Here is a 72,089-nt window from a genome sequence, read left to right as displayed (position 1 = left end):
TAAGCTCCAGGTTGTTGAGATTGCACCAGACAGCCAGCTCTTTAACCTCCTGTCTGTAAGCGGACTCATCACCGTCCTGAATGAGGCCAATGAATGTTGTGTCGTCTGCAAACTTTAGGAGCTTGACAGAGGGGTCCTTAGTTGGCAATCGTTTGTGTACAGGGAGAAGAGCAGTGGGGAGAGAACACAGCCCTGGGGAGCTCCGGTGCTGATTGCATGGGTGCTGGATGTGTATTTTCCCAGCCGCACTAGCTGCTGCTTGTCTGTCAGGAAACTGTTGATCCACTGACAGACAGAGGTGGGCATGGAGAGCTGAGTTCGTTTGGGCAGGAGGAGGTTTGGAATAATAGTATTAAAGGCCGAGCTGAAGTCCACAAACAGGATCCTCACATAAGTCCCCGTGTCTGTCTAGGTGTTGCAGAACATAATGCAGTCCAGTGTTTACTGCATCGTCTACAGACCTGTTTGCTCTGTAGACAAACTGAAGAGGATCCAGCAAGGGTCCAGGGATGTCCTTCAGGTGGGCCAGCACCAGCTTTTCAAATTACTTCATGACCCCAGACGTTAAAGCCACAGGCCTGTAGTCATTTAGTCATGTAATTTTGGATTTCTTTGGATTATCTCCAGTGATCTGTTGAAGATCTATGTGAAGATGGGGGCAAGTTGGTCAGCACAGGAATTCAGACAGGCTGGTGTAACACAATCTGGGCCTGGTGATTTTTTTTTTTTTTTTTGCTTCCGGAAAACCTGGCGCATCGCATCCTCACTTTTCTGTATTGCAGGTGTGGGGGAGAGGGGGGATGCAGGAGATGTGTTAGGGTAGTGGGTTGCAGGAGTTATGAATGGTGTGAATGGTTGTTTGGAGAGTTGTTCAAGGCGGGTTGCAGGAGTTGTTAATGGTGTGAATGGTTGTGTGGAGAGGCATTCAGGGCAGGTGATGGGTGTTCTTCTTTCAAACCTGCAGTAAAACTCATTCAGATTGTCTGTCAGTCATTGATTTTCCACAGTGCTGGTGGATGATGGTGTCTTGTAGTTGGTGATCTCTTTCAGACTTTTCCACACTGATGCGTCGTTGGAAGTGAACTGAGTCCTTATTTTTCCAGAATAATTCCTCTTTGTCACTCTGATCTCCTTTTCCAGTATCTATTTAGCCTGTTTATACAAGACATTGTCCCCCTTCCTGTAAGCATCTTCTTTGGCCTGACAGAGCTGTCTGAGTTTTGCAGTGAACCACGGTTTGTCATTGAAAATCACATAAAATCATGTCCAGTAACAAGTAGACTGCTAGCCACCCTTTGCAATGAGATGGGCTCTCAGCAAGAAGCGCTGCTGTTTCATACCGAAGTCCGGTAGTTATCTCGCGGGAAGGCACTCGGCCGGCTTTACAAACTGCGTGAGGAAGGGCACTCATTGTTGAAAGAATCTAAATCTGAATTTGCGCACCACCTGACAGATCCAGATTGGTTACCAAAACTTGCTTATTTGGTCTGTATATTTCGAAAGGCTTAAAATGCTTAATCTTTCATTACAAGGTCCAAAGACAATCATCTTGACAATGGGAAAATGTATACATTTGTGAAACAGCTGGAAAGATGAGTTGGATAAACATCTGGAGGAGAATGGACTAAGTCTTGGCAACCTGAAAACACAATTCCATAAGTATTTTCCAAAAGAGACGCAACCAGAACAGTAGGACTGGATATGGTAACCATTCACTGAAACTAGGACTAATATCCCCACAAAACTGGAAGATGCTTTGCTGGAGCTGTCCAGTGATCAGACATTAAAAACTTTATATTCCAGTTCCACACTGCCTGAATTTTGGATCGCAGAAGCAGTAGAATACAGACAGTTATCCGGTGTTGCAATGGATGTACTGCTTCCGTTTGGCTCTACTTATTTGTGAGAGCAGACTTTTTCCGCTGTTAGATGAAAAATAAATACAGATCACGTCTTGATGTTGAAGATGATCTGCGAGTAACTGTATCCAACATCAGGCCACAGAATACGCTTTTGTGTACCGAAAGACAAGTGCACCCATCCCACTGAAAGGTAAGCATAAATAAAGTACATTTTATGGAACTTTGTTTCTTAGTTTGAGAACCACTGGTTTAAAACACTGGCGCTGACAGTGGAAATTCAGCTACTGTGTAGAGGACTCATCTGACTACTGGGGTTTTGTCCCGGTTGCCATCTAGGAGACAAGTTCTTCACTGGGGATCTGTCTCTGGGGTGCATCTATTTGTCCTGGTCTCTGTTGACATTCAGGGCTGTAGACGTTCTCTCTAGGTGCTGATCCACCATCTGATCTGAATGCAGACTAGTTCTGGTGGCTATGTTGACCTGGGAATAAGAAAGAAACAGACTAATATTAGCATAGATGCCATTCTTCTTACGATGTAGCAAGTACATATGCTACAGTGCAGTGTTGGCAGAACAGACACAATATGGTCATGCTTCCTGATTCTAGTAAGAACTCTAGCTGCTGCATTTTGAACCAACTGGAATTTGTTTATTAAGCGTGCAGAACAACCACCCAATAAAGCATTAAAATAATCTAACCTTGAAGTCATGAAGGCATGAATTAACATTTCTGAATTTGACATTGAGAGCATTGGTCATAATTTTGATAAATGTAAAACATTTTAGACGGAAACATGCAGTTTTACAAATGCTAGAAATGTGGCTTTCAAAGGAAATATTGCTATCAAATAGCACACCTAGGTTCCTAACTGATGACAAAGAATTGACAGAGAAGCCATAAAGTCTTAGACAGTGTTCTAGGTTATTACATGCAGAGGTTTTAGGTCAGATAATTAAAACCTTTTTTTCCGAATTTAGCAGTAAGAAATTACTCCATCCAGTCATCCAGTTTTTTATATAGACTATGCATTCTGTAAGTTTTTCAAATTGGTGTGTTTCGCCAGGCCACAAATAAATATAGAGTTGTATGTCAACAGCAAAACAGTGATAGCTAACACCATGTTTCCTAATGATTAGGGCTGGGACAACGCGTCGAGGTCATCGATGACGTTGACGCAAAAAATACGTTGACGCAAAATATGCGCATCGATTCGTTGACCTGTTTTTATTTCTCTAAAAAACGTTTGCAAAACGTATACCTTATGTGCGCTGAATATACGCGATGGCCGGATCAACATTCTGTCCAACGTTATATAACCAATCCAGGGGTTTTTCTGCATTTTCTTTTTTTTTTTGGCGGCTGTCAAAGCCTTATTTGATCGGTGAGTGTTGTAGAATAAAATGACTGCTGCGCCTGACAGGGCGTGTACGAGAGAGAGCCCCAGCTGTGTGTGCGCCCTCACAGTCTTCAAACTATACGAGCGCTGTCTTGCTCACTCGCGCTCTCTCTCTTTCTCTCTCCCTCATGCATATTAACCAAAATCATTAGACACAATAGAAAAAGGGCGGAACGCCAACGTTTCACGTGGGGCATTCGGATATTTTGTTTAATTTTTGTTATTTTTTTATTTTTTTATTTTTTTGGAAAAGCACTCTCTGTATTAGCTTAAAGCCCTCAAGTTTACATTGGTTACTGTATTCTTTCAATTGCTCTAAACAAGTATTTTGGGTGACCTTTTTTATTGAATGCTAGACATCATGTTGTTACTTTCATCTGAAAGAAGAACTTTTTTTCAGTAAGCTAGTTCCTGTGTTCAGTAAGCTTGTTTCAGTAAGCTATGTGTTTTCAAGGTTTTATTGAATGCTATCTCTACTATAAACATATATTACAATGTTAAGGAATTCATGTTTTTTTCATTCAGGTATATAAATCAACAAATCAACACACACACACACCCACACACGCATACATATGACTAACACCGATTCACAGAAAAGGCATCCTAATCAAGGACCTGTAAGTTATCCATACAACAATTTAAAGCACTGGGAATAAAGGAGAGATTAGTTTTGCTCCTAGGTACAACGAATGTCTTTTGCCACCGAAGAGAATAAGTAGGTGTTGGAGCCATAGGCAGGAAACAATGCAACAGTAATGAAATATCCTTGAGTATTTTAGTAAGAGTACGTATGGTGGATTCCTCACACCTCTCACTCAGTGTTGGGAGAGTTGAAGTAGGAAAGCCTACTAGGAACACCCCATACTGGACTAGCATATTCGAGAATTGGCCATATAAAAGTCAAATATACTTGCACTGAAACAACACAAGGAAGACCCGCTTTTTTTTTTAGTACAAAAATAATATATTCTGGGGCGCACCTTCAAAATCATGTACTTAATGTGGGCATCCCATGATAAGTCAGAAGATATTTGGGCCCCGTCCACACGGAGATGGAGCTTACCCCAATCCGATCTTTTTTTTCCTCGTCTCAAGAAATATCCGCGTCCACACGAAACCGCAAAATGATGTAGTATACATGCCAGACCAGTATGTGGCGCTGTAATTCTGACACAGAGATACACTAAAAACAGAGAAGAAGACTTGACTATGCTCATAAACCTTGTGCGTGGTAGACAAACGAACATGGAACAATACATTTATTAATCTCTGTTAATGTTAGTTAATAAAAAGACAATCGTTCAGTGTTTGTTCATGTTTTTGTTGCTGTTACGTGACGTAGAGTTGTCTGACTAGGGGGGAGACGTGGGCTGATGACGTCATAGTTTCTGAAAATATACGGATTAGCCGTCCAGACGAAAACGCAAAGACGGCGTTTTCAAATGTATCCACTCTGGGACCCGGTTTAAAAAAATAGCGGTTTCACCTTGCGAAAACACTGGATCAGTGTGGACGAAACGCCTATCCGATAAAAAATTTGTGCGTATTCACAGAAACGCGTCTCCGTGTGGACGGGGCCTTGAACTCCAAGGTATTTAAAGGTGGAAACTCTACCAATTACATGTCCTGAGATAACCAGAGAGGGAGGGGAGGGAATGTTGTCCTTTCTCCTGGCTCTAATTACCATGTCCATAGTCTTAGGTCCATTCATTACCAATGTAAATTCCTATCCCCATTCGACTACAGTCCAAGGCCTTTTGAGTGAGTCCAGGTAAAGATCCCATAAAAACTCTGTGATTGTTAGATCATCAGAATATTTCACAGGTATTACCGAAGTAGGAAAATATGAATTCAGACAAAAATCTGAGGGGATAGAAGTTCCCATTGAGGAAAACCAGCTGGAACTGGAGAGGAGTTAGACACACAGGAGCCCTACTTCACCCTCTGTTACTCAGATAGCTCCTTACAATAAGCCAAAGGGGTCATCTAACATGGAAGTCAGCTAAGGAATGTAGAAGTCAACAATGTTCAATTGTGTCAAAAGCTCAAGTGAAGTCAACAAAAACAGTGTGTATATCCATTTTAAGGGAGCTGTTAAGTGCTTCATGCCAGTGCTGCAGAATTTGAATCAAGGTAGTTTCAGTAGATCTATTCCTCATAAAGACTTGTTGTGATGGTTCGATCTTAGTAACCATATCCTCCAGAATAGCATCTCTGTGGTTTCCTGTTGGAAACACTCTTCCAACACAGCTGAATAGTGAGATCTGGAGATAATCTAGTGGAAATCTAGGCTTTGCTTTTTCTTTGGAAAAAATGTTATGCTCGATGTATGTATTGAAGATTTCACATTAACACCGGTGCCAAATCTTCATGAAAAGTCTTTAGCACCCAAGGAGGAAAGCAGTTGGGAACAGCAGCCTTGGCTGCATTCACTTTATGGAGTCTTGTCTTAACTTGTCCAATACTCAGAGGACGAACACTACAATTTGATAACTTGCAGGTAACTTCTTCCTCAGACAAAGAAATATGGGTCACATAATTCCACATAATTCCACATGGAAGAAAAGTGCCTAGCCAGAGTGTCACACTCACGTTGCATGATGTTTTGATCCTAAGACACCAATTCACTTTAATCTCCTTCCAACCCCATTAAATTCTTCATGATTAAATCATTGTTTTGGCTTGGAGCATCACAGTTCCTCCGCCTCATGCTGGTAATAATTGTTTATTTTCAAAATCAGTCTGTAATTAACTAGTTTACTAAATAACTAGCTGCTTAATAACAGCCAGTTTGAAGGTTTGGGGGACATATCCTAATGACAGTGACAAATTAATAATAGTCAGAAGAGGATCTATGACTTCTGGAAGCACCTCTTTCAGGAGCTTAGATGGAACAGGGTTTAACATATATAACACATGTTGTTGATTTAGGTGATTTAACAAGTTAAATTCTTCCTCTCCTATAGTAGAGAATTTTTGGAATTGTTCCTCAGGGGACCTATATCGCATCGACAGCTAGATGGTTAAAATTTTATCTCTAATAATATCGATCTTGGAAGCAAAGTAGTTCATAAAGTCATTACTGCTGTGCTGTTGGGAAATGACAACACCTGTTGATGCTTTATTTTTTAATTAATTTAGCAGCTGTATTGAATAAATACCTGGCTGGGGTTATGATTTTTTCTTCTATAAGAGACCAAACGTAATAAAATCTAGCAGTTTTTAATGTTTTTCTGTAGGATAGGGTACTTTCTCACCAAGCAATATGAAATACTGCAGCTGGGCTCCATTTTCCAGGCTGTTCTATTTAGGGTTCGAGTGTACTCATTATTCCACAGTGTCAGACTGTTTTCCTTAATCTTCTTTAAGCGTAAAGAAGCAACCATATCTAGAATGCTAGAAAAGAGAGTGTTCATAGTTTCTGTTACATCACCAAGTTGTTCTGAGCTATTGGATATGTGGAGGAATTGAGATAAATCAGGAAGATTACTTGCAAATCAGTCTTTTGTGTTAGAAGTTAAGGTTGTACCATACTTGTAATAAGGATTATAATTTACAGTTTTAACTATATAAAGTTTGCACAAAACTAGATAATGTTCTGAGTTCTGAGACAATTACAACACCATAAACATCAATTCCATGTTACAGTATTAAATCTAGAGTATGATATCGACAATTTGTCGATAGAGTTTAAAATATCAATGAATGCTAATCCCAATGCATCTTTTTCAATGTATTTTTTTAATTGTATTTTTAACGGAAATATTTGCATATATTTATTTACTTAATATGTAAAAACATTCAGATATCAGACTATGCAAATATATTAATTTTGCAATGTATGTCCATATATAAATGTAGAATATTTGATAAAATATTGCATTTCCCTTCATGTTAATATATTAGATTTATATACATTCAAATATATTTTATTACATTAAAATATTCAATTAAATAAACTTAAAATATTTAATAGAATATATTCCCGTTTGCTCAAACTTTATGTAAATAAATTAAATCACCACACATGTAATACTTTTGGGTTCCCTCGCAAAATTTTTTGCGTTCTGTTGCAAACCTTTTGCATTCTCTCGCAAATACATTTGCGTTCTGAGTTTGGACAAACACTTCCTGTTTACTTAACAGCTTGTAGTGGTTCATACAGCTCCATAAATTCACAATGGAGCGGTTCATAGAGTTTTATTTTGAACTTGGACAAAATAGCATGCTTATAAAGGTATAATTTTGGGGCATACTAAAACACTTAATGTAATACATTGGATGACTAAATTCAGTACAGCTATATTAATGGACGAAGACAGTGGTATAAAAAGGCAGAATTTAGTATACACTTTATTAATAAATTATAAGCTACATGAAGGCAGATAAGCCCAGAATAACAGCAGTGTTTTCCTCCCATAAAGAAAACGCGGCTTAATGAAGATGGTGATTTTAAAAAAGGCCAAATATGCTATAGAATTTATTAAAACATATATTCTGTCTGCATGCAAGCAGAATTGCAGAAGCAAGGCATAATACAAGAAACAAATTATATTATATTAATAATAGGCTACTACACAAAATCAACACTGTAATTAAGCCAGCTTCATTTAAAATGTAAAAAGTAATATTAATATTGCCATTTTTGTTGAACTGTTAGGCTTATATAAAATCAGTGTCACATATGCAATATTTTGGATATTCAGGGAAAATTGCATTCGCTTTATAACATTTCTAATAATTTGAATCTTCAAACTGAATAGCCTACTGTAGCCTAAGTGACAAATATTTTGTTTATTATAGACGGTTTCAATTTGAAGTTATAGGCACAGTCACAGTAATCGGTTCTGTCTTACCATTATTAATTTTTATTTTAAAGCACTTATTTATTATCATCTGTGTCTCATTTTGAATTATGTTTCACCTTTCTGGTTGTAGTATCCTCAATGTAGTGTTAAACAGGATGGCCTTGTAAGACATTTTATATTTATTTGATATATTTTGTTAATATCTGATAAACTTTTGAATGTTTGAGGTTTTACTCACTAGTCAGATGGTTCATAGTGCCTGGAGAAGTTCTTTAACAAGAGGTCTGCTCCAACTCTGCTGCACGGTCATCAGCATGGAAGAATATAGGAACATACACAATTTGTCACAGAGCCAACAATATGTCAGATTCAATAGATGTGGAGAAAAGAGAAAGTAACATGTACAGAACATACACAAAATCTTAAGAAAAGATTATGCATGATGATATAGGTGAAATATATTGTGAATAAATGCATTTTAAGTTATTTATTAAGGTTTGTCGGATCACCTGTGTTTCTGGTTGCACTTTATTTTACAGTATGTGTACTAACATGTACTTACAGTGTATTTATCTAAGAAAGTTCTGTAATACAAGGTAACTACATGGGGTAGGGTTAGGTTTAGGGGTAGGTTCAGGGTTAGCACCTAGTTATTAAATAGTTATTGTAATTACTATACATAGTATGTACATGAGGAACAGGACTGTAAAATGAAGTGCTGCCGTGTTTCTTATCTCTATCAGCAGCTCCCATTAGAGGGCTTTTTTCTGACACTCCTAAAACCACAGTACAATTTTGTTTAATCAATATTTGTCTACAATGAAAAATGTAAACTTGTTTGGAATAATTTCAGTCAATTTTAGTTAGATTAACAGTACAGTGGATACTTTTAGGTTAAATTAATTAGCTTATTTCAATTCATCCATTAGCAAATTGCCAGCAAAACGTTTACAAAGCCACACAAAAACACTCATCTACACATAATATGTGATTAAAATCCCAAACTTTGGACCCACTTTATATTAAGTGGCCTTAACTACTATGTACTTACATTTTAATTAATAATTTATTACAATGTACTTATTGTGTACATGTTTTTACATTGTACTAATATTTGAAAAAAAACCTACATGTAATTACATCTGTATTTAATTTCTGTAATTACATTTATAATTACACTGTTGACCCATACTTTACACCTTAACCCACCCTTAAACTTACCCATACCTCCAACCCTCTCCCTAACCTTACCCCATCCCACCTCAATAGCAGCAAAAGTGTTTTACAATACAATATGAACACAGTAAGTACATTGTACTTATTTTTTTATGTAAGTACATAGTAGTTAAGGCCACCTAATATAAAGTGGGACCCAAACTTTCATAAATAAGAGCTCAAATCTATAGCTAGCTTACCTCTTATAGTTAGCCTCTATTGTTAGCTCATGGTTGTGATACTTAACGGGCTAATTCCGACGACACTGAAACATTTCAAAGTAAATATTCAATAAAAGCGTGTCAATTATATGTAAGAAAGTGTCAGGAAAAGTTGGATGTATTATTTGTGTAATTTTAGGGACTAAAATTACGCTATTGCAGACTTGTGCACTTTGTCCTGTATTGTTTTCTCACAGGTAAATGGGATATGAGGTAATCTGACAGCGTTGTGTTTTGGAGGTGTGGCTTTTGAGAATGATTTGCAGGAAGGGTGGGATCTTATGCTTTCAAAGCTAGCTTGCTATTGCTAGCCTTTGCGAAATTGACTAACCTTCCTTTAAATGGAGAACTGCAGAGCAGCTGAGTAACTGCATTGTACACAAATGCTAGAAGATAGCTTACGCAAAATGCACTCATAGGATTTTTAGCTACCAACAACTTGCTTTTGGGCACATTTTAAACTGTAATACTACTGGACTACTTAAGAGAGCAAGTGGGAATATATGTAAGATGCTAAAATAATGCCAGGTAATGGCCTGACCTTTTTATCTTAAGCAGCTCTCAGGCACGAGCCTGTTATTTTCCCTTTGATGGCTTGCTAATTATGTTCATTTGGGTAATGAAGAGTCTTCAAATGGATTGGTGTAAATGCAGTAATGTCTACAAATTCATGCACTCTTCCCTGCACTGTTTGTTTAGCCTAAAAGCTTTAATTAGCCTATTTTTACAAGACCTCACACACTTTCAGTGAACAGAAGGGAAACATAAAGCCCTCATGCTTCCATTTTAGGTGGCAGAAATAGCAAGTGTTGCTTCATCCTTTTCTGCTCTAATAAGAAATAACCTACCAACAGATTAACAATATTATATATTTTGATAAATGTGATCAATAAATACATATTTTGATAGCTTGTCTAATATGTCCATCAAAGGATCTTACTATTATATCCTTCCCCGTTTGATTCCCTGTAGAAACGCATTAATGTCACAATTTAATGCTGCTTAATGTAAAACACTTTGCATTTAGATTCAGGGTAATCTGTCTGTCTGTAGACAGAATTTATCAATAAGGTGATTAATAAATTTGGTCTTCCAAGGTCACTGTCTCGGTACATTTAAGCCATGTTAAGCCTTTCCTTTATAACAGTTTTCTATAGATAAAGCTTAACGTAAACCTCAGCAATTTGTGTGGGCTCATCAGTTTGTCTGTACACAGCAAGCTATTCATTATAAATAATTTACAAAAGCCTCAGTTTAAGCTTCTTTATGTGGATTTTATGGGGGAGAAAACGTGAAATGTTGGAAATGAAATTAATGGATCAAAATATTAATGGGTCAAAGACATGACAAATCTACACATTTCTTCTTTTTTCTTTAAAGAAATGCTATTCTATGAATTACGTTACAATAGTTTACTATACATTTTTGTCAATGCTTTCAACAGTACACATATATTTTATATTTTAAAGAAGTAATTATGAAATTACATGTAAAGCTGTCCTAATTAAGTAAACGAAATTAGCTTTTTGACCCAATGTAAATTTAGGATACATTTCCATTTAATGGAAATTAAGACCTTTTCCTATGTGTCGTCATTTTAGTCAGTATTGTTACACATTTCACATTCTTTGGGAACTGTTTTCTGAGTGACCGCTTTGCACTTTCTCTTTCACTTAATCAATTTTCTTGATTAAGGTCAGAAAAATCCTCTTTTCATTTAATTATTTATTTATTGCTTGACAACGCAATCTGAGGCAAATTCCAAATGAGCTGGGAAAGAGTGGGAAGTTTGCTTATCAAACATAAATAAAGAATAATAAAAAAGTTGATCAAATGAGGAGGGCCTGAACATATCAGTCTAGCCAATGAAAAAAATCTAGAGTCAATTCTGGGCACATGCACCATCACTCATTCGCATAACAGCCAATTTAGGTGATGAATAAACATCTCCGTTGAGTGCTTTGATGCCCATGTTGGATTTCCATAATTTTAATTTTGGTGGACATGTTCAATGATCACCTTTAGCCCCTGACAGCCCTCTGTCCCTTTGCTCTTTATTAATGGCACTAACGTAAGGTCTCCGAGGGCCAAGTGGGATTTGAGGGTGTTTTGTGCCGGCGCACACATAGCATTTAGGTTAATTACTTGGCACTTAGAGAAAGCTACAAATCACAGGGCGAGACATCGGGTATGATTTTCTTGAGAGCTTGTGTCCTCATCGCAAGTAAGTCAGTGTGTAAATAGCGCAATGTTAATTTTTTGCTTTATCTATTAATTTATTCAGACATACATTAAATAATGCAGATCAAACATACAATGACTAGAATACACATATTCTATGCACCTCTTTCTCTAAACCATCCAAAATCATTTTTGTTAATTGATTAAAAGCTTTATTTTGTTTTAGAACTTTATTCTATTTAAAGCAAAACAAAAACTAATAAAATGACAAAAGCACATGACAGAATTTCTAAAACTTAAATGTAAAAAAAAAAAAAAAAACATTACTTCAAAACATAAACACTACAACAACCCAATAATAAATAATTAATTTCTAAATTTATTTATTTTGGAATTTGATATTGTCATTACAACTGTCCTCATGCTGTAATTAAGCAACAAAAAGCCTAAATTAAATTAAATGTCTTCACTGTTAATTGCTTTAAGAAATTAGAGCAACAAGCAGTGCCATGTGATTTGGCCAGCAAAATATCATGTGGGACAACATGCTTGAAGCAGTTATAAACAGAAAAAAAAAAAAATATTATATAGAGGACCCCATGCAGTGACCATATGGGAAGGTACTCTAAATACATGTCTTAAAATTTAAGAAACTTATTTACAGTTCAAGAGATCAAAAATAATTTGAGCTTTTTATGATAAGGCACGGTGAAATGTGATGTGGTCACATTTTAAAATGATTTCTTATAAATTCATAACATTTGTAAAACCATTAAAATATTTAACATGTTTTAAGGTGAAAAAGTTACTTACACCACATCACAATTAATTTTTTTTTAAACACATTTTTCTAAAATAATCTTATATCATTGACCCTTATTATACCTGGAGAGACTGTATTTATGTGTTTAAATGGCAAAAGCCATAGTCATATTTATGTTGCTCACAAAAGGACTGACAAGGCCATGCTATCCAGTTAAACTTTGGCCTTACAAAAAGATTCAAAGATTTACATTTAATTCAATACCTTGCCTTGGGCAGCAAAGAAAACAAAACGCATTAAACGCAGAATGGCGCAATGATCCATTTCCTTACATACTGTAAGAAAATATGCTTAAGGAAGAGATAAAGAAACACGAAACTCTGCATGCCAGTCAACAAAATGCCCCATGAAACCAGTACAAGTGTGATTCATAGTGAATATCGGCTTATTTGCATATAATGAAAGTCAAATGCTAAGAATTCATTAATGCAATAAGCACACATTCTTTTTGGATGTCAAACATGCAGAAAAACAGCGAGGAAATACTGCCTATGCAAACATATTCCCCTTGAAATACCCTCCTGTGTGCTGGCCGGGAAAGTATATTTACTTCACAGGAAGATTTTTGTTGTTGTTGTCTTCTTTATTACGTTGAATGACAAATGCATGCTGTCTCATTTCTTTTGTTTTATTTTTGAATTGTATAAATATTAAAATGAGCTCAGCTCAGTGTATTTTCTAATTTCCATTGTAGCCATTTGAAAGGCAAAAATAGGTTGTAATATTAAGTAACCTTTTGGGCAGTTTGCACCATAACTCATACTGTTGAAGGTGTGCAACAGCCATTCAGCTTTATTTCTATGAAATCTCCTCTTTGAGCTGAACTAGCATTTGTTCTGGTCAGTCAATAAAGTACATCCACTCAAGATTATTCAGGAATATTCATCACTTATTTCAACTACAATACATCCTGCTCTTCTGTAATTGTAAGCCCCTTTTTAGTCCTCTCCTATAAATCATTCAATTCAAAGTTTAGCATAGCATGCAGTGGTCATTTGCTTTATCTTTGGTTTTGGCAAGAAACTTAGCATGAAAAGGATCATATACTCACACGAAAGATAATTCACTTAATTCATGTCATGTATAGAACGCTAAATTCGTACATTGGGATGTTTTCAAAGCGTCCTCGTTGTCATCTGATTAAGTATTTGATTTCATTCATCAAATTGTCTTAATTACTGCTGACTTGAACGTCCTTGAAAAGCTACCCAGTGTAGATTACATGCATTTTCATCTAGATGATTAATGACAAGATTTATTCATTGCGAAAAGTGCCTGGCTGTCTTCAAAGACGTTCAATGTGGAGCAGTAATTTGATTCAATTACTGGCAAGTGCTTCACAAAGGCAAAATCAATTCGGTGGGGTGCTCACAAATATAGCTGTACATATTCCTATTAACAAAAGTTGCTTAAAAGCCGTTTGTTTCGATTGGGTGGCGCAAAGACCATTACAACAAACAAAGTAGAAGAAAGTGTTCCTATATGTTTGTATAGCCTCCTCCGCTCTAAATGCAACAATGCATAAGCCTGAACAAAGTAACCGTTCGATTAGATCCAAGAAAGCCCAGTTTGATAGGTATTAACTGCAAATCAATTTTCTTTGTCTGATAATTAAAGTCTTAACTCAACTATAGTCACAAAGATGCACATTTTTCAAAAAAGGGTTTCTATAATGACTAAATTCCTAAAAAATTCCCAAACTTTTGCACACTGTAAAGACTGTTCACTCCAACGATAGTGTAACTATAACAATGATGTTGTAATAATTATACAAATTGTTTGAGAAAAGGGAAGTCTATACCACAAATATAATAATAACGATACAGACTAACAATATGAACACTTTCAGAACTTAGAAATTACTTTTTATATTATGTTTATACAGTCATGGCCAAAGATATCAGCACCCTTGGTAAATATGATCAAATAAGGCTTTGAAAATGTATCTGCATTGTTAATCTTTTTATATATATATATTTTTTTAAATCACAAATATGTATCCATTTATTGGATAATAATAATTTACAATAGGGGGAATTATAATAATGAAAGAAATGTTTTTCTCTAATTAACAGTGTCCACAATTAACGACACCTTTTTATTAAATACTTTTTGAAACCTGTGGAGTGGCATCTCCATTCCCTCCTTCAGGGAACGAGGGTTACCATACGTAACCGAGATGTTTCTAATTACAATTAAGAGTAATCTGGGTCCCACTTTATATTAGGTGGCCTTAACTACTATGTACTTACATAAAAAAATAAGTACAATGTACTTATTGTGTTCATATTGTATTGTAAAACACTTTTGCTGCTATTGAGGGGGGATAGGGGTAAGGTTAGGGAGAGGGTTGGAGGTATGGGTAAGTTTAAGGGTGGGTTAAGGTGTAAAGTATGGGTCAACAGTGTAATTATAAATGTAATTACAGAAATTAAATACAGATGTAATTACATGTAGTTTTTTTAAATCTAAGTACAATGTAAAAACATGTATGTACACAATAAGTACATTGTACTAAATTATTAATTAAAATGTAAGTACATAGTAGTTAAGGCCACTTAATATAAAGTGGGTCCGTAATCTGTTATCAGAGATGAAAAGTAATGATCATATGGCAGAAATATACAGTTCTATAAGATACTACAAATTATGCAGTCATGTATTCATTTAAGCAGAAGTAATGAATGTTAAACCAATGATTACATGTTGTGGTCATAACTGGCATCCCATGGGGAATAAATGTGCTGAAATGTACTTCAGTTTAACTAAGGAAACTATCCAGATATTTTACAGTTTATAATCCTCTAAAATTAGGTTAAAAACATTACCAGAAAAAAACATTTTGCCAGTTGTTTAGACAGACATTGATACATCAACATCTCCTTTGTGAGACCGAGCTGTCACAACAACAAAAAAGTTCGAAACTCATCAACACTATAAATTGTGTTAACAGATGGCCTAACTGACTGTACCTGTTTGATTTTGTATGTTTATTTTAAAAAGGACTTTGCTATAGGAAATCGTTACACATTCAAGCTTTGTAATTACACAAGTTGAAAGTCACACATTAAACTGCCCCACTGTTTGTCCTTAAAGTGTCCATTGACTAAAAATAAACACCTGTTGAGATTCTAAAAATTTACCATTGATTCGTCCCATCCACATCAGCATTAGGTGTCTGAGGTGGTGGGAGATGTGATAATGGGTTTATCTCACCTGCTGCTATATTCATCAAACTTGTTTTCCTGACAAGTAGTGATCTCTTTACATCTACACACACGTGCAACACTGTTCTCCTGCTTCTTGCTCCTTTCTCCTGCTCCTCTTTGGCTTCACTTTGCGCATCCCAGGCTCACTGAAAATATGTTAGTACTGTATGGCTACACTTCTACAAAACATTAAATAGGTAGCTGCACTTTTTTAGGTGTCATGTCCACAAGTAGTGCTATGAGCTATATAATTTTTCTTTATTAAATGAGGTTAGTAAACATGAGAAAAGTGCCTGTGGGTAAAAATGGTTGAAAAATTATATTGCATTGCTTGTAGCATGTTTCACACCTGTTTCAAAGTGAAATATCCAGTGTCTGTTGCTAAATAACATGTTTTTTTTATTGTTTTGACATGTTTGATAGTTTGACATTTTTTATTGACATTTTTAAAAGTGATTCTATGAAATCTATATTGATGTCTTTGCCCCCTGTTATTTCCATGTAATTGGTTATATTTTTTATGAATATTTTTCATCCAGTCAAAATGTATTATGACTTTCATAATAACTGACATGAGGTCAGTTCAAATTCTTTCCATTTTTTTTTTTTTTACAGAAAATGCTAATTTTTGTTGTTGTTTTCAGTTTACATTTCTGTATCAAAACAGTGTTATGGATTCATTCAAAAATGAAACCTCATGAAATAGGTCTATGACTGTTTATAAGATTTAACTGCTTTTTATTTTATTTTTTATTTATTTGTTTATTTATTTGTTTGTTTATTTGTTTTTTGCCGTAGTGCTGGTTTCTCTGTTTTTTTAAAGAAATGTTTTGGTTAAATTCAACATGAACACACTTCACAACTTATTTCACTTGCACAAAATATAAAGGATATTTAGGATGGAGTTTGAATTTGAGATCTCATCCGCACCATCATAATGAAATCAGCTGGAATGAAAAGCCGTTTCAGGGTGGAGCAAGTTATATTTTGATTGCATTTTATAACCTGATCATGACTCGCTTTATTATTTTCAGAATTACATACATTTATAATTCTTAAGACTTCTTAATAAGAACATTGAGTGTCAAAAAATACTAATTTAAATTCTTCAACAGCATTTTAGGGCATTTAGTGCCCCGGGTAGGCTGAAATAACCAAAGTGGCCATTTAGTAAATGCTTATTTCAAGATTTTAAAGCCAGATTTTTTATGTACTCTCAGTCAAACACTTATACAATAAAGGTTTTAACAGTATGCCAAAAAGTGTCATGCTCATCGATCAATGCTTATCAGCACGAGGTATGATAGCATCTTTCTATATTGTCACCGCAACCCCATCATAAACAAATTGTTATCATTTTATACTCCATATCTCCCTCATTTTCCCACCGCGTGTCACTGCAACTGGTTGCTGCGTTTGGTATTCTTACTATATATTTCTTTTCCTTTTTTTATTATTGGCCTTAAGGGAAAGACTGTCGTATCCAGAATCACGATAGGCTCTGGAGTTTGACTGGGAATCAAATTGTCATTTCTCAAGTGATAGGGTGCTGATTTGCCCAGGTGGCAAAGAGCGATTGGACGTATCTGTTGACAAATGGACACAAGGACAGAGCTGGCAGGGTGCTGCAGGAGACAAAATGCCCCCAGCCACAGGTCTGTATTTTTATCCAACGTCACAGCAGGAAATGTGTCACATTCCATTCACATTCTCACACATTGCAGAACAGCAGGGGTATGAATCAGAATATGCAGTGGACAGACGCTTTTGAAAGCATTTTTGTGCAGGCTTAATTGGTATAATGTACATAAAAATAAACCACCGGCTCTTTGACTGTGTTGTTGTGGTCAGGTAGCTCTTAGAAATACATGAGATGTCATGTCAGAGTCTTTTATGGATTATCTGCCGTAACTGACATTTCTGTTGTTATCTGGAAAACACACAGCACTTCTAATTATAATGTTATTACATAAAAACATTGTCAGCCACTAGACAAAATCTTGCACAGTTGTTGCAAAATATTGCAACATATTTTTTCCATAAATACCTGTAGTTATGTGAATCAGGATAGCTGACAAATAACACGACATGAACTTTCGGTCTTTAAATTTAATGTCAAATTTAAACATTTAAGACTCTGTAACTGGTCACGAAGTCTTTTTTTCTTAACTTGACAGGACAAATAAAAATGTACGAGTACAATGAGAAACTTTCTCAAATGCTTCTCCACAGATTATGGACAGAATACAATATCACTGCTATGTTCACACAAATATACATGTGTACAAAAAGACAATAAGTGACAGGAAAAGAAGACAATAAAGTGACAAGTTGCAATTATGAAATGTTCAGTATCATTATTATTATCCAATGTCATATGGCACTGGGGTAGAAACTATTCCTGAATATTGTAGCTCATATGGCCCTGAGCAGTTTACAAGTGGGCAGAAAAAAGAAAAGAGTCTGTGTTAGGTGACTGTCTGTAGTCCTTCCTGATACGCTTTGTCTTTTTGAGGCAGCATAATGTAGATGGCCGTACATTCAGGTAGCTGTGTGCCATTGATTTTCTGAGCACTTTCTTCATACGGAACCACTATAATGATAATCCGCCCAATGTTTTTTCTTTCTTTCTTTTTTTTTAATCCCCACAAATCATAATCACTTTCTCAGATCATACTGTTCACTGATTTTTGGCAGAGTGACATCACATAGACCGAGGTATCTCCCACAATTGTTAATTGACTATGGCGTTTTACCTTCCCTGCCCTGAGTGAGCTGTCATCAGTCCGCCATTGTTTCGACGCCGGAGCGGGTGTTGACAAGAATGTATCCTAAGCGACTGAGGTGTTTTGTTGTTGGATGTAATAATGAACATAGCAGTCGTCATTTACTCCCAACATCTGAGCGGCTGAAGAAGCAGTGGATTACCTTTGTTTTTGAAGGTAATGCAACCCCTTTTTAAGCATTTAAAGGGACATGCACCAAAACAGGTCACTGTAAATGGAAAGGTATTTACAAGGTAAAAGTGTAGCCAAACTATGTTATAGACTTCTTATGAAGACCCTATAGAATCATACCAACTTGTGGAAAATGGGCATCTGATGTCCCCTTTAATCTCTCATTTAATATTTGGTCGCAATAAGTTTCAACTGCTGGTACTAAAACAACATATGTATTTTGAATTAGTTTTTATATATCTTTTTATATTTACTATTCAACAACAACACCAACAACAAAAGAATGCAGTTTTGGTTAAAGAACTATATTAATTAAAGTTAAACCTTATTTTGATAATTCATTTGAAACATTATGGAAGCATTAATTGGAACACACAAGTGCAGATGGGTGTTTGCTTGACATGACAAGTTTCTTTACTTAAAAAAAAAATTATATATATATATATATATATATATATATATATATATATATATATATATATATATATATATATATATATATATATTATATTGAAATAAAAAAAAATAATTAAGTAAAGAAACTTGTCATGTCAAACAAACATCCATCTGCTCTTGTGTGCAGATATGTTTGTAGGTTGATGTGAGAACTGTATGTTGCAAGGGTGTTTTTATGCCAAAGGCTTCAGCGTGTGTGTGTGCGCAAGAGTATTTGCGCATCAGTGGAAGTGTCTCTTCAGGCTGTGGTGGTTGTGAAGGGGAAGGGGTGACGGCTGGGACTGGATGACATTACAGAATGAAGCTGTGGGGCGATTAGAGAAATGCAGCAGATAACCATCACTCTCCTCTCCTGCCGCTCAATTAATTAGTGCCACCAACCACACACACACATAGTGAGGACAGAGACACAACATCAGTGGTCCCTGTGGGTGGGTGGATGTCGGTATGTGTGAGCAGGGTTTATGTGAGAGGAAAGGTGATTTGACTTACTTCATTGTTGCTCAATAAAAACAGGGAGGCAAATTCAAGAGAAGAGTAGGAAACATGGTTGTTTGTTATTGTTAATCTCACAAGTTTATATGTCATATTTGAGAATTGTATTTCTCGTTATCACAAATTTATGGTAATATTTTGTTTGTATGTTTTGAAACAAGTCTTATCAAAACTAGATTTATTTAATCAAAAATACAGTAAAACATCCTGTAATTAAAGTAATTAAATTAAGTTTTCAATTTAAACATATTGTAAAATATATATTTATTGAGCAAGGCACCGAACCCCCAACTGCTCCCCGGGTGCCACAGCATAAATGGTGCCCACTGCTCCGGGTGTGTGTTCACAGTGTGTGTGTGTGTGTGTGTGTGTGTGTTCACTGCTGTGTGTGTGCACTTTGGATGGGTTAAATGCAGAGCACGAATTGTGAGTATGGGTCACCATAATTGGCTGTATGTCATGTCACTCTTTCACTTTCAAATGTAATTCATTCTTTCAGGTTTCAGTGTTACATATACCTTCAGAACATGGTGTTTTTACATTTCTTCCATCACATAATAAAGTCATTTACTGTGACTTTATTGAGGATTTACTGTAAACTGTACATTTAGTTTCCCACACATTTCACCTCATAATTAAATTAAAGGAAATGAAACCCATTTTTGACATTCAGGACCAAATATATTTTATATATATTGTGACATTATCATTATGTTCATTACAGTTTAAGGATACACAAACTTAAACTCCATTTGATTGCAACAATGTTGCTATACTGATTTAGCTTCATCCTAAAAAGTCTTAACAGTTTCTGTGAGATTCAATCACATAGTCTTTAAATTGTGAATTAGAATTGGTTCTACAATATTTATGATAAATTATTGTTCTTTAGTCTGTGTTCCGTAAAGCATGCAATCTACTGCAGGTGGATGATGATGAGTGCGCTGTAAGCTGATTTGAATAAAAGCATATTCTAAATGACTGCTTGCATGCGATATGGAAAATACATCAGTGTGGCAGCAAGTGTCATTGCAGTGTCTGACAAAACTAGATTGCTCTCATTATAATCAACTGAGCTGTTCTATTGACGTACCTTCATTAAACGAACACCCGTTGCAGTGTTTGACATGCTGGCATTCTACTCCACTTAATTTACATCTCCAACTGAAATAAAATCATTGTACAGTCTTGGTTACGTATGGTAACCCTCATTCCCTTAAGGAGGGAATGGAGACATCACATCAGTGACTGATGAATTGGTATATCGCTTCGATAGGACAATCTACTTCGATTGTAAACTAAACGAACCATTGCACATTGGCATGCAATTATTGCATCCAGCTGCAGTTGATCACAGCATAAAGCAGCAGCAGGTGCAATGCATACCAGGTTTTCACTGAGGAGCCAAGCCAGTGACCTAAGCCTCTTAGCTGTGGTATAGCAGCTCTGGAGATGGGACGTGATGTGACATCTCTGTTGCCTCCTTCAGAGAAAGAGTGTTACCATACATAACCGAGACATTCACTTTCAGTTGGTCACTCTCTACGTCATGGTCACTGATGAATTGGAATTCCTTACCAAAGCACTATGGATGCAGGACACAACAAGTAGTTCCATTCACCATTGTCGAAGCACTTCCCACTCAGTGAGATTGGATAACACTGGGAAAACTTACATGTTCCACTTGGAACAGGGACGTTGTGGAAGCTTCGTCCTTACTGAAGGAGGTTTATGTAGCAAATACACATATAAACATCTGTGTAGGTGCATATGGAAAATTGGAGGTGATTGAAAACCTCTTGGAAAATGGCAGAAGTCTGCTGGGGAAACACATATATATCACTTTACACATATGGGATCCACTCAGGTCTCTCATATGGAACCCTGCCTTCTACTGGTTCTCAAGGAGTGCAAAGGCTCAAATGGGCCCTGCTGTAATGATTTAAGCTCTAGAGACAGGACCCAAGAGGGTATGGAAAGGGGTCGGGAAGGATTTAACCTCCTGTTGACCAGGTCATACTTACCCAACGACTTCCCTACTACGGGATCTTGGTATGCAGCAATCACAGCAAACTGGACTTTGAGGGTGGAGGGAGACAGCCTTGAACCTCTGCGTCTCATCCAGGAACCCGACATGAAGTTTACCAGAGGTCTCGCCCCAGTTTTTATAGGGTGCCCCATCAGTAATCCGTCAGGGAGGGGCACTAGCACTAGTTCGGGGAACCATATCCGAGTCTCAATTTGTGGGACCCAAGAATTGGGCTTCAAAAGCTGTGCGCGCACATGCTACGCGGGACGGGTGGTCACCCTACTTTCAGGTAAATGTTCTTTTATGTGTTGAGGCACACAGGGGAATGGCTGCTTGTTGCACTACAGGAGGGTAGTGCAACCTTAAATGTGCAACCCTCTCGAGACAGGAATGACCACCGCTGAAGCGCTGTACCACCAACACCAAAAGCTTCAAACTTTAAGCATTAAACTCGTAGCTCAGTGAAGACACTTGGATGGCACAGAACAATGTTGTTGCTTGGCTCTGAAGCAAAAGCTGGTGCTGTTTGCATTGCATCTGCTGCCTTTTTATACTCGCGCTGTGATCATCTTCAGCTGGATGTAATAATCGCATGCGAATGTGCATTGGCTTGTTTACACTCGAAGTAGATTGGTCTATTGAAACGATATCCCAATTCATTGGTCACCGACGTGACGTTCCGACTGAAAGAGAACTTATTATGATGTATACTGTCATATTTAGTCTTTATATATTTTATATAACTATAACTCTATGTAACCCTGGACCACAAAACCTTTCTTAAGTCGCTGGGGTATATTTTTAGCAATAGCCAAAAAATATTTTTCTTTTATGTCAAAAAATCATTAGGATATTAAGTAAATATCATGTTCCATTCATATATTTTGTAAATTTCCTACCATATATATATATATGTATATATGTATCAAGACTTATTTTTTTATTCCTAATATGCATTGCTAAGAGTTCATTTGGACAACTTCAAAGGCGATTTTCTCTTTAGATTTTTTTGCATCCTCAGATTCCAGATTTTCAAATAGTTGTATCTCAGCCAAATACTGTCCGATCCTAATAAACTGTGAATGCATGGACAGCTTATTTGTTCAGTTTTCATGTGATGTTTAAATATTAATTTAGAAAAATGTATACTTAAGGCTGGTTTTGTGGTCCAGGGTCACATATATACCTATGCATACACAACTTGTTACTGGACATTTCTGACTGCAAACACACACACACACACACACACACACACACATACTGGTTTTTGTGGTTTAGCAGTACTCTGATGGCCAAACCAGTTGGATGGTGGTTTAAGGGGACACCCCTTTCCCGGTGTCCTACAGAGATGATAAAACTATCAAAAAATTTGTTTTACTCTGCAGAACACAAATATCACTTTGGATTTTCTTTACACACAATAGAATTGATAATATGACAATATGATATTTTGGTGGTACACAAGGACTGTCACGCCCCTCCTATAATGTTCCCGCCCATTACATAATTGGGACTTATAGGGTCCGATTGATTTATGAGGACACTCGTTTTACAATACACAAAACATGTCCATTCTCTGTATTACAGGGACCAATGTGTTTTACAGGTACGTGACCCCATACACAACACACAGACATGTCCCTATGCTGCATTACCAAGACTGAGGTGGTTAAAGAGTACATGATCTTTAACACAATACACAACATTACAGACACCAATGTGTTTTAGAAGTACTTTAATAATGACTTAAATTTGTGAAATAAAAATAAACATGTTGTCAAATTCGCCAATTAATTAAACGGGTAATCTTTAAAAAAAAAAAAAAGGAATGCCACACAAAACAAACATCAAATAATTAAGTGTAGTTCACCAACTAAAAAAAAAAAAAAAAAAAAAAAAAAAAAAACTATAAATCAAATCAAAAGGCAATCATCATGTTGTAAGTACCTCACTAAACACACAGTGTACATGAGATTAACTCTCTGAGCACACAATACATGCTGCAGATGTGTAGAGAAACCGATTTATCTGTAAAGGAATGGTTTTCTTCCAGAATGAAAACTGTCATCATGTACTCACCCTCCACTTGATCCAGACCTGCATCAGTTTCTTTCTTCTGTTGAACACAAAACAAGATCTGTTAGTTTATGAACAGTTGATGGGCACCGTTAACTTCTATAGTACGAAGAAAAAAAAAAAATACTATGGAAGTCAATGATGCCCATTAACTGTTCAGATACTAACAGATCTTGTTTTGTGTTCAACAGAAGAAAGAAACTGATGCAGGTCTGGATCAAGTGGAGGGTGAGTACATGATGACAGTTTTCATTCTGGAAGTTAAATTCTCTTTAAGGGACAGGTCATCCAAAAATCAATGAGAAATTGACACAATTTTGTAATTTTTGACAAACTAACATTCAACCTCGATTTCTACAAGGAGATATTCGTATGAACTGCTGCCATAACAGTATTGCACTATGGGAAATAAAAACAACAGCCAAAGTGCTAATGTTAATTGAATGGCATCAAGAACACACAAAATGTACTGTAACATCACTTGCTTTGGGTTTTCCTTTTTAAGCTAATTCCTCGATTTCTTACAAAATCCCTTATGTTCTGTGCACTGCGTCTCACCAAAACAGGATCCTCAGCAGATTTACACTGCTGGCATTCAGTCAGTGTGGCCAGTTTTCCTTTAGCTATGTGGCCCTTAAAATGTTTCATTACAGCTGTAACTTCAGCGTTTGACCAGGACACCTTCTGCCCTCTCCGTGGGTTTTCAGTTTCTGCCTCACTCTCACTCTCTGTACAGAAGAATACATACTTTAATGAGTTCTAACTCTACGAGAGCTCATGTGCTTTGCAACATTGATGGTGCCATTGCAATTTAAACCTCTGGTACCTTCAGGAAGTTCAGTGGTGCTCTCAATGGGCATCTTCTGAACACCTGCAGACAATCAGTCATTAAAAAAATAAATAAATTAAAAATAAATAATATATATATATTTTAGTAATATCCTGTTATAAATGCTGGACTAATATAATACAAGGTAACACTTTATAATAGGGAACACTATTAACTACAACTTTTCCCTCAAATTCCTAATTTTCTGCTTATAAAAGTAAATAAGATAGTTGTTACATTAAGGTATTGGGTAGGATTAGGGATGTAGAATAAGGTCATGTAAAATAAGCTATTAATAAGTGCTTACTACTACTACTACTACCACCACCACCACTACTACTACTACTACGCACACTAATAAGAAACTACAGCGGTGTGAAAAAGTGTTGGTTCCTTATTTTTTTGCATGTTTATCACACTTTAATGTTTCGGATCATCGAACAAATGTAAATATAAGTCAAAGAAAACCAATGAACACAACATGCAGTTTTTAAATGAAGGTTTTTATTATTAAGGGAAAACAAAAACCAAAACTACATTACCCTGTGTGAAAAATGTTTGCCCCTACACCTAATAATCGGTTTGGCTACCCTAAGCAGCAACAACTGCAATCAAGTGTTTGCGATAACTTCCAATTAAATGTAAAGTCTGTTACAGCGCTGTGGATGAATTTTGGTCCACTCATCTAAGCAGAATTGTAATTCAGCCACATTGGAGGGTTTTCAAGCATGGACAACTTTTTAAAGTCACTCAATAGGATTCAGGTCAGGACTTTGACCAGGCCACTCTTACATTTTGTTTTTCTTCAGCCATTCAGAGGTGGACTTGCTGGTGTGTTTTGGATCATTATCCTGCTGCAGAACCCAAGTTTGCTTGAGCTTGAGGTCACAACAGATGGCCAGATATTCTCCTTCAGGATTTTTTGGTAAACAGCAGATTTCTCCATTTATCACAGTAAGTTTTCCAGGTCCAGAAGCAGACCATGACACTACGACCACCATATACAGCAGCTAGAGTCCTTACGAGGTCAAGAAAATATGATCATATTACCCCAATTTTACAGTCTCTGCACTGGCTACCTATTAAGTTCCGTATCGGTTACAAATTATCATTACTTACCTATAAGGCCCTAAATGGTTTAGCTCCAGCGTACCTAACTAGCCTTCTACAACGTTACAACCCATCACGCACCCTAAGGTCACAAAACGCTGGACTTTTGGTAGTTCCTAGAATAGCAAAGTCCACTAAAGGAGGTAGAGCTTTCTCACATTTGGCTCCCAAACTCTGGAATAGCCTTCCTGATAATGTCCGGGGTTCAGACACACTCTCTATGTTTAAATCTAGATTAAAAACATATTTTTCAATGAGCAATAATGCATCTCATAATTTGTGACTGCAGTTGTATCTGATCAAATTTAGCTTGGGTTAAACTAATTAATTGTACTTGGTTGGAACAGCAGCTATGCTAATGATGTCTCTATTTGTTTCTCTGTTTCTGATGGGATTGACATCCTGTGGAAACTAGGATTTACACAAGCTCCAGTCTGGATCCAGAACACCTGAGAAGAGATGATGCCAACCCCTCAGAGGAACTCAGATGATGTTAACACTGAAACAACATACAGAACTAACAAATATTGCTGCTTACTATGCAAACACATTATAATTGCTGTTAATAGTTTTCATCGTCTGGTTGATTATGTCTGATTCCTGTCATATGCACATAAACTGACAGTCACCACTTATAAGCTACTACTAAATAGTGTAGAAACTTAATTTTATGTGAAGTTGCTTTGCAATGATTTGTATCGTAAAAAAACACTAATCAAATAAACTTTTTACTTTTTTTTAGTTTGTGAAAAATGGCTCTCACTGTGGTTCATTGGAGTCCCAAAACTGTATAACCTTTTCCAGATTGATAGATCTCAATTACTTTCTTTATCATTTGTGTCTGCATATTTTTGAATGTCGACATGATGTCTAGTTTTTTGAGGATCTTTTGGTCTACTTCACTTTTTATCAGACAGGTCCTATTAAAGAGATTTCTTAACTGTGAAGAGGTGTGGCTGGAGAAACTGAACTCAGGTGTGATAAACCAGTTTCAAAGGTGGGGGGGGGGGCACTTCTGAACAAAGGGCAATGTAGTTTTGGATTTTGTTTTCCCTTAATAATAAAAACCTTCATTTAAAAACTGCATGTGTTTACTTTTAAATTTGTTACCTTTGACTAATATTTAAATTTGTTTGATAATCTGAAACATTAGTGTGACAAACATGCAAAAAAATAAGAAATCAGGAAGGGGGCCAACACTTTCAAACCACTGTAGTTTAGAGACCCTAAAATAAAGTGTTACCCAATATAATTTTTGACTTTGATGATTTAAAAATAAAAAAAACTTAGCTGACACATACCAGCATTACTGGAGTTTCCCACAGCTCCAGCAAGAGCCTCATCATCAGATTCACTTTCTTCAGGATCACTGTCATCAGAATCCGTCATGTTGATCTCATCTTCAATGAAAAATAAAACTCAGAACATGAAAAACATCTGCATTCAGAAGTGAAATAACACAATCACACACCATTTATAAACCATTCCTAATGACAAAGAACACAAGACATATTTCAGAGATTACTTTTCTTAAACCTCCCTGTGAGTTTAAAAGACCCGCTGTGCTAAACATGCTAGGATGGACGTACCTTCAATCTCAATGTCATCAAGGGATTTGCCTTAAAGATTAGGAAGGCAGCCCTTTTCCATGGCTAACAGTAGCTTTGATATTTTAGCAAGCTGAGTAGTGGCTTCTGGCAGTCTGTAATAATCACGGTGGACACGGATGTCATGCCCTAAGAAATCAGCAACCTGATCTAACTCGTTGTTTTTCAGGTTTAGGATTTGAGAGAGCGTAGCCACGTGCTTGCGAAGATGAGTGGATCTGAGAAATTCTGGATTTTGAGCTCCACATTCCCCTGCATATACCCTCAGAGAGTCCTGGCCTCTGTAGTAACTCTGGCAGTTTGGCCGAGCAAACAAGAAAGTATTAGTGTCTAGCACTCCACATGTACCTCTCCTGCTGACCAGTAGCATCAGGGCATCGACCATATCAGGAGAGAGAAGAACCGCAACCTTTCTTCCCCTCTTCCCCCTGATCTCAACTCGACTGAAATGGCTGCAGAGTTTCTGCTCAAACTTGCTCAGGCCCATCGCTACATCTTCATGGAGAGAAGTGCCGTCCCTTTCATTGAAAGCCTTCAGCGGCATTTTAGAGACCTCTCCTGCACGTCTGCGGTTGAAAACAATGATTCTGGTGAGTGTTGCTTTGGCCAGTTCTGCATAGCTTTGAGGAGATGCAGTCTCTTGTAGTTTCTGAAAAGCAGTATCTGCAGTCTTCTCAAGGAGCTGATGAAGAGACTGGACATCCTGGGTGAAGGGAAGTGTTGATGGCTTGTTAAATTTGGCCTCATTCAGTGTCACCAAAGCAGTGTGTGAGATCATCTCAGACCACTTTGAGGAGTAGAGCTTTTTGAAGGTCTCTGTTGATGAGATCAATTCCTTGTCTTCAGACATCAGTGCTCGGCACTGAATGATTTCGCAAATCTTATTCAACGAATGCCCCAGTTTCAGGGCAAGGCTTGGGCTTTGGTAGCAGTGGCTCTCATCATCATAGCCAGACACCATTTGAACCGCTCGAATAAGTCTATGAAAATTGGCAGGTTTCAGAGCTTCTTCAAGACTGTACACAGAAAACTGTCTACGCAAAGTCAGCAACAATCTTCCAACTTCACGGAGTTTTTGTCGAATATACTCAAATTTGGTAGGGTCATGACCATGTTTGTTAAAAAACGACTGTGCAAGCTGAAGAATACTCAGGTCATTTTTGACCACAGCGGAAATGTCATCCTGCTTCATCACACCTAAGAGTTTCCAAACTCCTTGTGATATGTGCTGACTGAATGAAGACTCTGCCATAGATGCCAGGCCCAAGACTCTCCTCCTCCCTTGCTCTTCACTGTCAGCTGCTGGTTTTGAGGGACATCTTTTTAAATGACGCCACAGATCTCTCCGTACAAACAACCCTTTGCAGTACATGCAATGCAAAAACTGCTTTGAATCACACTTTCTTTTTGGTGCTCGTTTTATTTTAAGAGCCCCCTCTCCAGACTGTAAAACGTCAGTGTTATGCTGAAAGTTGCCCTTGTTCCTGAGCTTTTGCAGCATTGCTTTACGTTCTTTTGAGTGAACTGGGAGTGACAAAGCCTGAACAACTTCAACTTCAGCCATATGAGTTTTCAAATGGCGCGCTAACTTGGACTGAGGTTTGCCACAGATGTAACAATAATTCTTCCTATTTGCTGAACAGGAGATTTTTGGTGACTGCACACAATGATCACCTCCAGCCATGCTGCGTTCCCTCTCTTCTCTCAATGTTACTGTGCTTTTTGAATTCAAAAGCTTACTATTTTGTGATTGAGGTGATGACATTAGCACATCTGTTGACCTGCATACCACTGAGCCTTGCTTTCTGGGAAAGTCTGATTCACTGTCTGTCTCAAAATCAGTGAACTGCTCCTCATGACACATTAAATCAGACTCATCATACACACTTGCTGCTTCCATGACCTTCAGGACTCCTTTTCCTTTGCCCTTAGACACATTCAGGGTAGTTACATCTGATCTCAGATGTTCACTAAACTTAGATGACGCAGCTTCCTGTATATCTAAGAGTTTAGCTTGGTCGTAACGTGCTGGTCTTGTTGTCAACTCATCTGAACTGTCTGACTGATGGTCTGACTCTGACTGAGGTATGTAATCCTCATCTGACAGCTCATCTTCCTCTGAACTTACTTCCTATTGTCAAAATATTTATGATTAATTTACAGCACCGATAACTCAAAAATATGGAACAAATGTATCAAATCAAATATTTTCTTACACACGATGACCGTCTTCCATCCCATTCATGAAGCTTCAGATAGCAGGACTTATGCCAAAAACTGGAGCACACTATAAAAGAAATGTCACATGTCAGGACACGTTCAACCGCTAACACGAGATTCTATGCCTAAACGTAGAATAAGGTGAAAACAATGTAACACTCCTATTATTATTAATGGTATTACATATCTGTGCATTAGCAATGGTCTGAAATCTCCTTCTCTCCTACTGCCAAACTCAACAGTTATACCATTTTGAACTGACTTCATAACGTTGATTAGTGATACTAAAATGATAAAAATAGAAGTGTCATGATGTATAGAGTACAAATCACCATACTAACATTTACATCTCAGGCCAATCCACTTGAGAGCTGCAACAGGTCCCACACATTCAGCACATTTATCCATGCTTGATATTGCTGAAGTGACCACAACATGTCTGCAGACCTGTGAAGAAAAAAACATCAGTGAGTGTTAAATTAAAGCAACAAAGAAAGATTCTAAAACATACATGTGATACTACATTACGAGCTGCATTGTCTTTCAATAATAATTGAATGTATTTTTAATGACAGGGAAGTTGTGGTCATTTAGTTAATAAGATCACTTACAATCATTAAAAACATTTACGTTACAGACCTTAAAAGGTTCTGGTCAATATATTACTACAAATCTACATTTAGAGCGGTCCTGGAGGGCCGGTGTAAACTCTGCAGGACACTGACCCTCCAGGACCGAGTCTGGACACCCCTGATTCAGACATCGACTAATATTACTGAAAGTGAAAACAGGTCACTAAATACATGCATTTAGTAACAGCAAAGTGTACAGTTCATGCAGACATGGACTTCAGAGCAATCACTGTTGCACTGAAATAACAGTTCATCCGAAACATGTGAATACCTCCTTAACTCCTTCAACTGGGGCACAAAAGCTCTGCTCCTCATTCAACACATGCTCTTTGACAGGTGACATCTGAAAACAATGAAAAAAAGCAAGACTTATGTAGAGATGATTTCTTGCAACATCAATCTAACATTTCATAAAATATGCAATGCACATTTAATTACCTTCTCAACACAGTCCTGATCATCCAATAGTAACTGGTCCTTCTTCAGAGTCACCTGAAATTAAGGAAACAGAAATAAAAAATAAATAAACATTCTACTGCAGACAAAGGATTCAGGGACTGTACAAATTGATAATGAATTACCTTTTCCAGTCCTTCAGAGGCTGCACAGATACTGGAGTCCAACTCTGACTGATCACTGACAACTTTCAGCTGAAAACATGAAATCAAAAAATTTAATTAAAATAAAATAATTATGTTATAAATGAGTTACCAAAGCAAAATAAATAAATACAGTTGTGTTCAAAATTATTCAACCACCTAGAGACTGCAGTACTTTACAAATACAAGCTTTTCTGAAGATCCAGGATATAATAAAACTTGGATCTATAACAGTTCACTTGAATATTCAAAGTGATATTGTCAATATATAATGTAATATATTTGAGTTATAAGATTTTTTTAATAATACTGCTATGTCATAGTTATTCAACCCCTATTCAACATTGCTGTTTTAAAATCACTTATTTGCATGGTGGGGAATGTAACAGTCTCAAAACACAATTAAGCTTTTAGAAACTCTATTAAAAACAGAATTAGCTTGAGCCATTACACATACAGTTAGCCCATGCATGTGTTGAAGTTAAGTAGCTAAAATATCAAAAGAGATCTCACAAAAGCTAAAGAGAAGAAATATTGTATTACTTTAGAAAGGCTAAGGCTATATGAAGATTTCCAAGACATTGAAAGTTCCTAGAGACACAGCTCTCAGCCTTATTTCTTAGCTTAAAGTGTGTTTTACCAGAAAACCTTTGAGGTTGTGGAAGAAAAAGCACAATATCATAAAATGTTTAATCAGAGCAACTGAGAAAAATCTGCAATGTTAAGCCAAAGACTTGCAAGATGACCCAATGAATGGAGGAAACCCATTTCAAAGCAGTGTGTAAGAAGAACACTAGACAAGTATGGCCTTCATGTTGAGACATCTTGTAGAATACCACTCTTGATCAAGAAGAACAAAAGGCAGACTTGAAATAACTAAAGTTCATTTGTGTAGACTTGTGGAGCTCTGGAGGAATGTTATATGGAGTGATGTGAACAAACTGGAACTTTTTGGACCCATGGATCAGTGATATGTCTGCTGCAAAACAGGCAAAACTCATAAGCAGAAGAACACCATCTCCATCCTCAAACTTGGAGGTGGATCAGTCCTGTTATGGGGTTTCTTTACTGTAGAAGGAAGTGGAAATCATGACTGTATGAAGGACATCATGGATTCTTTGAAGTATCAGGCCATTTTGACAAGAATTGTGATGCCTTTGGTGCAAAGACTGAAGCTGATGATCAATGGACTTCCCTGCAGGACAGTCATCCCAGAGTACACATCCAAATCTACTACTGCTTGGTTCAGGGATCAGTCACAGAGTGTTCTTGAGTGACCTGTTCAGTCTCCAGGCTTAATTCTCATTGTGAATATCTGGTTGAATTTGAAGAAAGCAGTGGCAATGTGAAAACCCAAGATTATCAGTGATCTGAAAGCTTTTTCAGGTGTGGAATGGGCCAAAACTGTAGTAGAGAGGTGACAGAAACTTCTAAACACTTACAGACAGCGTTTATTGGTGATTTTAAAGAATAAAAGATTCTGCACAAAGGGGGTTGAATAATTTTGAACATGAATGTTTAGAGCCAATTCGAATTTTATCATGATTCATCAATGTTCCATTCTCAGAATCACTCAAAAGTGTATTAACAAACTTTCTCTAATACTTTACTGATGCCTTCGTTAAATTGATTTCATAAAATGTTATCCTCCACAGCAAATTGTCTTGCAAGTCAAGGGTGTTGAATAATTTTGAACACAACTGTAAATAAATCAGGTATGATGCCACAAAAAATAAAATAAAATAATAAATTAAAACGATAAAATAACAATAAAATAAAATCACTCAATCAATTGCAGTACCTTCTCTACGTCTGTGTCTTCTGACTCGGACAGTGTGTTGACTTCAAGAGTGGACGGTTCAACCACACTAAGAGTCTAGAAAAGAACATCAAATTAGTCATCTGTGACAATAAATGAGCACATAAAATACTGATATAAAACAAATTTTATAATCTTGCTTATATTTTATCAATGTGATTTAAAAGTAAGATTACAATATTTCAGATCAATATTTCAATTTTCAAGTGTTACCCAAGTTAATGTTCATGATTTTGTATGCATTACCTTACATGCATATATATATATATATATATATATATATATATATATATATATATATATATATATATATATATATATATATATTCCAGTATTTCAGGTGGTGTGTGTGTGTGTTTACACCTGTGTTACAAGGACCCTGTTTTATGAGGACCGTCATAAGAACATAGTCTTGACATAGTCTTGATGTCACATTGTGTGTGTGTGTTTAGACCCGTGTTATGAGGACCCCGTTTTATGAGGACCATCATAAGAACATGGTCTTGATGTTTGACCGAAGAATCTCAGTGTGTCTTTTGTTTGACGAAAGTCTGGTATTTGAAGACCCTAGTTATCACCATGACATTGGGCTGCGTGGATGTGAAATATTAGGCTAAATATGGATCATTCACATCCCATTGTGGCCATATGATATTGAAAATGTCTAATTGTTATATTTAGATTAAGTATCTTGAAATAGGAGTTGGTAAAAAGTCAGTTTTATTTAATCACCACATATTTTGAAATGATAACTGAGTAGAATCAGTGTCTAAAGAACCTAAAGAACTCTGAACAAGGCACAGCAGCTATAAAGGTATCCAAGAAGTTCTTGAAATAATTGTGTTTGTCCTTAAAAGAATGGAACAGATTACATTCTCTCTTAGAAAAAAGTCTTGACTTGACTGGGACTCTTCAGTAAAGTCAAGACCAAGTTCTTATGATGGTCCTCATAAAACAGGGTCCTCGTAACACAGGTGTAAACACACACACACAATGTGACATCAAGACCATGTTAAGACTATGTTCTTATGATGGTCCTCATAAAACAGGGTCCTCGTAACACAGGTGTAAACACACACACACACAACCACAAGACTATGTTCTTATGATGGTGCTCATAAAACAGGGTCTTCGTAACACAGGTGTAAACACACACACACACAACCACAAGACTATGTTCTTATGATGGTGCTCATAAAACAGGGTCTTCGTAACACAGGTGTAAACACACACACACAATGTGACATCAAGACCATGTTAAGACTATGTTCTTATGATGGTCCTCATGAAACAGGTGTAAACATACACACATCCTGACATACTGGAATGTACATGCATGTAATGTAAAAAATAAAAAGTTACTAACATTAACTTAGGTAACAACTGATGTTTAATACCTTTACTTTACTATAATCCAATAAGTCAGAATGGACAGTATAGAGGTGTCAGTACCGTGCATCTCCATGGCCACTCAGAATCACCATAATCATATGTGATCTCTTCACCAGGACAGATGCTCCTTGTGGCAAATAAACATAAGTGAGGTTTTCCATCCACACGAATCGTCTTCATCCTGCTGTTTGGGTTAATATGGTCATCGTTTACAAGCCGCCCAAGAGAACCGTCATCTCGGGCTGCATCGACACTAAACAAGAGACAGACAATATCAGCACTGAAACCTTAGGACCAGCAGATGTAATATTCTGTGATCACCAATCATTTAACACTCATCACCAAGCTTTGAAAACACATGACTGATAATTATAGCAAAATATGACCTCTAATCATTGACATTTCCACGGACACATTTTGAATCATGTAAATTAATTACCAGTTAACATGTAGATCAAACACGTGTACATACCAGAGGAGTTTTCCATTGTAGCGAAACTCAAACATGAAAACTTTAAGTGCATCGTGATATATTCTTTGCCTCCGCTCACATTCTTCTTTGCTGATGAGGTCTCCTCTGTATTCCAGCAGGAAATCTCCTTTCTCAAAGTCAGTACAGCTGAACACACCCCTCCCTAAACAACAACAGAGAGGTGAAACCATCACGAGAACCACACGTCATCAACCGGAGACAGATTTAGTACACGAGTCACTTTAAATGCATAGAAAGAAAATTCTGTCATCATTTACAAACCATCAAATGGTTAGTAATGTCTTATTTTGCCCAACAAAAGATATACAGGACTGAGACAACCTAATGGTGACTATATGATGACAAAATCTTCACTTTTGGGTGAACTATACCTTTAACTTGGCTCAATCAATTAATTTACCTCACCTTTAAGATGACTGATGAACCTGCCCTCGAGTCCATTCTTGTCTTTCTGTTGAAGTGAAAACTGTATGGCCTCCTCCACGGGCTTCAGCTTTCTCCTTCGCCTCACACCTTCAGCCATCCTCTGTGTCTGCTTTAATAACAATAAGAACTGTTGGACAGAATATATGTTGAATATGATGTATTCTGAGCATATGCTGAATATACTATTTTGACTGGTTATCTTTGTAAAAGTGCTTTGACACAATATGCATTCTACAAAGCACACTACAAATAAAGGTGACTTTAACTATTATATACAGTACATATTGGGAAGTGAAAAGAGCACATCTCTGAGTTTATTAATTAAAACAAGCTGAACAGTAATAATAGTAAACAGAACTGCCCCTCCCCTTCAGACTGTAACCATGACAACAGATTATTATGATGGCTAGACTGTTCTATTACTTTTACAGTTATACTGTGAACGAAAAGAATGTAAAATGACAAGCACTGCTGAGTGTCGTCTGATGTTACTCTTTATAGACGAGACTTACAGTAATCACGCTAGCGCCATTAGCATCATGCGCTAGCTGCTTTCTAAAGAGCACTGAAGACACTCACGAACAAGCCAAACTGAGCCACAAGCTCTCAGAGAAACGGTTTAACAGCAGTATTACTAACCTTTCATATAATAGTTGTTTCCAACAGCTTCACACCACAGATGTCTTCGCTTCAGGTGCACAGATTGTATCCGGTCCAAACAGGAAGTTACAAACAGTCACACTTGCCTCGCTGATTAAAGCACATGTACACGGGATTTATAATTATAATAATAATAATTATTATATATTTAAATAACCATCTATGAAACGCTACATTAATAGCGTTACATTAATTTACAGATATTAAACCGAATAATTACAGCTTTGATGTCACATTCATACTTTATATGATGATATTTAAGGAACATGTTTAATTGCACGATCAGTATGCATTTATATAATTACATACAATCGATAAATTATTACAAAAAATGTTTAAATAATTACCAAACTGCATTAACTTACTTGTACGGCGCTATTAGCGGCAGAATGTAGCCCCGCCCACCGCCGCCATTTTGTTTTCCCGCCTTCCGATGCCGATCTAGCCAATCAGCGGCCTCTTCTTCTTCTTCTTCTTCTTTTTTAAATTGGCGGTTGGCAAACAACTTTTAAGTGTGCATTACCGCCACCTTCTGAAATGGAGTGTGGATCATAATAGCCTTCACTCACTACTCTTTAAATAAAGAAATACATAAATACATAAAAATATAAATCCAAAAAAATAAAAAATAAAATATATAAATATATAATATCTAATAAAAATATTAATTTTAATAGCTTTATATTAATTTTAATTTTAATATTTTAAGACAACTAAATTCATATCTTCCTAATGAGCCCTGTTTTATTCAAATAATCAAATATTGCACTATACCCCACATGCCCTGAATTCAGTTGTAAAATTTCATTCATTTCAAATCTAATTTTTTCTTTACTTAACCTTTCTTTCAGCCTCAACCTTTCCTCCTTATACCTATCACAATTAATAATTACATGTTCTATGGTTTCACTAATATTACAGACCTCACACATCCCACTTTCATGTTTCCCTATTATTTTAAGCGTACTATTTAAACCAGTATGTCCAAATCTCATTCTCGATATAATGTCCTCTTCTTTTTTATTCCTATTATTTTCTCTCATTCCTCCTACCTTCTTCTGGATATTGTAGTACATTCTCGCTTTTGTTTCCATATTCCACTTTTCCTGCCACTTCTTCCTCATTTCTTCTTTGATTATACTTTTAACCTCCGCCTTACTATAATTTATTACCATATCTATCTCTGTTTTTTTGGTTGCATTTTTTGCATATTTGTCTGCCAACTCATTTCCGTCTACCCCTATATGAGCTGGAATCCATATGAATTTTACTATTACTCCTACTCTTTTAATTCTGTAAACAGTTTGGGCTATTTCCAACATAATGTCCTGCCTCACGTCCGATTGCATGTTCTTGAAACTATTTAATGCACTGCTTGAATCTGATCCAATCAACACTTTCCTTGCTTTACTATTTTCTACCCACTCAAGTGCTAAGAGAATGGCCAACATTTCTCCTGTAAACACTGACAATTTATCATTTATTCTCTTGTTTAACATAACATTTAATTCTGGTATAATAAACGCAGCTCCTACTCGATTATCATCTGTTTTTGATGCATCTGTATATATCTTAATAAACATAGAATACTTCTCCCCTAGGTATCTACTAACTTGACTCCTGTCAATACTACTCTGTTTTTTAAACTCTAAAAGGTGCATATCTACCTCTAATTCCCCTAATAGCCAAGGAGGAACATTGGATAAAGGCACAATGGGGCTTATCGTCATATCTCCTATCCCTATCTCATTGACTGCATCACCTATTACCCAACCAAAGCTCTCACTCAATCGTCTTTCTTTTTCTTGACAAGGTTGTAACACCTTCTGAGTCGGATGACTTTCTTTATGCCCTTTTAGATTTGCCCAATACGTTAATGCTATCTGATTTCTTCTAATATCCAAAGGCATCTCATTCATCTCTACTTGTAATGCTGCTACTGGAGTTGTTTTAAAAGCACCACAACAGAGTCTCAACGCCTGACTTTGAATCACATCCAACCTTTTTAATAATGTTCTTGATGCAGACTGGTAAATTGTACATCCATAATCAATAACTGACCTAATTAAACCAATATATACTGCTTTCAATGAAGTCCTACTTGCTCCCCACTCTCTACCTCTCAGACATCTTACTACATTTAGTATTCTTTTACATTTTTTAACAACATTCTCAATATGTATTTTCCATTTTAGCGTTTTGTCAAACCATATCCCGAGATATTTAAAACATTCCACTTTCTCTAGATTTTTGTCATAAAGTTTAAGTTGAATCTGTTCTTGATTTTTCCTTTGTGAAAAACATACTACTTTGGTCTTTGCTACAGAAAACCTAAAACCCCATTCCCTTCCCCAACACTCTACTCTTCCAATTGCCTCTTGCATCTTCCTCACTATATATTCTACATTTCTTCCCTTTTTCCACATAACTCCGTCATCTGCAAATAAAGAAACACTTATAGATCTATCCATTCTACTGAACACTTCATTTATCATAATTGAGAACAAAACTGGACTAACTATACTCCCTTGAGGAGTTCCATTTTCCACTAAATACTTTGTACTCAATTCTTTCCCTATTCTTACTGCGATCCACCTATCCGTTAAAAAGTTTTTGATCCAACTATACATTCTCCCTCTTATCCCCAACTGAAAAATCTTAATCATTAATCCTTGTTTCCACAACATATCGTATGCCTTTTCTACATCAAAAAATACAGATACTATACTTTCTTTATTAATTTGGGCTTTTCTAATTTCACTCTCTAAACATATAGCTGGATCTATTGTGCTTCGTCCCTTTCTAAATCCACTCTGGTAATCCTTTATTAGTTCCTTTGTCTCCAAATAATACTTTAATCTTTCATTTATCATTTTTTCCATAATTTTCCCCACCTGTGATGTCAGAGCAATCGGTCTATAACTATCTGCCAAACTCGGATCCTTACCTGGTTTACATATGGGGACAATAACTGATTCTTTCCACTGTTTTGGCAAACAACCCACTTCCCAAACCTTATTATACAACTTTAGTAACATTTCTTTACTTTCATAACTTAACTTTTTAATCATACAATAACTTATTTGGTCATTCCCTGGCGTTGTATTTCCCAACTTTTTTAAGACATTATTCAATTCACCCATTGTAAACATCACATTTATGGTACTTTCATTGTCCCCATCATCCTGTCTTACTTTGACACTATCTCTTATTGTATTCTCCCTCTGTATCTTTTCCTCATTACTCAAATTACCATTACTATGTATTTTAACAAATGTCCTCGCAAGTAACTCTGCTTTACCTTTGCTCTCTACTATTATTTCCTCTCCTTCTTTCATTATAGGATAACCATACTCTCTTTTATTTCCTGACATTCTCTTAATCATACCCCATACCCTATCTAATGGAGTGCTTCTTCCTAGAGATTCACAATACTTCCCCCAGAAGTTTTTCTTAACTCTCTTTATTGTCTTCCTTACTACAGCCTGTTTCCTCTTATATTCAATTAAATTCTGAAAGTTATGTGTTCTTTTCAGGATTTTAAATGTCTTATTTCTTTCTTTAATTACCTTTGTGCATTCTTCCGTCCACCACGGAACTATTTTCTTTCTTTTACTTCCTCCTCTTTTTGGTATCGACTCTTTTGCTGCAACTAAAATACTACTACTTATTTCTTCATTCAAATCTTCAATTCCTTGATTAATACTAACCTCCTTTAATTTTCCTTCGGACAATATTCTAAACTTGTTCCAATCCGCTTCTTCAAATTTCCACCTGCTTACTCTCTCTTCCATTTGCATTTCCTTTTCTATTCCAATTTCTGTAAATATAGGGTAATGATCACTCCCTATAGTGCTTTCCTTATTTACTTCCCAACTACTTAACCCTACCAAAGTCTGGGACACCAACATAAGATCTATTGCAGTTTCTGTACCCTTATTTAAATGTATCCTTGTACCAGATCCATCATTTAGACATACTAATTCCTTTTCATCCATTATCTCTTCTAAAATTTCTCCATTCAAATCTTCTTTTTCACCCCATACCTTACTATGCGAGTTAAAATCCCCACACCAAATAATTTTCCCTCTCCACTCCTCCAGTATTAATTCTAGTTGAACTCTCTCTAGTTTTTTACATGGGTTATAGAAGTTAATCACTTTAATTTTTTCTTCCTTGTTCCATATTTCTATAACTATTACCTCTAATTCTTGTATTGTTTTTAACCTCCTATATACTATACCCTCTTTAATGAATATTGCACACCCTCCCCCAATTCCATTTCTTCTATCTTCACGTATGGTATTATAACCTTTAATAATGAAATCCAGATTAGGTTTAAGCCATGTTTCCTGAATGCATATGATTTCCGGTTTCTTCCTTAATTTATCAATATATCCCTTAAACTCATATCCATTTGCTAACAAACTTCTTGCATTCCATTGGACTACCAACATTAAGTTATGCTTTGAGAAGCTGTATCTGCGTTCCCTTCTCCCTGGTTAAGGTCAGCGTGTATCTTTTCCCATGACAAATCTTTCATGTTAAGGAACTTAGCTGCTGCCTTGACTATGATTTTAATTTTCTCTGTTTTTGTTTTTACTTGTTCTGAGCAATTTATGACATATGCTAAGAACAGCACTATCCTATCCATTACTATTCCTGTGTTTTCCTGCCCTGACCTCGTTCCTTCTTTAGTCATATCAATTTCTTCTATTCCTCTTTCCTTATTACATATTTTCACAGCTTCTGCATATGTTATTTTCTGATTTGATTTTACTTTTTGAACCTCTACTGCCTTTTTCCGGACTTCACATCCCCCGTACGCTGCAGTATGGTTTCCTCCACAGTTACAACACTTTATAGTAACATTACTCCCACATTCTCCATATGCATGATCTCCTCCACATCTTCCACATCTCTGCTTCCCTTTACATACATGTGCAGTATGTCCATACCGCTGACATTTGTAACATCTTAAAGGAGGAGGTATATATTCTCTAACGTTAAAGCTCATATATCCTACCATCACTTTCATAGGAAGCACCTCATCTTTAAACTGTAGCAGTACAGATTCACTATCAGTTTTTTCTCCATTTCTGAAAGCCTGCATTCGAGTGATTTCTGTGATCATTCCTCCTTTAATAACTTTTCTTAGTTCTTCCAGATTCTCTTCTATGGGGATTCCTGTTATCACTCCCTTAGTTCCTCTTTTCTCACCAATTATTCTTTTCTCCACTATTTCTTTTTTACATAGTGTTTGCAATTTCATAGTTTTATTTTTCTGTTCAGCATTTTTGCATTTCACCAATAGACTCCCATCACGTAACACCTTCGCCATTTCTATTTCCCCAATCGCTTTCTTCAATCCAGTTGTCAGAGTGATTGGGCTAACTGATGAAATTTCATTCCCCACTTTAAATTTAAGAATGATCTTAAATTCATCCATCATAATCTTTTTCCTCCCCTCTCGATTCTCTTCCTCCTCTTCTAACGCTCTTTTATTTGTCATCGGACTACTCCTATACTCTTTTCTCCCTCCTCCTTTCCTACTCGTACTCTTTTCCCAACCCATCTGCATATCTTCATCTTCAGAAAATCCACTATAATTTGCCATTTTGATCCAGTCACAAATCAGATTATGCCATGAACCCGCTACAAAAACAAACTATAGAAACGTATTGAAACAGAAAATACTTTGAAACAAAAACTTTCCTCTTCAACACTGTTCACCGCCGCCCGCAAAACTCATCAGCGGCCTCCAAACTTACACAAGTGTAAAATATGCAAATTTTCGATGACGCGGATGCAGTACCGGGGCCGGGCTGCAGGGGCGCACTCCCGAGCTCAGAGGATACACAGTGTATAGTAAAATTTCAGATTTTTGTGGTATATTAGGACATGGCGCGAAACTTTGAGAGGGAGCTTCTGGGACATAGAGAAAGGCATCTACACTGTCGGAATTATAAGGACATGGGCCCTGTCCTCATAAACCCAAATGTCCCTGTAATGCTGGTGCGTATTCAGGTCAAAAGTCCTTGTAAACCACAAAAACCAACACACACACACACAAACACACACACACACACACACACACACACACACACACACACATATATATATATATATATATATATATATGTGTTAACCTGTGCATCTGCGAGTAAAATGTCAAGTCACCTTTATTTATATAGTGCTTTTAACAATACAGATTGTGTCAAAGCACTTTACAGAATTAAATAGTGGGAAAATGTGTCAATAATGCAAAACGACACTAGTTAACACTCAAGTTTCAGTTAATGGCAGTTCATCATTGAATTGAGTGATGTCATCATCCAGCTCTGTTCAGTTTAAATGATATACATACATAGTATGTTATTGTAAGTGTTCCCTGTTCTGTTTGTCCTAATTAATGAAGCCTTTAACGGATTTGAATATAAGAAATGTGTTAGTGTGTTATGTGTAAGCCAGCTTTAAGAGATGTTTTTTTCTAACTAGATTTAAACTGACAGAGTGTGTCTGCCTCCCGAACAATGTTAGGTAGGTTATTCCAGAGTTTTGGCGCTAAAAACAAAAAAGGATCTGCCTCCCGCAGTTGATTTTGAAATTCTAGGTATTATCAAATTGAGTTTTGAGAATGCAGTGGATGTGGATGTATAACGCAATAAGATCTCACTCAAATACTGAGGTTCTAAACCACTCAGGGCTTTATAAGAATAAGCAAGAATTTAAAATCTATAGAATATGTTCATACTTCCTGGTTCTAGTAAGAACTGTAGAAGCTACATTTTGGACTAGCTGGAGTTTGTTTATTAAGCGTGCAGAACAACCACCCAATAAAGGATTACACTAATCTAACCTTGAGGTCATGAACACATTAATTCATGTTTCTGCATTTGACATTGAGAGCATAGGTCGTAATTTAGATATATTTAGAGATGGAAAAAAGTTTTTCAAATGCTAGAAACGTGGCTTTCAAAAAAAAAAAAAAAATAGAATGCTTTCAAATACAGTAGCACACCTACAGAAGGTTTCTAAATGATGACGAAGAATTGACAGAGCAGCCATTGAGTCTTAGACAGCGTTCTAGGTTATTACATGTGTAAGTTTTAGGTCCGATAAATATCACCTCTTTTTTTCAGAATTTAGCAGTAAGCACATTCGCACATTGTTCCCTGAAAATGAAGCTGCTGCCAAGTCAACCGAGGCCATCCTGCGAGCTGTAAGTGATTTACTTGACAAGACGTCAAAGTCCTCCAGTGAGCATGGAAGCTATCGCCGCCTACGAACTTTCTCTGGGTTGCTGCCCACACCTGCTGGAGAAGAGCAGTTCGACCACTGGTTGGGTCAAGCCCGGCTCATGGTGGAAGAGTGTGACTGCTCTCACAAAGAAAAGAGGCGGAGATTAATGGAAAGTCTCAGAGGCCCAGCGCTTGACATAGTAAAAGCAGCATGAGCTAGTGATCCTGATGTGGGCCCTGAAGACTGCTTAGAGGCCCTGGAGCATGCTTTTGGTACAGCAGAGTCAGGAGAAGAGCTGTATTTTGCATTTCGTTTACTGCAACAACAACCAGGTGAGAAGCTGTCTGACTTCCTCAGATGTCTAGAACAGTCGTTGAATAGGGTGGTGCAGAGAGATGGACTTCCCCTTGGATGTGCAGATAGAGCAAGACTCGACCAATTGTTACGTGGTGCGATAGCCTCTGATCTGATGTTAGTTAACCTTCGTTTTTAGAGAAAGGAGAGCAAAGCCCCCAACCTTTCTCCAGCTGTTAAAGGAGATACGCACCGAAGAGGAATATGAGGCCTCACGAAAGAAGATTACTCCTGTCATGCAAGGTGGAAATGTTAGGCAAAATGCTGATGTGAAACAGATGGAAATTCAGAACTTGAAGTCTGAGATCAAAGAACTTAAAGCCTTGGTTGCTGCTATCGTGACTAAACCCGCCCATGACACTTCAATAAGCAGTGAGAAAATTCCTCCAAATGTAGTGTGCAATGAGTGCAGTTCGGACAGTGAGGTGACAGCTTTAAAAAAACAAATGAAGCGCTTGCAACAGAAAGTAACAAATAAAGTAACTGAACCTCAAGCAGCCATTGCAGCTGTGAATACGTCGAAACCATTTGCCAGTTCCCCACAGCAATCATTCAAAGTATCAGAGGAACACTTATGTTATCGATGTGGAGAGAATGGGCATTTCGCAAGGAAGTGCCAAAGCCCAGAAAACCAGGCTAAAGTTATCAAGAGACTTATCCAAGCTCTGAAGCTGTCCAAGAACAACCAGTCGTCAAGTGAAGCCACCGCTAATTCAGTTAACTGTTCTGTTGAGAAAAGTACAGCTGACATGCCTGAGGGTGTGGCTATTCCTGATGGGTTAGTTGGGCCGGCTAGCCTAGTGCCGTTGAAGGTTAATGGACAACCTTGCACTGCTTTGTTAGATAGTGGCTCTCAGGTGACGATCATTTTTGAACACTGGTACCTGAAGCACTTGTCTGATATCCCCATTCAACCCGTATCTGGTCTTTCACTGTGGGGTTTAAGTGAGTCTGGAGCTAGCTACCCTTACCGTGGCTACGTTGTAGTTGATGTGGAGTATCCAGCTGAGGTGTTAGGAACCAGACAGACTGTAACTGTCCTAGCTCTCATATGTCCTAACCCTAGAACTGAAGATAAAACATCTGTCATTGTGGGAACCAATGCAAGCCATGTTAGACGTTTGGTGAGTCAATGCAAAGATAATGGCTTTGATGTCACCAAAACACTAGGCCTTCGTGTTCATGTTAAGGAAGATCAATCTACTCTAAAGGGTGTTGTGGTTCCAGTCCAAGAGGAGGAGGCTGGCCATGTCCTATGGATGGGTCCAGGCCCCTTGGTCTTACCCCCAGATGGTGACACTAAGGTTGTGTGCAAAGTCGAGCTGAATAAACCTGTTGCTAAAGAAATCCTGATGATAGATTCCTCACCAACAGCTGCCTTACCTGCTGATGTGATTTTTCATCCCATGGTTGTGCCTAGTGGGGCATTGGATGTCAACAGTTTGAGAATATTACTAAAAATGACTCCTCAAGAGAAACTTCCATACCTGTGGGAACAGTGATTGGATGTGTGTACCATGTTGATTCAGTTGCGACAATTCCCCCTAAGGAGACTGCTTCCTCTGACTTTGATGAGAGCATGATCAACTTTGGAGACTCTCCTATCTCAGAACAATGGAAGAACAGATTATGCAAAAAAAACTGGCTCAAAAGTCTCATGTATTCTCAATGCACGAGTGGGACGTGGGATTAGCAAGAGGAGTGGAGCACAGAATTCGTCTCTCAAATTCTCGGCCTTTCCGTCAACGATCACGCCGGCTAGCACCTGCAGATATCGAAGATGTGAGAAAGCATTTACAGGAACTGCTGCAGGCAGGGATCATAACAGAGTCACGAAGCCCCTATGCATCCCCTATAGTTGTAGTCAGAAAGAAGACTGGGGCTATTAGGATGTGCATAGATTACCGACTGTTGAATAGCCGCACCATTCCTGACCAGTACACAACACCATGCATTGAAGATGCGCTGAATGCATTAACAGGGAGTCAGTGGTTTTCTGTACTGGATTTGCGCTCCGGCTACTACCAGATAGCTATGTCCGAAGAAGACAAAGAGAAGACGGCATTCATTTGCCCGCTAGGTTTTTTCCAATTTGAACGAATGCCTCAAGGCATTACTGGGGCACCAGCCACATTTCAAAGGTTAATGGAAAAGGCTGTCGGTGACATGAACCTCTTACAAGTGCTGGTGTACCTAGACGATGTGATAGTGTTTGGAAAAACTCTCGAGGAACATGAAGAGCGACTGCTCAAAGTCCTAGATCGTCTCGGTGAAGTTGGGCTGAAACTCTCAGTGAACAAATGCCAGATCTGTCTGCCAAGGGTCAAGTATCTGGGGCATATCGTGTCTGCAGATGGAGTTGCCCCAGATCCAAACAAGATTGAGGCCGTCGCTGCATGGCCCATGGCAACAAACCTGAAGACGTTGCAATCATTCCTAGGATTTTGCGGTTATTATCGCAGATTCATTCAGAACTATTCTGAAATTGTTAGACCGTTGACTGAACTCACAAAGGGATATGCTCCAACTCAGAAGAGAAAGAAGTATGCCCAAGATGTGAACAAAGTTTACTTGAAAGAATCTGAGCCATTCGGCAAAAGATGGGACCAATCCTGCACAGATGCGTTTCATCACATAATTCACTGTCTGACACATGCACCTGTCCTGGCATTTGCCAATCCACAACAGCCATACATCCTGCATGTGGATGCCAGCCTGAAGGGTCTTGGTGCTGTTCTTTACCAAGAACATCCTGAAGGTCTGAGACCAGTGGCCTTTGGAAGCAGAAAAGTCAGCTCTGCTGAGAGAAATTACGCCATACATCAGCTGGAATTTTTGTCACTCAAGTGGGCAGTAGTCGACAAATTCCACGACTATTTGTATGGGGCAAGATTCACCGTACGTACTGACAACAACCCTCTTACGTACGTGCTGACCACAGCCAAGCTCAATGCGGTGGGGCATCGGTGGCTAGCTGCTTTATCGACATATGAGTTTGATGTGAAGTATCGCCCAGGCCGTCACAACATTGATGCTGACCTGTTATCAAAGAACATGCCAGAGGAGGACGACAATGACTGGGTGACTATACCTCAGTCTGGTGTGAAAACCATCTGCCAGAGAATCTGCATCTCTGAGAATGCAAGCAGTACGCCAGTCTGTGTTGCTCAACTTGGAGCATCTCCCCACTGTGTTCCTGACCTCTATGCATTTCCTACACACACATGGAGTTAAAGTCCCTGGAACTTATGTCCAAACTAAGTCTCAGGAAGGCTCAGGAAGAGGATGAGGCCATTGGACCGGCCATCCAAGCCATCAAGCATGGGCGCTGGCAAGAGGAGGGGACCATGAGTCCGGAGTTGTCCAGATTGAAAAAGGAAGCGGGAAAGCTGGAAATTAAAGATGGATTACTGTACCGGCACAGCAAGAAACCATCCGGAGAGGTGATCAGTCAACTCCTCCTGCCGAGAGAGTTCAGGGAGATGGTTATGAAGGCCATGCATGATGACCTAGGGCACCTTGGACAGGAAAGAACTCTTGACCTGCTCCGAAGTAGATTTTTTTTGGCCTAGGATGTCGATGCAGGTGGAAGAATACATCAAGAACTGTGGGGAGTGTGTCACTCATAAAACCCCAATACAGAGAGCTGCTCCGTTGCACCAGATTGTAAGCCATGGGCCTATGGATTTAGTGTGCATGGACTTTCTTTCCATGGAGCCTGACTCCAAAGGCATAAGTAACGTGTTAGTTATAACGGATCATTTCACTCGGTACGCTCAGGCTTTCCCAAATAAAAGCCAGAAGGCCAATGTTGTGGCAAAGGTCTTAATTGAGAAATATTTCATCCATTATGGACTGCCTTCCAGGATCCATTCGGATCAAGGAAGAGATTTTGAGAGCCGTTTGATCCGAGAACTGTTGACCTTGATGGGGATTCGCAAGTCGCGGACAACGCCGTATCATCCGCAAGGAGACCCACAGCCGGAAAGGTTTAACCGAACTCTGCTCTCTATGTTAAGTACCTTAGGCCGGGAGAAGAAGCGTACTTGGAGTCAACATGTGCCTCACTTGGTCCACGCATACAACAGCACCAAGTGTGATGCCACAGGGTACTCTCCTTACCTTTTGATCTTTGGCAGAGAGGCGAGACTTCCTGTTGACTTGTGTTTCGGAACGTCCCCAGATGGCATCGAAGAGACATCTCGCACTCAATATGTCACAAAGCTTAAGGAAGACTTGAAGCAAGCCTACAAGTTAGCCTCTGATGCTGCAGACAAAAGGCACCAGCGAAACAAGAGGTTGTATGATCGTCGAATTAGCTTTCAGTCCATAGAGATCGGCGACAGAGTACTGCTCCGGAATCTAGGTCTGAGAGGCAAGCACAAACTGGAAAGCAAGTGGAGTCCTGATCCATATGTTGTCATTGGAAAGATGCCAAACCTACATGTGTTCAAGATCAAATGGGAGGATGGAAGGCTAGGGACAAAAACAATACACAGGGACCACCTTCTTCCGATTGGACAGATGGTGAGAATGCCATGCACTGACCAGGATGTTCAACCACCTACAAAACCCAAGACCAGAGCAGACACTCATAAGAGAAGTCAAAGGAACTCAAGAAAAGAGACTCTAGAGTTACAGGAATTTTCTGACTCATCCTCTGACATGGAGTATTATATCCCTCACTGTGTCACTCGGAAAGAGCCTGTCCAAAGGGTGCGAAATACTGCCAGGCCAGTAGTTAAATTAGAAGATGACCCTGAAACAGAAATTGAAAATGTTCATGAAATTGAAGAGGTTGATAACAACTTTGAACCGGAGTCTGAGGATGAGGAGTGTGATCCAAAAGTAGCTCCGGAAGAGACAAGTGAAGCTGGATCAGAGTCTGAAGAAGAGGTATCTGAGGTCCAGGAGGACAAAAGGCAGCCCAGCTCTGAGCCTAGACCTAAGAGAAATGTTAAACCAGCTATCAGACTTACCTATGATGAGCCTGGTAAATCCAGAGATGAGCCTTTGACCATAGTACACAGAGGGATAGTAATTAAAATAGGAAAGCACTATACACATTGGTTATTATGCCCGTAGGACTCCTTTGTTAGTTTATTAGTGTCTGGTGAGGACACACAGACATTTTAAAGGGGGAGGGTGTAACCCGGTTGAAATAATTTTCTTTAGTATAATGTACTAGTTTGAATAATTAATTGCATAGTATAATAAATAGTTTAAGGTTAAAAAAGGTTAAAATTCATTGACTAACAAAGAAATGTTGATTCTGCTCAATGAGAGAAATACATATGGTGTAATCTTCATTTATGGTATACAGCATTTAATATGTAAAATGTTTGTTGGTTAATAATATATGTGAAAATGTTTAAAAGATACATGTGACAAGAAAGAATTACACAAATGTTTTGTGAATTTATTTTATTTCTGAAAGTTTTGTGTATGATCCAATCACTGGAGAGGTCAAGGGTAAGAAGGAAGTGAGAGACAGATGTCAGTGAGACGAACGTGTGTTCGGTTGGTGCGGAGAAAAAAAGAAGGTTGCTGTTAATGTAATGCACCTGAAAATTAAAGTGTTCAACACGAACACTTATACAAGTAATTAGTGGTGATAGTTCTGTTTGTTTGAGTGAAAAACTCATCCGTTATGACAGACATATGTTTCAGTTAGCCGCTGATTTAGTGGTTAGTGTTTTACATGGACTTTGCTGATAAGCTAGCGGCCAGCGACCTTAATTAGTTAAGCCTGTGTGAAAATATGAAACGGACGATGATCAAAGACTTTCCCGGAGCCGGATAGTGTTGTCGAGTGATGTACTTTGCTGAGATCGTCAACCGTGTGTACCTTCTCTTCATCAATCTTCTCATCATCACAAATCCTCTCCACCTGTCTTCTGCTGCTGACACCGTTGATCCGAAGCACGTGAGATTACATGCACATTGAAAAAAGTTACAATTTGTTTGTTTGGCCTTTATGGTGAAACAGCCATTGAGTTTAAGGCTACAACGTACCCGAGCTACATTCAGGCCTGCATCATTTGAAGGGTATTTCATTTTAAGATAGGTTTTTGCCGGCTATTTTATTTTCTTGGGCCCTTATTTGTTTAATGTGATTTAAATGCAGCTGTGATGTGAAAAGTGAGTTGTACCAGACATATTTTATTTCTGACATTCATTTCTAAGTAAATCTGTTTTATATTTTTTTAAAACCTTTGTGGTTACTGACTCTTTCGATATTTTCAGTTAATTAAGAAAAATAGTAAAATTTGGGTTAAAAGTGAAATTGTTTATAGGAGAATAGTAATTCCTAGACTTTTAATTTCCTGTTATAGTGTGAATAGTACTGCTTAAATTTTGATTTAAAGGGGAAAAGTATTTCATTTTAAAAGATAGTAATCACACACACACAAGTTAGATACTCATACATTTATTTGTGAAACCTCACTTATTTGATTTAAAAGATATTTAAAGAACTCAGGATAGCCACCTCTCATTATAGTTTAACACGCTATATCTAAATATAAAATTTTTCTCTAAGAAGGACTAAAATTGTGAGGATACTACCTTTTCTAGTATCTTGGACAGAAAAGGGAGATTTGATTTTTTTTATATTTTTTTTTTATTAAAGGAAGCTTAATAACAGCCAGTTTGAAGGATTTGGGGACATATCCTAATGACAATGACAAATTAATAATAGTCAGAAGAGGATCTATGACTTCTGGAAGCACCTCTTTTAGGAGTTTAGATGGAATAGAGTGGAATTGTTCCTCAAGGGATCTATAGCACACATCTGATATGATAATGTAACTGACAGATGCATGGTTATAATTTTATGTCTAATAGTATCAATCTTGGAAGTAAAGTAGTTCATAAAGTCATTACTGCTGTGCTGCTAGGAAATGTCAACACCTGTTTTTCGTTATTTTAGCCACTGTATTGAATAAATACCTGGGATTATGTCTGTTTTCTTTTAAAAGAGATGAAAATTAATCAAATCTAGCAGTTTTAAATGCTTTTCTGTAGTATAGGGTCCCGCCAAGCAATATGAAAAACTCTCAGCTGGGCTCCATTTTCCAGGCTGTTCTCTTTAGGGTTTAAGTGTGCTCATTATACCAGGATGTCAGACTGTTTTCCTTAATCTTCTTTAAGCGTAAAGGAGCAACCATATCTAGAATAAGAGAGTGTCCATAGTTTCTGTTACATCAAGTTGCTCTGAGCTATTGGATATGAGGAATTGAGGAATTGAGATAAATCAGGAAGATTACTTACAAAGCAGTCTTTTGTGGTAGAAGTGATGGTTCTATCATACTTGTCACAAGGATTAGAATTTACAGTTTTAGCTATATTAAGTTTGCACAAGACTAGGTAATGATCTGAGATATCGCTTGCCTTCATATTTTCAAAACCATCAACATCAATTCCTTGTGACAGTATTAAATCTAGAGGATTATTTCGACAATGAGTGGGTCCTGACATGTGTTGTCTAACCCCAATAGAGTTCAAAATGTCTATAAATGCTGATATGCTCAATATGGGTATTAAAATCACCAACAACTAAAACTTGATCGGGAGCTAGTACTAAGTCGGATAGAAAATCAACAAATTTCTTTAATAAATTCTGTATGGTGCCCTAGTGGCCTGTATACAGTAGCCAGTACAAACATCACACAGGATTTATCATGAACAATTGTTTCTCTGGATGATGTTATATGAAGCACCATTACATCAAACACGTTATACCTAAAACCCGCCCTCTGAATACTGAAAATGTTGTTATAAATTCTAGTAACACCTCCCCCTTTACCTTTTGGACATGGCTCATGTTTATGTAAGCAATCTTTGGGGGTGGATGGTAGACTCATTTAAAATGATGTAATCATCTTGTTTTAGCCAGGTTTCTGTCAAACGGAGCACAACTAGGTTATGATCAGTGATCATATTTACAAAAAGTGCTTTTGTAGAAAGGGACCTGATATTCAATAAGCCAAGCTTCATCGTTTGTTTATTACATCTGTTTTTTACATTTGTTCAACATCAATTAAATTGTTGATTTTAAATTGGTTTGGACGTTTTTTTGAATTTACTAGTTTAGGGAACATAGTCTCTGCAGTGTGATATGATATCTAGGTTAAAGAGTCTCTATATGCTGATAATGTACGGACTTCTGTGGCTAGCAGATGGTCAGTTTAGCCAGTCTGTCTGCTCCCTGACCTGGGTCCCAGATAGTTAAGTGCAAAATCTAAGACTATGTGCCATATTGCTAATTGCATATTGAATAATTCTACACATAACAAGCTGCACCCACCAGGTTTTGTTTTGCTTTTTGAACATTTTACCATGATTATTAAGTGGGTTGTTCTAACTATGAACAGTCTTGCAAGCAAAGGAACCAAAAGAATAGTTCAACCAAAAATGAAAATACTCATCCCCAGGTCATACAGAATAGAGATGAATGGATCATCTGTAGTGAATGGGTGCTGACAGAATGGGAGTTCAAACCACTGATAACAGATGATAGTATTCCAGTATTAATTCAAGTATGCGTAATAATTCTTCTTTTAATGAAAAAGTCCATTCCTGTTGTCGTCTCACGTCAAAATCCACCGTCATACAGTTTTTGTTTAGAACAGTTTTGGACGGATTAAACTATTGAATGTTGATTTAAGCTGTGCATATTTTTCTCCTGATTCAAATGCACAGCTTTTGCCTTCACAAGATGTTGGAGCTATGTGGATTTCTTGAGATGTTTTTATCAGCTGTTTGGATTCTCATTCTGATGGTACCCAATTACAGCAGAGGATCCATTGGTGAGCAAGTGATGCAATGCAACATTTCTCAAAATCTGTTCTTCATCAATTAATCAATTAATGATTGCATGAAAAAAAAAACATATATATAAAAAACATTTATAAATATATATATATGTAAAGGGTGAGACAATAGCAGATACACCATTCTGAGACTTCGGCCTGCATGGTCGGAGAAACAAACAGAAACACCAAGTTCTGAGTCTCTGGCCTACATGGTAGGAGGCAGATACACTGTTCCGAGTCTCCCATCCAGAGAGTCAGTAACATAAACAACAACGTTCGGAGCCTCTAGTCCTTGAGGGAAGAAACTATAACAGATACCAAGTTCTGAGTCTCTTTTGAGGCAGCAACAGATACAAGCCCGGTCTAAGCCTCCAGCCTGTGAGGAAAGAGATACTCTATGTTCACAGTCTTTGTCCAGTGAGATAACTACAGATGCAGCACGTCTTGAATCTCCATCCTGGAGAGACAAAGCCAGACAAAGTTCTAAGTCTCTAGCCCAGAGAGGCAGAAGACATAGAGACATTTGCAACAATGTGGAAGAAGTCATTGCCACCGACCACAGAGAATATAAATATCCCTTTTCCAATCCTCTTCCACAGACAGTGGCATTATTGCATATTATCAGTATGATTTTCTAATTGACATTAGAGGTTAAATAGCCAATCAGTTAATAACAAATAATCTTTCATTTATTCGTTTGAAGCATAAGGTTCTTCGCTCTATTAGTTTCAGTTTATCTTTTCATAAGATAATATAACTCTGCCATAGCAACACCCAACTGAATCATTTGCATTTTATGCATCTTATGCATTTTATTCCTTTTTTCGTTTGTGGTATTCATTTAGTAATTGATTACGCTCGTCTATCTTTTGTTAACACAATTAATTTTATTGCACTTGTGTCTTCCTTGTGTTGATAATACAGTAAGAGGTTATACAAGTTAGATATCCCATCAGTCTTTATGAATTACTCATAACAGTACCTTAAGTGACACATGATCCAAAATCATAATGGTGTTGATTCAATGGTGGCATGAATACCTATTACTATACTATTTTGCATCCCTAGATTGGCAAAAGCAAAATCTTTTAATTGCATGCAAGTATAAGGTTTTGTTTACACCTGGTATGCATTTCCTTTGATCAATTATGATTGATTTCATTACACTTTTAGCAACATTTCATGTCGTCAACATTCTTTGTGTTTATTATGATCCAATTATGTACACATTTTTGGCCTAACTTGCTTGGGTTTATACTTCTAGCATGAGTGCCAGTTGGATGAGGAGGGTTTTTACTGTGTTTAGCATCCATCTACAGAAATCCAACTCTTTATTCAGTCTCTGCACTGCTGTGAGGTGTCAAAAAAGGAAGAACACCCAGCTTCACCTCAGATAAAATCATCTCTTCAGGCTCTTCTCTGAAAGCCTTCAAACGGACACCTCGGAGTTAGCTCGACTGCCTCTCGCAGCTCCTCACTCAGCTGCAGAGTGTATTTTTGAAGACTCATTATTGGAGAACTAAATCTATTCCCCTAGACTTCCTATCTGTATTACATGTAGAGAGAGAGCGAGAGAGAGAGAAACTAGAAGAACATAAAGTTGCCAAAAAATAAGTTTTAAGTGCACTTTGAACCTGAAGTTCTGTTTTCAGGAAGGCGGTTATGGGGATAGTAAGATAAAAACTTGTGTTGTTAGTGTTATTGTGTTGTTACATGTTATTACAATTTAAAATAGCTGCTTTCTTTTTTAGTATATTTTAAAATGTAATTTATTCCTATGATGCAAAGATTTGCTGAATTTTTGCTGATTTTTTTTTAATCATCATTACTCCAGTCTTCAGTGTTTCATGTTCCTTCAGAAATCCTTCTACATTTGCCTCTTTTTTTTTCCCCAAACTTTACACAAAAATGTAAAAATTACACTCACAAAATGCAAAATACCTCACATATCTTGCAAAATGAGGCAACATAAAGCACTGCATTCAAAATTTCACAAACATCTGAAAAGCAAACATTTGCAAACACCTTTGCCTTAATATCAATTCCTGTTAGATTGTCACATAGTGAATTTTGTGTTGTGTTTTGCAAAAGGTGTTTTATGAAATCGAAAACTGAGTCAAAGGCAGAGAATTTTGTTTTGCAGATCTGGTGTGTGGTTCTGGTGTTTGAGTTTCAGGTTTCAGAAATTATGTAACAAGTATATATATATATATATTGTGGTGAGTATGTTAAAAGCATGCAGTTCCTTATTAAAGAAAGAAAAATAGTGCTATTTATCGAACTACATCAGAAAACAGCAAGGGAAATGAAAATCTGAACTTAAAATCTCGATCTAAAAATAAAAACTCTCTCAATTCTTTATAAAAATAATCATACTTATTTTTTTGATAATAATAATAATAATAATAATATAAATATATATATATATATATATATTTTTTTTTCATAATGATCATTTTATTTTTTTCACTTGCTGTTCTGAAGACAGAATTTGTAAAACTAATACATTATAGTGTCAAATTGAATAAATGAGTTAACCATGTTAGAAAAGTAATAACATCAAACATATTTTATGAATCACAATTATATAAATAAGCACCTTGTCTTAATATGTTAAAATGGAAGTAAACACGCATTTGTTAAAGCAGTGTGAACAGATCTTAAATCTTCTTATTCTCAAATAAATAAATAAAATAAATAAATAACTAAATAAATAAATGCACTTACTGTAGGCCTTTCGAATCTCAGAAGAGATCTCAAGTTTGGAAAATTTGGAAACCCATTTAATAAAATTTTCTGTTGAAATGTATATGAATTTGCATATATATCATTCATTTAAAATATTAACTTTAAATGTAATATTGCATAACACACTACAATTAAAAATGTAGCGTGCTGTATTATGTTAGTAAATGTATAAAAATATGTGTTTCTGTATTAACTGCAATTTCTTTTCTTTTTTTTCTTTGTTTTTTTTTTTTTTTTGTACAGTGCAGGTGAACATTCAATAAAATTAAGCACACCTCTTTTTCACAAGGACCACAATTTATCATTTAAAAATCCTGACATAATACTAAATAAAAGTCTGAATAAATTTTCTTATTTTTACATAACAATCACCTTCTCTCCAGAACTGTAAATTAATTTCAGAAGTGTGGACATTACTTGATAAGACCGAAAGAGCAAGAGAGTCGTGACTGTCATCCTGAACAAGGTATACGGGTTCATGTGACCCACTGTGTTATGACAGACCTGTAGGAGAAAGTGTGAATTAATTGACCATTAAGTGGATACATTTTTCCACACAGTAATAAAGTTGGGAGCAGGGGATCAGCCGGAGGAACGGGTAATTAAACAGCTACCATGACTAACGGGTTGAAAGGGGAATTTCTCGCTCTGTGTAGCACATCTTCATTCAGCGCTATTGTTCCTGGAGCTCTTGCCACTGAACTATGGATCCTCATTTCACACACACACACACACAATCTAATACACTGATTTCTTGCTCAAGACAATTCGTATTATCATTGTTAAAAACAGTTGTGTTACGTAATATTTTTGTGGAATCCATAATGCCCTTTTTAATGAATCGAAAGTTCAACAGCAATTATTTGAAATAGAAATCTTTTGTTGCATTATAAATGTCCGTTTTGATCAATGTAATGCTTCTTTGCTGAATAAAATACTAATGCCCTAAACCATTACACACAGACAGAGATATGGCAGATATATATTTTTTCTGTTATATATTTAATAGAATTTCATTATGTTTTTCTTTTTTTTTCTTTTCTTATTTTTTTTTGTACATATGCAACCAAAACATATATCTAAAGATAAAGTATATTATTTCATATCTTTTCTGAAGGAGGCACTGATGCAATATACAGTATGCAGCCAAAATCACTTTTATTATTTAGATGTCATCAGCTCATATTAAACATATATTGTACGCATTATGTATTTACAGAAGACTTATGCCTTAATCTGAGCCTCTCATCTCGGCACCAATGTATATGTATATCAAACATTTAATTTTGCCATATGACTGAATCTTCATTCTCAGAAGAAAAGAGTAACATGTGAAAGACCTCCGCTGAAGGTCACTGACCATCAGTCAGTTTATTCCACAAGTGAAGTTGGAAATTCCATTCACAGTAAAATGGGAGTAGCTCAAATAGACCTTGTGAGTGTCTGATAACAGTTATTGAAAGACCTCAAAGAAATGGATGGTCTCTTATTCCTATTTTAGAAGTCTGGAGTGTGACTAAATTCTGCATCATTTTAAATCATGTGATGTTAGATACACCAAAACAATTCCTAGATGCACTTCATGGCAGCAAACTTTAGGTTAGAGGTGGATGAAATATTAACTATACATTTTATTGATTATTTGTTACATTTGCATTTATTCATTTAGCAATGCTATCTATATGCTATGCTATAAATGCATATTTTATGCTAGCAATAAAAAATTACTATTTATTTATTTCCAAACATTACATTTAAGCCCGTTCAGAGCAAACACTTATTGTTATATATATATATATATATATATATATATATATATATATATATATATATATATATATATATATATATATATACTATTCAGTATCATGTATTTGTCAAACTAGCAAATTATCTAAATGTTTAGCCTATTTAATAATAGAGATCAGTAAATTCTTAAATTATTATATCAGTAAGTTCTAAATGGTTGTTAGAGAGTTTCTGTCTGGTATGGATACTATGATTATGTTTTTCCTGGTACTGTATGTAAGTGTTTGATAAGATTTTCGGGTAGTATGGTAGATTGTTGCTAGTGTTGCTAGATGCTTGGAGAGATGTTGATATGTTATCAATATGGTGTTTCTAGGGCCGCATGTTTAGCTTTTTTTTTTTTTTTTTTTTTTTTTTTTTTGTTAATCTAAATGTGAGTGCAACATTTTTCAAAATGCCAGGAGCATGCTGAGAGCTAAGGATCTTTTTCACAATCAATCCAATCTAATCCTACTGTAAACAGTCCCTGATTAGGCTTTTCTCATCATCTCTATACTATATCTATACACCGTTCTTGAGATCTATTTTCTATTGTTTGAACTGTTTTCAAATGACATTGGACACATTTGCACCATCATCACGATGAGATCAAAATCTGGATGTCCAGTTGCTTTAGCAGATTAGAATCTGAAGAATCTGTGATTTGCTCATTTTCTTTAACTTCTATTTAACTGACAAAAGGACAAAAATTATTTTTTCACTGATCAACATAAATGTATTTTGTAAATATGAACAATAAACTGGAGCACGGCTTATGACTCAAACAAAGCTGGATCATGATTCATCAATTTGTGCCAAATTTCATGAGAGAAGTGTCAAAAAATAAATAAAAAATTCACCAACTACCATACATAATATTGTGAAAAGATTCAGGGAATCCAGATAAATATCAGTACATGTAGGGCAAGGCAGGGAACTTCAGCTGAATGTGTATGACCTTTGAACCTGAGATGGCACTGCATAAGAAACCTTCATTCTGTGGTGTTAAATATAGCTGCATGGATGGGCTCAGAAGCTCTTTGGAAAACTGCTGTCACTTAACACAACCTACTGCTGCATCAGTAAATGCAACTTGAATTTCTGTTACTCTGGGAGAAAGCTATAAATCAGTTCTATATAGTGATTTCATGGGGTTTTCTGATAGTTAGTTCAGATAGTTAAAAAGACAGTGGAAATATGTGCTGTGGTCAGATACTCCATATTTCAACTTGTTTCTGGGAAAATGCACGTTGAGTTCTCAGTCCCAAAGACCAAAGGGACCGTAAAAGACTTTCATCAGCAACAGAAGCAAAAGCAAACCACTGTCATGGTATCCAGCAGAGCAAACGGCATGGGTGACTGGCATACTGTATGTGTGAAGATAGCACTGAGATGGAGGAAAATATTGGAATTGTACAGAAACATACAGTATTTTACCATCACGATGAAGTCTTTCATGGGTAGTTCATAGTCATGAAAGATAAAAAACCCTTTAAATGAAATTTTACTACTATTTTTTACTACTACTATATTTCAGGGAAGTCGTGGCCTAATGGTTAGAGAGTCTGACTCTTATCCCAAAGGTTGCAAGTATGAGTCTCGGGCTGGCAGGTATTGTAGGTGTAGAATGTACAGCACTCTTTCCACCCTCAATACGGCAAAAAGACGGCTATCAATTGATTTCTCCAGTGGTGTAGATGGTAAAGCACATACTGTACCACTGTCTTTTTGATGTAGTCAACCTGGATTTGAGCCTACCTTTTGGGGAAGTCGTGACCTAATGGATAGTCCATGAAACCTGAAGGTCGCCGGTTCGAGTCTTGGGTCCGGCAAGGATTGTAGGTGGGGGTGGGGGGTGAATATCCAGTGTTCTCTCCACCTTCAATACCTCGACTGAGGGGAGACCCTTGAGCAAGGCACCACACCCTCAACTGCCCCCCGGGCGCCATGTATTCATGGTGTGTGTGTGTGTGTGTGTGTGTGTGTGCGTGTGTTTGTTCACTACTCACTGCTGTGTGCATGCTCTTGGATGGGTTAAATGCAGAGCACATCCTTTTCTTTTCTTTTCTTTTCTTTTCTTTTCTTTTCTTTCCTTTTTTCAACTTTTTTCCTCCATTTACAAATCTCATATTACATCCGAACAGCATTTTTTTTTCAATAAAAATTAAGTAAATAATCAAAAAGTTAAAAATAAAAGTGTAGGGAGGGCTTTATTGTCATAATAAGTTATATCCATTTAATAATTTGAATTGAAATTATAATTTACACTCTCTATGCTTATTTACGCTTTTGGCAAATAGCCGCTGTCAAAAAGAAATGTGTGGAATCGGATTTGATTCAAGCCATACTCAAACTAACGTCGCCTGGCTACTCACCAAATGTGTCAAGTGGGAGACTGTTTACTACCCATCATAACTTTATATGCAACTTTCTGTGCAGTTTTAATTCCTGTATGTGCTAAAGGCTTGTAGCTTGCTATATTCAAATGTGAAAGTTTTTTATTTATGTCTGGGACAAGGAGATGCCCTCCCCCCAGTCAATTATATTATATTTCTATAGTCCTCTACTATTTGTCCTGTTAGGAGGATTATTAGCCTCACCATTTATTTGACCCATAAATATACCAAGCTGAGTAAATCCTTTAGGACGACAAGTATGAAGCATCTATCAATCACTTTCTCAGGAGTTGCCACTCATACCCGCTGCTCTCTGCTGAAGCCAATTTGTGCCTGTGTATATTGTATCGATCCCTTCTGCCTGTGGGTCATATTCAATCACAAAGACTTTTAGCGTTTGAATCAAGTTCTCTGAGTCTGGGGGTCATCAGTGGGTTTGAGCTCAAAGGGCAGATAAAACAGATGCAACAGTCATTCCTTGATGGAAACCTTTTCCCAAACACCAAAGAGACCGGTTGTAGATCACATGGTTCACAAGATATAAACATGTTGAGTCCTTTGTGGTCTATTGTCCACAAATACTGTCAGATTCTGAAATCATCCATTTTAGCTTTAAATGTGATATTTGTGATATGTAATTTATTGTTTTATCACCAAATTATTGACAACACAAATAACCCAAGAAATATTATATGCATAGACAGTATTCTGGGTTACTGCGGTGTTGTGGTTTCTAAGGTGTTTCAGTCATGTTGCTATGGTGTTACTACAGTAGGTGGTTGTCTTGCTCCAGTGTGGTTGCTTTGGTGTTCTGGTTGCTGTGGTGTTGTTAGGGTGTAGTGGTTTCTAAGGTGTTTCAGTCATGTTGCTATGGTGTTATAGGTGGTTGTCTTGTTCCAGTGTGGTTGTGTTGGTGTTCTGGTTACCGTGGTGTTGTTAGTGTGTAGTGGTTAAGGTGTTGCTAGTTTGTTATTAAGGTTTAGGGTGTTGCTCGACAGGTGCTACTGTGTCAGTGGTTTCTGCTAGCTTGTTCTAGGTGGATTCTTGTATTGACAGGCTAAGAGGATGTTACTAAGTGGTTGTTAGGATTTTGCTAGATGGTCGCTTGGTTGTTCTGGGTGGTTTCTATGGTGTTACTAGAGTGTTGTAGCACAATTACTAAGGTGTTGCTAGATGATTTCTTTGGTTTTGCTAAGTGGAAACTAGATTTTTTAGATGGTTGCTAGCTTTTTATGCTGTGGCTACATTGTTGCAAGGGTATTGTGACAATGTTAACATGGTGTTGCTAGGTGGTTTCTGGGGTGCTCTGGCTGATTTATATGGTGTTGCTAGGGAGTTGCTAGACGGTTTCTATGTTGTTTCTAGCTTGTTCTGGTTACTATGGTGCCATTAGATGGTTGGTTTCCATGATATTGCTACGTGTCTGCTAGGTGTTTTCTATGGTGTTGTTAGGTGATTACTGTGGCTAGTGCAACTATGGTGTTACTGGTTGTTTGTTAGTGTTGCCTAATGGTTTGCTGTCTCCTTCTCTGTGTTGGTAGGGAGTTGCAAGGCAAGTTTTATTATGATGCTAGGTGGATACTTGAGTGATACTAGGATATACTAGAGGGTTTTCCAGGGTGTTGCAAGGTGTTATTGTGGTGTTGCTATATGGTTTCCAGGGTCTTGTTAGGCGGTTACTGTGGAGTTGCTATGTGGTTTATAGCTGTCATGTCTGTGTTTAGTTTAGTTCTTGTTTATTTTTCATGCATTTTATTTTGAAAATAGATATGTTTCCTTGTTTCATGCCATGTGTGTACGTTTTCCCCTCATGCAATACTGCAAGTTATTTTTTTAGTAGTTCTGTCTGTTCATTGGATGCTTTTGTGATATGACCCTCATAGTCTGGAATTATGGCCCTGTGATTGCCTTGTATTGTAATATGTCATGCCATTTACATGTTTCACATGCAATGTTGGGAAGGTTACTTTGTAAAAGTAATAGGTTACATGTTACAAGTTACCCTAATTAAAATGCAATTAGTAGTGTAACTATATTAATTACGTTATTAAATATAACTAATTACATTTTGATTACTTTTTGACACTTTTCAAAATTTCAAATGTTTTCGACTTTTCATAATTTTAAAACATTTAAACCAAGCAGGGTTAACCTTACAGTAGTACTCAGTACTGATTACTGTCAGACTTCTACAAAACACTATATTAAAAAAAATCATTTTAAAGCAAAGCCACCACAAAATCAAGCTTTAGCACCCCTTCTTCCTTTGAGATTGTTCTGAGGTTAAATATAGATTTAGTTTATAAGATATAGTTTAATAGTTATTATACTGTTTTTGAAATCACATATTTGCATAGCTATGACAGAAAACATTGGCATCTAACAGTACCTTGAAAAAAAGCATAGAAATAAACCTAAATAGGAAATAACAGTTACTGAATAAGCATGTGTCCTATTTTATGTCCTAAACTCATGAGACATTGGTGTCTAATATTTTGACACCTTTATGGCTGAAAGCAAAATATCCATCCCCAAGTCTGCATCATATTAGGATGCCTAGATATTGCTTTGGTCCTTCTCTCAAGATATGTTTATATTTTTATGTTTTGTTTTACTGCCCACCAGATGAAAAACTTACATTAATATCACACCTGCAGTATCACCCAACAGTATTATTCATGTACACACAGTAGCACAAACAATCCCAGATGAGTTGCATGCCAAATTATAATTCTTCAGGTTAGGGGATTTGTAAATTATAGCCCTAAGTATGAGCAATAGCAATAGTGAAGTTTGCCTTAGCAATCGCTACTAATTATTTCTGGTAACAGCAGGTCTCTCAACCGTAGTAAGTCACTGTTCTCTGGAAGTTCAGCTCAATCATGTGGCAACTCGTGGTGAAATTGCTCTCTCTCTCTTCACAGGTGCTGGACCAGGAACCAATTATCTGGAGATGTGTCTTGGGTCCCAAAATATCATTGTCAGGCTGCCACACGCCAAGAGATAAAAGAGAATGAATGGAGTCAAATCCCAAAGTGACATGACAGACTGCCTTCTTTTTCCAATCTCTTCCAAAAAGGAACCGATGTAAGGCTGCGTATATTTTAACAATATCATATATTTCACATTTCATGAGACCCCTAATGTACTAACTAACTAAATAAATAAATAAATAAATTGTATCCCTCATTTTTCTTAGCAAAAAAGCATAGTTACAACAATGCAATACTGTGTGAATAAAAGATGTACTACTTTAAAGGTATAGCTACAATAACATTAAATGCTGGCATGAGACTAGTGTGAAAGAATCACTGGCTGGTCTTGTCTTTCTAACAGGGTTCTAGTTATTTTTGACCAAAACATTTGTATGACTTTTCTATGACCTTTCCAGTTATTTGTCAGTACTTGATAAGGTTTTTGTCCCACTTAATATTATTTGGCCTTAAAGGGATAGTTCACCCAAAAATGAAAATTATGTCATTAATAACTCACCCTCATGTCGTTCCAAACCAGTAAGACCTCAGACACAGTTTGAGATATTTTAGATTTAGTCCGAGAGCTCTCAGTCCATCCATTGAAACTGTGTGTACGGTATACTGTCCATATCCAGAAAGGTAAGAAAATCATCATCAAAGTACTCCATGTGACATCAGAGGGTCAGTTAGATTTTTTGAAGCATCGAAAATACATTTTAGTCTAAAAATAGCAAAAACTACAACTTTATTCAGCATTGTCTTCTTTTCCGTGTCTGTTGTAAGACACTTCAAAACATAGCAGTTTGTCATATCCTGTTCACGAACAAATCATTCGATGTAACCGGATCTTTTTGAACCAGTTCACCAAATCGAACTGAAACGGTTCACGTCTCCAATACGAATTAATCCGCAAATGACTTAAGCTGTTAACTTGTTTAATGTGGCTGACACTCCCTCTTAGTTAAAACAAACCAATATCCCAGAGTAATTCATGTACTCAAACAGTACACTGACTGAACTGCTGGAAAGAGAGAGATGAACACTGAGCCGAGCCAGATAATGACTTGTTCACGAGTCCCCCATCCCCTCCAAAACAATCTAGGAGGGCAGGGGAGCGGAGGTTCATGAACTTGGTTCATGAAGATCATTGGTGACTTGACTTGGCTCATGAAGATCATTGGTGACTTGACTTGACTCACGGAGGTTAATGGTGACTTGACTTGGCTCGTGAAGATCGTTGGTGACTTGACTTGGTTCGTGAAGATCATTGGTGAATTGACTTGGCTCATGAAGATCATTGGTGATTTGACTTGACTCACGGAGGTTAATGGTGACTTGACTTGACTCACGGAGGTTAATGGTGACTTGACTTGGCTCTTGAAGATCGTTGGTGACTTGACTTGGTTCGTGAAGATCATTGGTGAATTGACTTGGCTCATGAAGATCAACTGTGATTTGACTTAGCTCATGAAGATCATTGGTGACTTGACTTGGCTCATGAAGATCATTGGTGACTTGACTTGGCTCATGAAGATCATTAGTGAATTGACTTGGTTCATGAAGATCATTGGTGACTTGACTTGGCTCATGAAGATCAACTGTGACTTGACTTTGCTCATGAAGATCATTGGTGACTTGACTTGGCTCATGAAGATCATTGGTGACTTGACTTGGCTCATGAAGATCATTGGTGACTTGACTTAACTCATGGAGGTTAATGGTGACTTGACTTGGCTCATGAAGATCATTGGTGAATTGACTTGGTTCATGAAGATCATTGGTGACTTGACTTGGTTCATGAAGATCATTGGTGACTTGACTTGGCTCATGAAGGTCATTGGTGACTTGACTTGACTCAAGGAGGTTAATGGTGACTTGACTTGGCTCGTGAAGATCGTTGGTGACTTGACTTGGTTCGTGAAGATCGTTGGTGACTTGACTTTGCTCATGAAGATCAACTGTGACTTGACTTGGCTCATGAAGATTGTTGGTGACTTGACTTAACTCACGGAGGTTAATGGTGGCTTGACTTGGCTCGTAAAGATCGTTGGTGACTTGACTTGGCTCATGAAGATCATTGGTGACTGGGCTGTAGCTGTAGCGGCCATCTTGTGAAGCGGAGCTGGGGTTTCAACACTGTCCTCTCCCTCACCCAACGTGAACGAAGAGCCACACAACAAAAGAGCGTATTCTATGAGATCCCTTAGATTGATGGATGAGATCCATTAAATTTCCCTCCAGGTAACCATGATTCAATAGGTTCATTGAGTCCAAACTGAAACAAGTCCTTAAACAAAGCTTCATCATTTAAAGGAACTTGATACACTAACTCACATAATTGTTGAACATAGTCCTCAATAGATTGATTTCCTTGTCGTAGGTTTAACAGCTGGTCGAATGGATCCATGGTTAGGCTGATCTGGAAACTGGAACTGATACCTCTGTGACAAGGGGATACTGGGCTTCTGGATCCTGGTGTGGTGAAGTCTTCTGTTACGAAGTGAGAGTCTGAAGCATTCGGATCCATGTACAGCATTTATTAAACAGAATGGTCAGACAGGCAGAGATCAGGAATGGCGTCAGGTGTGTCAGGGATAACCAGAATCGTAACCAGAAAAAAAGTAGAGATTGGGACAGGCAGCAGAGAATCAGAGTCGGAATACACAGTCCAAAGGTCAAACACAGGAATAACAAACATGGGGAAAAAAGCTCAGAAATGTCAGACTGGCTAAACAAGACTTCGCAGTGAGTGAGGGTGATTGTGGTGCTTATATGTGTGTGTAAATGAGGTGCAGGTGTGGCAAGGAAATTGGCTGCTGAATGAGGTGCAGGTGTGGCAAGGTGATTGTGTTGCAGAGACTCATGGGAGATGTAGTTCAGGTGTGGTGCAACAGTATGAGAGGTGCTAGTGTCCAAGTTATGATATGGTGACATCCGGTGGTTGATAGGTGGAATGGTCCTGAGTGGAGTGCCCTCTACTTAAGTTTGAGGGTACTCCAGCTAATGATCGTGACAACATGCAATTGCATCTGTAATTAATTTCTGTAATTATATTTTTTAATTACACTGTTGCACCTTCTTTTACACCTTAACCCACCCTTAAACCTACCCCCAAACATTAAACGTATCCCACCTCAATAACAGCAAAAGTGTTTTGCAATACAATATGAACACAATAAGTACATTGTACTTATTTTTTGTAAGCACATAGTAGATAAGGCCACCCAATATAAGAATAGTTTTGATTTGTTAAGGAGTTGTTTTGTGAATTTACCTGATTGACACTTAATCCTACAGGATAATTTATAGTGGATAAAATATTTTCATGCAGAGCAAAACAAAAAGGGGAAAAAAGTGTATTTGCTATAGAAATTGAAATAATACATTGTAAAAATCTCTGATATTTCCAGATTTTCCAGTTGTAACTAATCACCACTGTCAGCCAGAAAAATAATAATAATAATAATAAAAATAAATAATCCTTTATAATCCATCAACGGCTATGTTTATCATGCTTTACCTACTGTGCTGTGATATTAACTTAAATAAATAAATAAATAAAAATCCAGAAGCAATGAGTCAAAATAAATGTCCAGAATCCAGAACTTCCCTTCAAAACCAGGTCATAAATGAGTCATATGTTGTGAGCTGATAAGACATATTTATTCATTCTGAGGTGATATTACTCTTACAGCATTGCAATGGGAGCAGGTATTTTCACGTCAGAGCCTGACAGCTCGCATTAGTGTCACAAACGTGCAAAAAAAAAAAAAAAAAAAAAAACAAAGAAGGCGCAGGACTGCTTCACAGGCCATTAGAGAAATCAATCGAAGGGAGATCAGCCTTTCCTGACTCCCTCCAAATCTTAAGAACTGACTGATAGGTTTGATGATCTGAGGTCACGTTTGAAAAACCTGTAATACGCTTTGAAGAAATGTAATTGCATATCGAAACATGGATGCTGTCCCATCATGCTTTGCATCTTCTCTCATGAAGGTAAAGTCTCCAGTGGCAGAAATAAGATGTTAAGACATTGTTTCCAGCGTGATTGTTGTCCTGAGATTGAATTAGAGCTATAAAATAAAATCAATATTGTTCCATCCATTTGAGAAAAGCTATAATGACTTGAAGCCGATTACCCTTAATCATTTTCCAATGTTGAGCGGCTGATATTTCATTGAAAAATAACAAGGAATGGGTGCGAATCAGATGAGATATAAAGTAGATTAAACTCTCCCCTTTGACTGTTTATTTATTGGTCATGCTTACCCATCTTAATGGAATTGTGAGTCAATGTGGTTGTGAACTGAATGAATACTGCAGCCTGATGCTGATCAAAATGCTTTTAATCCAAAATAGAAAAATGCAACAAGACTGTGCAAATATGTGTGATATGGTGACATCACTGACTGCAGTTTCTCCTCCAGCCCACTAGAGGGAACTATCACCTGGATATTTGAGCTACCTATGCATTTAGTTTGCATTTTGGTTATGGATCTTTTGTCTGTTATTTCGGATTTGTTTGCTGATTTATTCTTAAATCAAGACAAAATGACTTTGGACACTGACATGAATATGACGACAAGCTTCCTGGCGCCTTTAAAAAAAAATAAATAAAAAAAAACCTTTTACCAATTATTAACAAATACTATTTCTCCAAGCTAAAACTTAAACTTACACAGCAAAATGCGAAACATTTTAGCATGAGCTTACATTTATGGTATGCCATAATTGCATGCATGTGAAAATATGTAAACGGGACAAAAAATGTAGTTTGACCATCTGAAATTATGAATATATGAATATTCTTTTGGGTTTTATTCTCTAACTAGCATATTTAATATGGATTCTAAACCTCCAGCAGCATTTTCATTACAGAGACAATCAGTATTTTTGTTTATGTAAAATTGACGTTGTGTTGCAGTTGTTTTGCAAATGTGTTGTGTTAAACTTGGGCATAACAACATTATCATGTCATTATCATGTCATTTTTCATAATAGATACATTTCTTTTGCTGCTATGTAGCACACTTCTTTTTTCCAGTCGATGATGGCAAAAGTAATCGTGAAATTATAAATGATATAATTATTATTATATAATATACAATTCCCTCCCCCCATGAATTGCATTAAACAAAATTTTTGAACGTCTTTTAATGACCTTTATTAACTTTGGCCAAAAATAGATCTACAGTACCTAAAAACAGCTCATTTTAGTATAACCACAATGAAATATTTATATAAAACATTCTTTCTATCACACTGGCAAGTTAATCACATTTAATATCACTTTAATTTGAATGAAAATCAAATACTTCTTTAATAGACCTTTTTAAGTTCTTCAGAGGGTTAAATTGTTAACACTTTTTAATTTCTCAAGAGCACACTTCAGGATGTCATTATTAGGGATGCACGATATTGGATTTTGGCCGATATTCGATATGCCGATATTTTCAAAATAATTTTGGCCGATGCCGATACCGATATCGATATATATACAAATATATACTGATATATTTAAACTTTAATTTTACTGAAGAGAAATCCATGTATCTCTTCTGTACTGATTCTACCATAAATTTATTATTTTACAAATGTAGACAGACATTCACATCTGAAAAACAGGTCAATTATTTCACTTGGAGAATAACGGTTTGGCTCATCGGCAGAAATATTCATATCGGCCGATACCGATAATGGTCATTTTAAGCTTTTATCGGCCGATACCGATATTGTGCCGATATTATCGTGCATCCCTAGTCATTATAACTCTTCTTTGACTGTCCTTGGCACTTTCTCACTTCCTTTTGTCGCCTGAAAGCTTTTCACCACCACCACAGACCGCCCTTCACCTCCTCTCACAAACCAACACTGATTACCATCAGCCGAGAGCTTTTATCACAGGTTAAAAGTTTCAAGGAACTTTTCCCCAGTCTGTCTGACGATGACTGCACTCGTGAAGCTTTTATTACCCCAGTGTTATTCTGGGCCTGCTTTCACGGGCTTGCTGACAATGTTATTGTCCTGACACCTGATAGATCAAAACAAGTCCAGGGTGGAGAGTGACGGGCTTCAGTGAAAGCTCAGCCTTTTAACCTGTACACAATAAAGCAAGGCGTCTCGACTCAGAGCGCCTCTGCGGAGTCCGCATGGAGTGATTTGCTCAGTCGTCCGTCACTGTCACTCTGCTCTGCTGCGGCGGCATCACTGTTTGTGCTCGTAAATACCTCAATCACAACAGACCCTGTCCTCGAGAACCATTCCTCACTTTCCTTCTCATTTTCTTTCCCCGTTCTTGTCACTCTCTTCTTTTCTCAAATTATCATGCTACACTAAGTAAAGTTTCAATGTCATGATCTCATGAATTACCTTTAACCCCTTTCATTGTTTGGAAATATGCCTCTTAAGCTCACGAAGCCTGGATTTATTTGAAATAAAAATACAATAAAACTGTAATAATGTAAAATATTATGTAAATTACTCAATTAACTATTTGAAAATATTTTATTAATTAAAAAAATAATAATAAAAGTGCTGATTTGCTGCTCAAGAAACATTTTTTATTATTATCAACATTATTATTTTTTGTTTTTAAATATTTATGTATTAATAAAAAAAAAAATATGCCATCATTTTTTTACAGGAGTGTCTTATGAACAGAAAATTTGGAAGAAATACACACACAAACACACGTGCGTGCACACACACACACACACACACACACACACACACACACACACACTACTAATCACTAAAAGTGGAATTTCCAGTGAAATTTCAGAATGCTCCTAAAATGCACTATAACCTTTACAGGTAAAGTTAATTTGAACTTCTCTAAACTGTTGAATGCACTTGTCCAACTGTTAAATGTTTTAGTACTTATTCCATACCATACTTTTCTTCATCATGCTGTTCACATTCTGACATCATGAGACCAACACGAAACCTAACAATTTATCAACAGCACCTGGCCATTGCAAGGCTTCAAATGAGATGTTCTCAGAAGGAAGTGCCCACTGAGCTTAATGTGTCACAGAGTGTCATCAGCAGGTTGCAACAGAGACACAGAGAGACTGGAAGAGTCACAGAAAGGCATAGAAGTGGATGTCCTTTGTCCACATCCCTTGCTGATGACCACTTCATTGTGAACAGTGCCCTGTGGAACCAGATTATGAATGCCACTCAACTCCAGGCACGTTTACGTGAAGTAAGAGGCACCCGAGTGTCAGACCGTTCAAAACCATTTACTTCAGCATGGTCTGTGTGCTAGATGACCTGCAAGGGTACCTAACCACACCACCAGGCACAGGCGTGCATCATTGTCAGGGAGCATTTGCGCTGGACGAGGAACCAGTGTGCCTCGGTGATGTTCTCTGATTGAAGTCAATTCACACTGAGCAGGAATTATGGCCGCCAAAGCTGTTGGAGGCATCAAGGAGAATTCTAGCCACTGTTGTCTGGAGTTACAGTCTGGGCAGGTGTGTCTAGTCAATACAGAACTGCCCTGGACCTTCTGAATGGAACTGTGACATGCAAAAACTACCAGACTAACATCATCAATCCAGTCATCGTGCCTCAACACAGGTATGATTTCATCTTCATAGACAGCAATGCCCCAGCTCATCGAAGTCGCATCATCAGGGTACGGCTGCTGGAGGCTGGAGTACTTCAAAGTGAGTGGCCTGCACTTCCTCCAAGACCTGAATCCCATAGAAAACCTATGGGATCAGCGGAATCATTGTGTAGAGGGTCATAACCATGCTCCCCAGAACCTCAATGACCTAAGGGCATATATATGTACTGTATTTGTGTCTTTGCTTGTGTGTGTGCGCGCGTGCGTGAAATAATACAATAACAGATTTTCAATTAGATAAATTATTACATCAAATAATGATCTAAATCAAATAATCAAATTATAATTTTATCAAACATCATTATTATTGTAGTAATTTCACCCCACCAGGGACATGTAATTGTCTACTTTTCAGTTTGTGTTAATTTAGTTGTAAAGTAGTTTTATTTTTATCTTTAAATTTCTTAAGACAAAATTATTATCTAATTATAGCTATGAAATATTATATTTGAAAGCCATCATTTATACCTAAATTGATTTTAAAGATCTGTCTTTTGTTTATTACTTATAAGTAATAATAACAGAACATGACCACATCTATATATATATATATATATATATATATATTTTTTTTTTTTTTTGTTATCTTACATAAAGATTTTAGGGCATAACTACCCTTCCAACTACCCCTTCAGATTTTATTTAAGCTCAAATTCTCGTTTTTACTGTAACAAACCATTAACTATGACATTTGCCTCAACAATCTCCTAATTTGCTGCTTATTAATAGTTAGTAAGGTAGTTGTTAACTCAAGGTATTGGGTTGGATTAGGGATGTAGAATATGGTCATGCAGAATACATGTTTTATAAGTACTAACAGTAAATATGTTATTAACAGTCATGCTAATAAGGAACTAGTTAATAGTGAGAATTGATCTCTATACTAAAGTGTTTCCAACCCTTTCAATACATTAAATAAACCACATTCGTTCCTTCAGCAACCCTTATTCCTTTAAAACAGTCTTGGGTGATTTGGGGAATCTGACTGTAACGTTCAAACAGCCTTGTCTCTTCCTTCAGCACCTGTTGCGTCCTTTCACTTATATCTTTCTCGCTAATAAATTCTTACCGTGGGCTTCACAGACTGCAGTTCAGCCATTCGAGACAGACAGAACAGTTCTGTTTTACAGTATCGGCAGCACATTCCCACCCAGCCCACGTGTCTGAGATGAAGCTTTACATCTCCCTAAAGGTCAGAGCTACTGGAGACTGGATCAATGAGTTTGAACCTCCAGCACAGGCCTCAACCTCACATGTGAAGCTTGAGTCACTTTGGTAGTGATTATGCAGAGCTCTTTGACGACCTCGTTGTTCAAGTCTTCACTGCAACAGGAATAACTACATGCATTGAATAAGAAGTCGATCCGTCTGTTCAGCCAATGGCTCAGCATGACGCTATTAATTATGGGAGAGTTACCACCAACTCCTGAAATATGAAGAAAAAAAGAGCTATTCTTTGTGCTTTTATAGTTGCGATGACACACACATCTTTTCTACCACATTGTGACATAAGTCTAAAGTCAAAAAAAAACAAAAAAAAAAAAAAAACCTAGGGCAAGAACTTGTTTCTGTTCATCGGTTGATGATTGGATTTTGAAATATGGGCATTTCGCTCTGAAATGGGAAGCGAATGAATGTCGGTTTTAAACAACTAAAATATTGGTCCCTTTCAGATGCTCAGCTGTCAGAAAGAGCCTGTCCTACAACAAAAAACAACCATATAGGTCGTTTGTGCAAGCACCTTATTACGACCTATATTTACGTTTTAAAGTTAAGCGCCCTCTATCGGGCATATAAATAATGACAGTATCGTCATGAAATGACATAGAATGTCATTACCAATCAAAACGCATGTTTATTTAAATGAAATATGTGGACTTTTTACACCAATCTCACAGTAATTCATACATATTTTACTAGGTGGCTTATTTGTTCGAATGACCACACCTAACCCCAACCTTAAACCTAACTCTTCCAGAAATCATGCTAAATCATGATTTATTGATACATTTTCGTGCACGTCCGTTCTCTGGGATCGAACCCATGATAGCATGATTACATATCAAGGTATAACGCAATAATCTACTAACTGAGCTACACGAAACGCAAATCAGAGTGCAAATAAAAGAGTACAACACATTAATATGAAAATGACCTTTTGCCGATATAGGGGCGCAATTACAGTATACTCTCTGATGGGTCGTATTTCAGGGATTTGGACAAACGACCTATACGAGCGTATTGGTTGGAGGACAGGTTGGTCAGAAACCAGCCTGGTCTTATTGTTTATGTGTAGAGTATTTTTTGCAGTATTAGTAGAGTAATTTTTGCTAAAGTATACCATTATCTAGATATTGATGATTCACTAATCCCCTTCATAACTCTAAAATAATTATTTAAAAAACAAAAAATAACTTCTCACTATGAACTAACTATTAGCTATGACTTTTGTCAATAATCTCCTAATTTTCTGCTTATTAATAGTTAGTAAGACAATTATTATGTTTAGGTAATTTTAGGTATCTAAAATATGGTCTTGCATAATAAGACATTAATATGTGCTTGATAAGTACCTGTTTAATGCTGTTAAGCTATTTTGACTTAACAGTTCTTGAGA

General features: G+C 37.1%; 1 protein-coding gene across 4 annotated transcripts; it reads right to left on the bottom strand.

Annotated features, from left to right (window-relative positions):
• Positions 1-23,940: 23,940 nt before the first annotated feature.
• LOC113115305 (uncharacterized) lies at positions 23,941-35,589 on the bottom strand. 4 transcript variants are annotated; one of them, XR_003293867.1, is made up of 13 exons: positions 35,500-35,588; positions 34,840-34,969; positions 34,414-34,576; positions 34,002-34,194; positions 32,532-32,606; positions 30,713-30,781; positions 30,570-30,623; positions 30,403-30,474; positions 29,841-29,946; positions 29,496-29,566; positions 26,974-27,072; positions 24,560-24,604; positions 23,941-24,461 (listed from the first exon to the last, which is right to left on the bottom strand). XR_003293867.1 is itself a non-coding variant. In XM_026282784.1 (11 exons), exons 2-11 carry the CDS (start codon positions 34,955-34,957, stop codon positions 27,293-27,295), a joined length of 3,039 nt encoding a protein of 1,012 aa, XP_026138569.1. In that variant the 5' UTR covers positions 34,958-34,987; positions 35,500-35,565; the 3' UTR covers positions 27,156-27,292. The 4 variants fall into 4 exon arrangements, 3 of the variants coding, with proteins under 3 accessions (XP_026138569.1, XP_026138571.1, XP_026138568.1); XM_026282784.1 differs by lacking the exons at positions 23,941-24,461; positions 24,560-24,604; positions 26,974-27,072 and adding an exon at positions 27,156-29,410 and having other exon boundaries at positions 34,840-34,987; positions 35,500-35,565; XM_026282786.1 differs by lacking the exons at positions 23,941-24,461; positions 24,560-24,604; positions 26,974-27,072 and adding an exon at positions 27,156-29,410 and having other exon boundaries at positions 34,840-34,966; positions 35,500-35,565.
• Between the last annotated feature and the right edge of the window lie 36,500 nt (positions 35,590-72,089).

The sequence above is a fragment of the Carassius auratus genome, chromosome 15, assembly GCF_003368295.1.
Source record: "Carassius auratus strain Wakin chromosome 15, ASM336829v1, whole genome shotgun sequence".
Lineage (NCBI taxonomy): Eukaryota > Metazoa > Chordata > Actinopteri > Cypriniformes > Cyprinidae > Carassius > Carassius auratus.
The sequence above is the reverse complement of the archived record's forward strand: the minus strand, read 5'-3'. Positions and strand labels throughout refer to the sequence as shown.

Excerpts from the sequence above, each read along its gene's own strand:
- LOC113115305 (XM_026282783.1), bottom strand. The coding sequence starts at position 34,957 with ATGGCTGAAGGTGTGAGGCGAAGGAGAAAGCTGAAGCCCGTGGAGGAG. Across the intron at positions 32,607-34,001 it reads AGTGGCCATGGAGATGCACG|ACTCTTAGTGTGGTTGAACC; the intron begins GTACTGACACCT and ends GTTCTTTTCTAG. Across the intron at positions 30,624-30,712 it reads CCTCTGAAGGACTGGAAAAG|GTGACTCTGAAGAAGGACCA; the intron begins GTAATTCATTAT and ends CCTTAATTTCAG.